Source organism: Chelonoidis abingdonii, chromosome 9, assembly GCF_003597395.2.
Source record: "Chelonoidis abingdonii isolate Lonesome George chromosome 9, CheloAbing_2.0, whole genome shotgun sequence".
Lineage (NCBI taxonomy): Eukaryota > Metazoa > Chordata > Testudines > Testudinidae > Chelonoidis > Chelonoidis abingdonii.
The window spans coordinates 48,046,092-48,117,997 of record NC_133777.1 but is presented as its reverse complement, the minus strand read 5'-3'; the positions used below and the strand labels follow the sequence as shown (position 1 = coordinate 48,117,997).

The 71,906-nt window shown below is 49.2% G+C and overlaps 1 protein-coding gene across 1 annotated transcript; it reads left to right on the top strand.

Annotated features, from left to right (window-relative positions):
* Positions 1-36,508: 36,508 nt before the first annotated feature.
* Positions 36,509-67,656, top strand: CSPG4 (chondroitin sulfate proteoglycan 4). The gene is made up of 9 exons (XM_032799837.2): positions 36,509-36,669; positions 40,074-43,658; positions 44,993-45,472; positions 46,100-46,276; positions 57,273-57,471; positions 58,460-58,594; positions 59,858-60,024; positions 64,208-64,391; positions 65,465-67,656. Exons 1-9 carry the CDS (start codon positions 36,535-36,537, stop codon positions 67,417-67,419), a joined length of 7,017 nt encoding a protein of 2,338 aa, XP_032655728.2. The 5' UTR covers positions 36,509-36,534; the 3' UTR covers positions 67,420-67,656.
* Positions 67,657-71,906: the final 4,250 nt, after the last annotated feature.

The following is a 71,906-nucleotide window of genomic DNA, read 5'->3' as shown; positions in this document are numbered from 1 at the left end:
TAAATGACCCTGCTTTCAGTGATATCCTATCCCTATCTATATCACCAAATCACCTTCCTGGGCTTGGGTGGTGGGGCGGCCCAGCAAAGTTATTGTAGTAAGGGATTCCTCCATCCCAAATTAGTCCTTTCTGGGACAGCTGCACCTTTATAAAATGACTCCAAAATAATGTGATTATGTTGAATCTTCACACTAGGAAGCAACAGCATGATCGATTGATGCAATGGCATATTGCAGCACTGCAAAGCCATGCTGCAGCAGTGCAATGTGCATGATATATCATGCCTAAAATAAATTCAGGACTCTAGTTGGTCTGCAAGCCAACCACCCAGGATGCAGCTTAAATGGAGACAGTTCCACAGATCTTGGGGCCAACACTGAGGTTAGGTGGCGGATCAACTGTACACACACACACACACACACACAATTTCACAAGTATAACTGGTATTTAAAGCTGCCCTGGTCTCTGTGGAAGAGCTTAGCTGCAGTTGCAGGTCAATTGTGGTAATTGAATGTTCATCAAAATAACCTAAAAGCAGCAGAGAATCCTGTGGCACCTTATAGACTAACAGACATTTTGGAGCATGAGCTTTCGTGGGTGAATACCCACTTCGTCAGTTGCATCTGACGAAGTGGGTATTCACCCATGAAAGCTCATGCTCCAGAACGTCTGTTAGTCTATAAGGTGCCACAGGATTCTCTGCTGCTTTTACAGATCCAGACTAACACGGCTACCCCTCTGATACAAAATAACCTAGTGATATTTTAATGTTTGATCATGTTGTTTGTCGGGTTGAATTTGGCTTTATACTTAGGTTTTATTAATAAAATGTAACAGAAAAACTAAGCCCAACAGAAATGTTTCTAGGATTTTTTTTAACTGAAAAGGTGGAAACAGTTCCCATCCCGTCTCCACAAGAATTTTCCTACAGTGTTTTCAAATAAGACTTGCGGCCTTTTTGTTAATGCATACTAACTGGGAAATTAAATGGACTAGAAACTGATTTTAAATCAGAGTGAAATTAACTAGCTTATTTTGATGCCCAAGATTTTCAGCAGTTAACCATGTAACTGCCAACATGTGCACCTGCAGTGAATTGTGGGCACAAGAAAAATGCAAACACAATATTTGCAGGTGCAAATACTTTTCTGGAGTGTTTGTGTATCTGTGAGAGTTAGATGAGTATTTCTGTGTGAAGATGTATGTGGTGAGCATGCCTCTTGTTTTAGCGTACTTCTCTGAAGTGCGTCTATTAAAGATGGTATGAAGCTACAAAATTCAGATTCAAATTTGAACCCAGATTTCAAACACTTCAGAGTTCAAGAATCTTGGTTTGTTCCATTGTAAAGATAGGGGTTATTTGCAAAATTTAATCCTGGGTTAGGATGATGCTTAAATCTGCCAAACTGGTCTGGAGGTTCCATGCAAACAGACTGTCTCACTGTGTTCCTGCAATTCTGCTTCTGGTCCCAGCTATTCCAAACCTAACAGAAGTGGAGGGTGCAGGGTTGGTTCAAGTTAGAGGGCTAAGGTTTGGGTCAGGTCTGTTTTTATCTGAATCAGCTCACCTATCACAAGTTCAAATTGCATATAATCACCAGATTTGGATTCTGGGAAGTGAAGAGCCAGTGAAAGATACCCATCCACATGAAACAGCCCTGGGGCAGGTGCTAAGCAAGAAAAGTGGGAAAACAGGATGAATGCTGAGACTGGACAGACGATGCAGCTGAGATAGAGACAGGGATGCAGGGGCTGGATGCTAGAGTTACAGCAGGTGATTAATGGAAAGTTAGGCTGCAGAGACTGACAGAAGCTGATGCTAAGATACCTCTGGGATAAGCGGGTTTAACCAGTCTCTCTGCTTCTATCCCAAGCATGCATCTTTCTGCACTAGTCTCAGATAGAAAGTGGATTTCCCCACTCACTATATTTCCTTAGAAGAACAGCACTTTTCACCTGCACCAGTCAGAAATAAACTCCCCTGTCCCCCAGGCCTTTTTTCCAGTTGATGAAGGGACATAAATTCTGGCGCCACCCAACAGAGTTAAAAAAAAATCAGATTTTCCATCCCCGTCTCTCTTGATCTGCATATGTCTTGTGTTGCAATCCTGCTGGGCTCCATGCAATACCACTGAGTATTGCACTGTCCTGAGCGGCAGCCTTTGGCTGCTAGACAGACGGTAGCAGACAGACAGACAGCCTCTCGAGGTTTGACAGAAATATCACTTGGCAGGAAAAGCAGGGGGTTGCACAGTCTCCGGGCGGGCACCTGACTGGTCTGGGGAGGGGTCCCACCACATCCCTTCAGCTGAACAAGGAAGAAAGCAACATTCAAACTCGTGTGTAATGTAGCTCAAAAGCCACAGCACGATGCCATGACTCACCCAGTTAAAAAGGGAGCTTTTATGGGTAATGAGTCAGCCACAAATTTGAGTGGAGATCTTTTTTTTTTCCTTTTGCTCAAATGTTTTTTATTTGCAGACTGGGGCGGAGAGCATGGGGAGGAATAAAGTCCTTTTCAGGGAAGGGAGGGGCAGTGGCTCATCAGCACACACAGAAACACCTCTCAGCTGCTCTTAAGTCTGTGATTAGTTATGGAAGAAATGTGTTTTTAATTGCTAATTCTGGGCTGCCTGAATCACAGTCTCCCAGATGCTTGAAGTAGTGGTACTCTCCAGGCTATCTGGGACTTCTGATTTGTTCTGTCTTTAAGAAGAAGGATGGTCTTAGTTAACACACTGGACTAGCTCTGAGATCTACTGACTCCATGGGTGACTCTGGGCAAGTAACTTAACCAGAGAGAGTCAGGTCCCTAAATACTTGTAGGGATCTGGGCCTTCCAGTCTAATCTCCACTGCTATGTGTTTTATCCACACAGGAAAGCTGTTTTGGTAACCAATGGTGTGAATTCAGGCACTATAGTTATACAGGTATGACCCACCCACATGGACGCTGATTCCAGTTACAATAGGGCCTTTTTCAGTTTTGCATCTATCGCTTGGGAAGGATGTTATGCTATCCCCAAGAACAAGCCCTGTTATATCAGAATAAGACCTGCTCTACACAGTTTTGGTACCATTATAACTATTTTGGTTCAGGGGGTGATTTTTTTTTTTTTTAAGTAGTACAGTTATGCCAGTACAACGACTAAAGTGGATGCAGATATACTGGTATAAGGTCCCATATCCTGTGATAGATTATTCCCCTTCCTAGACGGGAATAGCTATTCCATTCTCACTTATACATATCTCACGTAATCAATCCCCTGCCACTGCCAGGGTCTCGGACACTGATGGCCCTTCAGTCTCTCCTGTTCTCTGCCGGGGGCACATAGCTTGGTCTCCTGAGAGCTGAAATGCTTTAGTCTAACTTCTGGCTTAATATAGGGGGATCTGTGTGAAAATTAATGACCCGCATGATGCAAGAGATCAGACTAGATGAGGTAACAGCCCCTTCTGGCTTTAAAGTCTATGAAAACATAGTGGTATAAAGCACCTTCATATCAATATATTGGCTTCCATCCCAGGACAGTTGAACCATTTTATCAGTACTTGTATAGTTAAATCAGTACAACTTGTGTGTGCAGATAAGGATTTTAAGTTCCCCCTGGAGGGGTGTTACACCTGTATTGTTAAACGTGGATCACTATTGTGATGGGTTGGATCACAGAACCCCCCTTGGGAACTGTCACTCGATGTGTCAAGACTACTTCTGCCCCCTGTTTTCCCTGCCAGCTGGGGACCCCAGCACCCTGTCTTGCTGAGCCAGACACACTTGTCTGCTCCAACAAAGACTCAGGGTCTTGCCCCAATTACTTGCCCCAAAGATGCAGGTTTATCTGAATGCAGCTAACAGAAGTGTTCCTGTCTTTAACACTCAGATGCCCAAATCCCAATGGGGTCTAAACCCAAATAAAACTGTACAAAGCTTATACAGGGTAAACTCATAAATTGTTCCCCTCTATAACACTGATAGAGAGATATGCACAGTTGTTTGCTCCCCCAGGTATTAATACATTCTCTGAGTTAATTAATAAGTAAAAAGTGATTAAATACAGAAAGTAGGAGTTAATGGGTTCCAAGTAGTGACAGAACAAAGTCAGTCACCAAGCAAAATAAAATAAAATAAAATAAAATGCACAAATCTATGTCTAATCAAACTGAATACAGATAAGATCCTCACCAGTTCCAGAATGCTCCCTTTTACAGACTAATCTCCTTTTAGCCTGGGTCCAGCAATCACTCACACCCCTTTGTTCCAGTTTCTTTCAAATATCCTGGTGGGTGGAGAGGCTCCCTCTTTAGCCAGCTGCAGACAAAATGGAGGGCTCTCCCAGGGGTTTAAATAGACTTTCTTTCATGGGTGGAAACCCCCTCTTCACTCCTATGCAAAGTCCAGCTCCAAGATGGAGTTCTGGAGTCACCTGGGCAAGTCACATGTCTATGCATGACTCACAGTCTTTACAGGCAGAAGCCATTGTCCACATGTGGATTGGAGCATTCCAAGATGCACTGTTCCCCAAGTGCTTCCTGACTGGGTACTTAACCTTGCGAATTCCTTCCTAAAGAAGCTGACCAAATGCCTCACAAAGCTTACTTAGAAATCAAGCAAGTATACAGCCAATATTCTTAACCTCAAGTACAAAGTGATATATGTGTACAAATAGGATGAATAGATATAGTAGACCATAACCTTTACAGAGCTATGTTACAGGGCACAAAACATATTCCAGTTATGTCATATTCCCATAAAGCATTATGGGATACAGCATCACAACTATATCGACAGAGTTGGTCACGCTGTCCCACACGGACAAGCCGGCATTCATTAGCCCCAGTGCAAAGTGCATGTGAAATGCCACCTTTCTGATTCAGCAGCCTTCTGCTCCTCCATTGCTGTCACACTGCACACGTGTCAATGGCCACATATGGGACAGGGACGCAGCGAATCAGACCCTTAACCTCTCTGTGCCTCAGTGACTCATCTGTAAAATAAGGATAATCATAGAGTTTGTCTGCCCTGTCTGTTCAGATTCTAAGCACTGTGGGGCAGGGGCTGTCTCTGGCTGTGGGTGTGTATATAACCCCTTGTGTGAGGGGGGCCTGATCTTGGTTGGGGCCTCTAGACACTATTGGAATACAAATAGGTAGCATACGATTTCCAATTTTCTGCCCATATGGCTCATCTTTGCTTGATCAACTTCTGTTCTCCCTGAAAAGAAAGTGAAATACCAGCTAGTGTCTCCAGGCCAAAACACCACTCAGGCACAACACCACTGCTTTACACAAGATCCTTGCTTACCCCCGGGATAGAATCAGACCAGTCTAAAGGAACTGATACCAAAAGTTCCCATGATCTTCCTCCTTGCAGCTCACTTCCACAATCAAATCCATTCGCTGGAGCCTTTTAACTGCTCCTGAGAAGGTGAACTTGCAGCTCATTGTGGGAGAGGGTGGGGACAGGAACTAAGTGCTGTACAGTAAGTGACTGGGCAATATGTGATTGCTAACTAACCCTAAAAATTGAAATTCCTCCCTACCACCCTTAAAAAAAGAAAGAAAGAAAGAAAGAAAAGAAAAGCTCTTGATGCACGTGAGAACCAAACAGATGAATCCGTGCTCAGCCCTCAGGGACGCTGGAGGAATTTTCCGTTTCCCCTCCTCGCCTGCCCCTCAGAGATAGAGTGATCCTCCTGGCTTGGCTTCAGGAGAGTTTGAGGTTTTATATATCCTGTCCCACAGAATCTCTGGGTTCACACTGTCATTTCCTCTGGGAACTGGGGCGGAGGAGGCTGAGAGAGGAAACTTCTGGCCAAGGTGGAGGTGGCTGAGAAAAGCTTTTTGCCCCACTAGGCAGCTTGGAGAGGGGATGTGCACACCCCCACACATACAGGCCTATCTATATATACACATTAATCCCACACTATAAATAGGGGCGGGCAGACATTTCTTGTCTCTATAAACACAAACTCTAGACTTGTTTCTCAGAGAAAGAAAAGTTGGAGGGAGAACAAACTCTGCTCCTGTTACAAAACCCACAGCAAAAAAAGAAAGAAAGAAGTTCTGGATATTCCTTTCTTTGTGAAAATAATGCTTTATTATTTTCTCTCTCTCTCATCAAAGAACATCCCAATCATCCATCCACCCACCCATCTTTCATTCTTTCTTCCACGTCCCAAACTACAAACATTTGCTCCAGTTAGTAGCGGAGGGTTATTTTTTCTGCCATGGCACAGGGGCATCACTGCAACAGCGTAAAGAGACGTGACTTTCACCTCCCCCACAAGCTGATCCCCAATCCCACACTGGTTCCATGTGCTCAGTGTATTGTAGTTGTCAGAGATTCTGATGAAAATGTTTGTGGCGTGTGGTGAGGATGCAACGTGCTGCGGAGATGAAAGGCGCCTTCCCTCTCCCTTTAACGATAGCGTTAGATTCTGAAATTAAGCACAGCAGGTAGCTCCTCTGTGAGCTTCAAAAGGCGCCTCACACATCTGCCTGTTTTTTAAACATCTCTTTTCCTGCCCTTGTTAAAGCTGATCAATTCTCCCCGCATCTGTGTTGTAAAGATAGTTGCACGTTAGGTTTCGAAATCCTGGGCCTGCTGAATTATACCAGCTGAGAATCTAGCCACTAAAATTTAGAAATCTCCTTTACTGCTCTCTGTGTCTCCTGTACTTTGCTCTGCAGTTCCTATGTTCCCTGTTGTAACATCCCTTGCTACGGCAGGCAGGCAACGATTAGCAACTGAGGTTGAGACAGGTCTTGAACAAGCCATCGCAGGATTTTCACTGCAGCCTGCGGATGCTGGGAAAGAACACATTGAGAGTGTTTGTCTGTTCTATGCAGGTCTCCCTGCAGCTAGATGTGATCAGTACAGCTGCTGGTTTAGCCCCACGCTCCCAATCTACCTTTGCACGCTGCCTGTAGAAGAGCTGGGCTAAACAGAGCTCACATGGATGGCTGCAACAACTATCACCTACCCGAGTGTGGGCAGCAAGAAAAACGAAGTTCAAAGCAGAGGCAGTGTTGTCTAGTGGCCAGGGCACTGGACAGGGAGTCCAGAGCCTGGGGCTCTATTCCTGGCTCAGCCAGAGAGCTGCAGTGTGAGCACAGAGTTGCTGGCCTGTCTGCCCAGCCCGGGAAGGACTAACACCACACCCAAAGTCCTTCATGCCCTTCGTTCAGCTCACTGTGTTACCCTTTAAACATAAAACTTGAGCAAAACAAAGCATTTCCTCTACCCCTTGGACTACGACTCCCTGAGGCTTTTCCTTTCCCCTCCCTCTCAGTGCTGAAAGGATGGATACATACAGTCTCCATCCTTTTCTTCTCCTTTCCAGCCCACCCTCCTGGTGCAGGAGCCCATCTCCCTCCAACAGAGTCTCTCAGCCCTTTATAGAAAACACCTGAACCCTTCCCAGCTGGGTGTGATAATCAAACAGAGTTGGGTAGGCCCTGGCCCTTAATGAGAATCTTGTTACAGTCACCTGGGGTCAGTCACTTCCTCTCTTTCCCCTCCCACGCTTGGTCTGTCATGTCCATTTTGTTTGTTAGCTCGCGAGGCAGGGCTTTTGCTATGTGTATGTACAGGGCCTAGCACAGGGCAGCCCTGATCTTAGGCGGCTCTCTACATGCTACTGTACAGTTAATAAGAATAATCTATTTCTAACGCATCCTGAATCTTTCCTGGTGAATTCTGGGGGCTTCTTAAAGAGTTGGCTCCTTCTTCTCAAACTTTGATCTGGTTACCTGTAGCAAACCTCATTCCCAACTTAACACCAGGAATCTTGGAGATTTGGTCCTGTGGGGGTCACCTCTCTCCTGTCAGCTTCCTCAACAAGGGAAACCAACACACACATTGCTGAGGCTGGGGATGGGTGAAGCCTAGCCAGATTTCAGTGTGGGATAAGAGTTAGATCAAGGGAGGTGGGCAGAGGGATAGAGACAGAGCTCATACAGGGATTTTTCTAAACTAGGATTTCCCCTCCCCACTTATTATTTGCAGTGTTGTTGTAGCCGTGTTGGTCCCAGGATGTTAGAGAGAAAGTGGGTGAGGTAATAGCTTCTACTGGAGCAACTTCTGTGATGAAAGATGAACTCTGGGTACAGGGCCAGCTCTACAGTTTTTGCCGCCCCAAGCAGCGCGCCAAATTGCCGCCGTGGACAGCGGGAGCAGTCAGTGCACCGTTAGGGCAGCAGGCGCGTTTCCGCAGCAGCGGCAATTCGGTGGCAGCTTCTGTCTTCAGCTGGAAGATAGAAGCTACGCCACCGCGCACAGCTGAACATAGAAGCTGCTGCCGAATTGCCACCACCGTGGAAACATGCGTGCCACCCTAACCGCCCTAACGGCTGTCCGCCGTGGCAATTCGACGTGCTGCTTGGGGGATAAAAAAACCCAGAATGCCGCCCCTTGCAGGTTGCCGCCCCAAGCACCTGCTTGGAATGTTGGTGCCTGGAGCCGGCCCTGTCTGGGTAGCTCCAAAGCTTGTCTCTTTCACCAACAGAGAAGCTGGGCCAGTAAAAGAGATTACCTCACCCATCAGTTGTCTATCTATTAACGGTTCTTTTCTTACCTAAATCCCTGCATATCTCTTTGGCCCTGTCTGGTTCTTTGGTGACCAGACAGCAAGTGTGAAAAATCAGGACAAGGGGTGGGGCTAATAGGAGCCTACATGAGAAAAAGACCCAAAAATCGGGACTGTCCCTATAAAATTGGGACATCTGGTCACTGCCCTTCCCACATTAATTCAGGAGACACTGTTGCTCCTGATTCCCAGCAGGGGCCTGTGGTAGTATGGAGCAGGGAGGGAGGATTAGGGGAGGCTATGTTTCATGGTGATTGCATTTCCTCCCAGTGCGTTTTCCTCTTGGCAATACAGAGCTGTTTTTATTAGTTAAGAACAGGGAGCTCTTTTTCCCAGATAATTATATTTTCCTATAAGACCTTTCCTCACATTCAAATCCACACATGAAGGATGAGCAGAAGCCAGGGAACCTGGGGATTGTGCCACTCCAGACACAGCATTCACTTAGAACTCTCCTGTGTTTCCCACTGAGGCAGCACATGGCTCTGATGCAAGGGCACCGCTGTGTACCCTAGACCCACTGCACAGACCATTCGGCACATGCTGATCAGAGCATACACCTCTGATCAGAGACAGGCAACCTACATCACACCACATAGATCAAGCAGGCACCACAATGGTCTCAGAGCAAACAGCCAAAACTTCACTGCAGCTGCTTTTAGTAAATAAATAATTCCTCCCGCCCCTAGAACAATAGAAGGCCTAGGATTTATATCACAAAACACAATCATAGCATATTCCCTCCCCCCGGCAAGCCACATAGAGAAACCAATTCATGCACACATTCATACATCCCTACTAAAACATTCAACCCCTGCACAAATGTACACACGGCCGTCAATTCAAGCCCCTCTGTACATATGGATAATATCTCTACATGCACACGCATGCAACTCCTGCCCCAAATCTGTCACCTCCCCGTAATCAAACCCACCCCCCAACATAAAGGCACTCATATAGTTCCCCAAGTCACTGGGAGCTTCTCCACCAAAAGTGGTGTGACTCTGCATTGATGTGGCAGATTTATGGCATGTTTACACACCACTAACTCAATGTCCAATCCAAGTCCTATGGAAAGTAATGGGAATCTTCCCAATGACCTTCATGGGAATCAGACCAGACCTTAAACTGTTAGAGTCCTATCCCAGCATGCAGTGGGCTCAGCACAAAACCTGATGTGGATCAGCTGAGAGTTGTGGGGGGTCTTTCCTCCAAAGGCCTGGTCAGAGATCTGGACGAGAATCTTCCAAGGCTATGACGTCAGTCACATTCAAACTCCTCTCAGCAAATCCACATGCACTTATATGTGTTCAAGCACTCACATGCATAGAGCAGAGCAGGGCCGGCTCCAGGCCCCAGCGCGCCAAGCTCTGCTTGGGGCGGCATGCCGCGCGGGGCGCTCTGCCGGTTGCCGGGAGGGCAGCAGGCGGCTCCGGTGGACCTCCCGCATCCCGCAGGCGTCCCTGCGGAGGATCCGCCGGTCCCGCGGCTCCGGTGGAGCATCTGCAGGCACACCTGTGGGAGGTCCACCTGAGCCGCGGGACCGGCAAGCAGCAGAGCGCCCCCCGCAGCGTGCCGCCGTGCTTGGGGCAGCGAAATGGCTAGAGCCGGCCCTGAGCAGAGCTATACATGGACACACCTAACCAAGACAGACAGGCAGAAATCAATGCACAGATACCCACGCACAATATTTCCAACCCCAGGCATTTCATGAGATTGGATTAAAAATCATGAGGTTTTTCAAACACAGTAGATTTGTGGTTCTTTTCCTTGGGGGTTTTGAGCACTAAGGGGATGTCTACAGTGCCATAGAAGACCTGTGACGTGGCCACAGCTGGCCCGGGTCAGCTGACTTGGGCTTGTGGGGTTTGGGCTGTGGGGCTAAAAATTGCCATGTGGCTGTTCAGGCTTGGGCTGGAGCCCAGGGTCTGAAACCCTGTGAAGGAGGCGGGTCTTAAGAGTCCTGGCTCCAGCCCTGGCAAGCTTGAATGTCCACACTGCTATTTTAATCCCACCAGCCCGAGGCAATTGACCAAGGCTCTGAGACTGAGTGCCACAGGTTTTTTATTGCAGTATAGACATGCCTTAGGGTGCATCTGGGTCAAGTTTTCAACCTTTTCTCTGCAAGCACGAGGGGTAGAAGCATCTTGTTTTATAAATGAAAGCAGAGATTCTCATGTAATCACAGGACTCCAGGAGCTGGGGTTTTAAGAAAAATATTAAATATCGCAAGACTTGAGATCAAATCCCAAGAGCTGGCAACCTTGTGTGCACTTGTGTACATGGACACACTAACACCCAGTGCCTATCGGCATAAACCAATACATCACATGGCACACACTCTGAGACATGGCAACAAAAAGGCAACCCTGCAGAGCACATATGTGTAGTTAAATGTGCTTGGGGGGCACATTCTACCCCATGCAACTCTACAGATTGCAGCAGAGTTGCAGGTGGGTAAGGCGGTGCAGAATTTACCCTGTGTAATGTAATCGAACACCCTCCCTCATTTTACAAAGGGGGCACTTCTCCTTGCTGCTCCCCTACCAGGTCCCCACATTGAGCCCCTTCTGGAGGTTGGGAGGGGCCAGGGAAAGCTGTGGGTGTGAGGGACAGTGAATGCAGAGTAGCGTCCAGAAATCCTTCCAGCAAAAGAGAGCAAGACCAACTTGGAACACACTGCGAACCACGTCCTCTAAGGCTGAAACAATCTTTCCAGGCCAACTTCTCTTAGCAGCCTGGAGCCAATGAGTGAGGCTGAGTCACACAGCAGCAGACGTCACAAAGACCCTTTTAACCTCCCTGCTCCCCAAAACCTCCCTCTTTTCCCCTCCTCTCGCTCTCAGCTCAGCAGCTCCAGCTGCTGCTTCCAACTTGGGATGTGTTCCTCAGCCCCCTGGAGTCAGGTAGTGACATGTAACTAGAATCCCTTCATCTCTTCCTCGCTCTTCACTGCTGTGTCAGTGTGGTTCCAATGCGGGCTTTGGCGGGAACGGCAGTGGTACGTTCCAAAGCCAAGAGCCATACAGTCCAATTCCTGGTGGAGAAACAAGCTCTTGACATGCAAAATACATGCTACTACACATCAGCGTGTCCAATCAGACACAGTCATGACTCACACATCGAGTGTGACACATGGGCATGGATACCCATCTCACACAGACATGCCTCCCCATTTTCACATGCATGCATGTCACCACATGCATTGCTCCCCTGTCCCCACGAAATCATGTGTCATTCATGCAGAATACCTTACACAGCAACATGCAAACATAGACATTGCCCAGGGTTGTCAAATGCAGAGCTTGGTTACTGTCAAATGCAAATATCACAGTCACATATATTGTAACATGTCTGGACAGGGACACACATCACCACATGCATTGCCCACACACATTAATGCATGCATGCATGCACATTGCCACATGCTCGCTAACGCAAACATCACAGTCACATACACTCTAACCTGTGCACACTATTCACGTGCACACTATTCACATGCACACACCATTACTTCAGAGACACACACATCACCACACAGAGATTCCTTGTCACACACATACACACACAGAGACTCTTCACACCCACTCACATACATAAAGGGCAACGTTTCACACTTCATTGCAAAGAATTTGACTTCTGGAGCCAGATTCTTTTCCAGGGCTCCTTCCCCAGAAGGACAAGCTGTTTTTGTTTAACTTCATTGCAATGGCAACCGAAATGGACATGTGCTGAATGATGCCAAGGCAGCCAGAGTCACAATGGGCAGCTGCACAAGCATACTCCTTCCAAATGGAGGCAAACACACATGCAAAGAAATAAACAAGCAGAAGAGACTGTGTCCCTTCTGACAGACGCATTGAGCTTCAGTCCCCCAGATGAGGGTCAAGCCAGGTTATACCTGCTGTTTGGCTCCCTCTTTTTTTAAAAAACAATGTGACATTTTTAAGGTAGACTCAATCATATGTGCTCACTCCAGCTGTGGCCTGTTTTGCAGTGATCATTTGCCTTTCCTCCTTAACTTTCCCTTAATGGTTTTGCATCTGGCAGAGCCGGACAGTGCAGGAAATGCCATCAGCATTAGAACCTCTAGAATCATTATAAAACCACGCTGCATAAGCAAGGGTCCATCACACATGGTCAAGCTGGCCAAGTCTTCTAGGTTCTGCTGTACAAAATGCAGCTATCCAGAGTCTCCTTTACTCTACTTGGGAATTATGTGGGACACAGGGAGCCAAAGCACAGGAGAGAAGAACCACAGACACGTTAAAAGCCAGCTGGGTTCAACTATGAAAAAAATACAAAGCGGCTCGATCCTTTTTGCTGCTACAAGTCCCTTTCTCATACTGAGGCCAAGCCAGCTGGTCCAGCCACAGAGCCACATCCCAATTAGATTTTTAGTAACAAGCAAACTTGATTTGCTTCATTTTCAACCGTCTTCGAGAGTGTGGGTTCTCAAATTGGAGTGATCGCATTCCTGCTAGGGAGAACCGCTGATGAAAAGGGAGCAGAGAGAAGGGAAAGAGAGAGCAAATGGAGTAAAGAGGGGGAATGTGGGGTGGGGGGGACACCAGCTTAATAAATATATGCTAAGATTTGCAAAAGTGATTTGGGGGGCCTCCAGGTTTGGATGATCTAACGAGAGATGCCTTAAATGGACCTGATTTTCAGAAAGGGCTGAGCACCTGCTCTCTGAAATCAGACAAACTCTGCTGAGCGAGTGTAACCCACCCACCTCCTCGGTGTGGCGTTCCGTCCCCTCCAGTGGCACCAGGACCACTCAGAGAGAGTGATTAATGAGTCTCCTCTACGGCTTTAACTAAGAGCCATATGGCTTTTAGCTCATGCAGTAGAGACTCATGCATTTAGTTCCAGAGGTCCCAGGATCCATCCCGCCCGCAATGACCAGGGTCTGTCGGTTTTACACGAGTCTCAAGCTGAAGCTCCGAAATCAAGTAAAAAGGGTAAAATGATAGCGACCCCCTTTGGAAAGCGCTTTGAGATCAACGGATGAAAAGCGCTCTGAGTGCTAGAGAGCAGTGTGGTGACTGACAGTAGCAGCAGCACAGGGGAAACAAGGCTACAGCAGCATTAGCATCCTGAGTTGGAACCCCACTGCTCAGGCCTGTGTATTGCAGGGGTAGGGGGGGTCTCCGCTCAGCCTGGGGCGTGTCACACGTGCTGAACAATCTGTGCTCGCTCTGTAACGTGAGGCGCACTAGGGAGAGTTAATGGAACTCAATGCTGCCTCCCTGGATGCAGTTCAGCCCTTTCATCTGCCTGGAATCCAGCTGGGTGTGTTAATATAATTTACTTTGTCTGGTGAAGGGTAGCTAGTGAAGAATTGACACGGTAACCACAACAGTTCCTTACGATCCATCCTGTTAATCAGAGTTGTAAACCAATACGCCACATGGCGCATGCACAGTAAATCCAGGCATTACAGGCCAGCTTTCCATCCCACCTTCAGATATCCTCTGTTCCTTGTCTGCACGCTGGATTTTTCCTGCAGAAGTGGGGGTGCACCTATATAGGCAATGAAGGGTCTACACTTGTGCATGCAGATGGGTTGCACGGCTCCCTGATTTGCAAGTTAGTGGGCCCAGATCCCCAAAGGCATTTAGGCACCTAACTTCCACTTCAAGCCATGGGAGTTAGGTGCCTAAATAGCTTGGAGAATCTGGGCCTTGCTGCCCACAAAACATCTCTCCCTGGTTTTTTTTAAGCACAGTTAGTGGGACAGAGAAAAACAGAGGCAAGGTGCAAACCAAGAGTCCGGGAGAAAAAGTGCTAGATACCAACAGCAGCAGTTTACCCTTTCGTTTTTCTGCTGTTTCCTAGCTTAGGAGATTGTACGCCATAACTCAGGGGCTTCTTGGAGTTTTTTAGCACAGAGTCTCGTGTGTACATTTCAGGGTTCAGAGCGTTGCAGAGAACATGAGTGCTGTACTGCTCAGGTAAGGGCATGCTTTAGGGAGCTCTGCTTCCCAGGTCAGGGCATCTGTGATAAAAAAACACTTCCATCAAACCAAAGGCAAATGAACGAAGGGGCAAACAGAATTCCACTTGCTCAGTGCTGCTGTGATGAGTGCAAGCAGACCAGGGGTTCTCAACTTTTTTCTTTCTGAGCCTGCGCCCTGCAACATGCTATAAAAACGTCATGGCCATCTGTGCCACAACAAGTGTTTTTTGCATATAAAAGCCAGGGCCATTGTTAGGGGGTAGCAAGCAGGGCAGTTGCCTGGGGCATCATGCCACAGGGGGCCCTGCGAAGCTAAGTTGCTCAGGCTTCTGCTTCAGCCCCGGGTGGCAGAGCTCAGGGCCCTAGACTTCAGCCCTGCATGGGGGACGGGGAGGGGGGGTGTCAGCTTTCTGCTCTGAGCTCCAGTGAGTCTAACACTGGTCCTGCTTGGCAGACCCCCTGAAACCTGCTCATGGCCTCCCAGGGGGCCCCGGACCCCTGGCTGAGAACCACTGATACAGACAGAGAGCCGGACAGCCACCATTAGTGCTTCTACTGCAACTTGTTCAGAAAATACTCACACCATATGACATTGCAAGCATGGGGGCCTCTCCAAAGGGTGCTCCATGAGGGGCCTCTCCAAAGGATGCTCCTGATACAGAGGGCCTCTGAGCCCAGAGGGCTAGCAGCACAGAATGCCCTAGCTGATTGAATTGCAAAGCCAGAGCCAACTCTGACACATATAGTTCAGGAGTTTTGTGTGACAGATCTGGGTTTTCAGTAGGAACAATGGGCCAGATCTCAATGGGTGTAAAGCCGGGTAGTCCCACTGATGTCATGGCTGATTTACACCTGCTGAGGATCTGGTCCCATATGTGTTTTGACAGGCAGCCAGGCGGACAAGAAGTGTTTTAAAAAGATGCATTTCTAACTGCCCTGAGCCAGCCCTCATGTTACACTGCAAATGTCCTTGATGCACCAGTTTTCCCGAGTAGAGTAAAGTAGCAAACTATCGGAAAGCACCAGACCGCTCCTCTGCTTTGCCAACCAAGGACTTAGAAACAGCTGAACAGAGCCACATGGGGCCAGCCTGGGCAAGGAGCACAGTGGCAGTGGCAGCCCCCAGCGGAGATAGGTCTCATGTTCCTCTCAAGGGATCTCAGCTGGCTGGCCCTCACGGAGAGCCCCTTCCCACACCACTCCTCCTGAGGAAGGAACCAGCTGGGGGAGATTAAAACCATGCAACCAATTTCAATCACATGTGGTTTGAAAAACAAGAATGAATGGGTGGAGGCCTTGCCAGCGGAGTTTCAGGCTGAAATAGCTTAGGCCAATGCCCTGGAAATAGGGCTAACTTGGCAAACCTACTTGGCAAATCCCCTTTGCCCCCTGCCAAGGGCAATCACACCAGCCCAGCCTCCAGGGACAGGTTCAGTCATAACAATGACACTTCTATAGCCCTTTTCATCCAAAGGCCTCAAAGCATCTGAGGGCTGTGGTAAGGATCATTATCTCCATGTTAAAGACAGAGAAACTGAGGCACAGAGCAGGGAAGCAACTCATCAATGAGCTCATGGTGGCAGAGTTAGCTGGGCACAGCACCCAGGATCCCTGCCTCCCAGCCACCAGCTCTAACCCATGGATACAGCTGCCTTGCTGAAGACTTAACATGGGGCCAAATTAAGGATTAACAGGCTAAAGCCCCAGATCTGGAGCCCTGCCCCGACTCCTGGACATGTTTTTCTGCAAACAAGAGGAGAACATTATAAGTATCTAGATGAGGAGCAAATTCTTGATAATGGTTTCTTCCATCTAGCAGGGAATGGTAGAACACAATCCAATGGCTGGAAGCTGAAGCTAGCCAAATTCAGATAGGACAGACGATGTCGATTTTTAACAGTGAGTGTAACTAACCACTGGAACAACTTATCAAGGGTCCTGGTGGATTCTCCAGTCCTGGCAATTTTTAAATCAAGACTGAAAAGAGCTGCTCTAGGCATTATTTGGGGGCAGTTCTCTGGCCTGTGTTATATGGGAAGTCGGACTAGATGATCACAGCAGGCTATCTACCCTTGGAATCTATTATTCTATTTATTTTCCGGGGCAGAGGCCTCAGTGTTTCATTTCCAGGGAGACTCTTTCCTTTCGGCATGTATTTATTTAGATTTATAACAACTCCACAAGAGAGCCCCAGTGTCAAACTCTAGAGGTGCCCTGAACAGCCTCTTAACTGCACTAGAATAAACAGGAGATACAAAATCTTATCACCCTGCCCCAGCTCCCTGCAGCCAGCCAGTGAGAAAAGATGGGCCCTGCAGGTTAGCCACCATGGACAAAGAGTCCTGCAAAGGCACAGGGCACTAGCAGAGAATATCCAGCAGCCAGCAGCCCCCTCTCTTCTGTACCACTGGGACCAGAGCCCAGCTGCCTCTGCTCACCACTGTAACCCTATCTCATAGGGAGAGAGGAGGTTTGCTACCCAGGTAGATCCCAGGCCATTTAGGGCTTTGTGCTCAAGGCTAACATACTAAAATCAAGCCAGATGCCAAGAGGCAGCCAGTGCAAATCACAGGTTTAACACACTCCTGGAGTGACACACTGCTCCCCTCTGTGCTCCAAGCCCTCGCCCGGGGGTCATGGACGTGGAGGGAAGCTGCAGCTGCCCAATCCCTTCCATCCACTCTCAAACCATCATTGACCTGAAAACAACAAGCCCTGTCCAGTGCCTCTGGATCTCTGCACAGGTGACTGGAGAACCATGGAAGCCAGCCTTGGCCCTGGATTTCATCGCTGCAGAGGTCTGGCCAGGGCATGTCTTTGAATCCTCCTAGCTATCCCACCCAGGCTACATAAAGCCTGCACTGAGGCCCAGGCAAGGTTGGCATTGCAGGCTGGTACGGAAACAGACCCAGAGAGAGCTGCTGAGGTCTCATTATTAGTGTCAGCTCCACTATGTAAAAGTCTTCAAACCTCGTTTGGTTCCCCCCTCCCGAACTCCCCACCCTCTACATTTATTTTCCTGCCCAGAAAACACACACACATACACACCCTCGAATTGCAGGAAAGCCCCAGACAACCCTCAAATGTGCTCGGTGGAGGCTGTGTTTTCCTTAGCCTGCTTTGCGAGTTGTTAATTTCCTCCCCGGCCGTAAATAAAACTGTTATGTACAATTAAGGGAACGTGCAATACAATGAAGCCTTTCTAATAAAGCCAATCAGACCCCAAGACACAGGAGGGGGCCCTTCCTGTCCCATCCCCCTTGCTAGGGTGACCAGACAGCAAGTGCGAAAAATCAGGATGGAGATGGGGGGTAATAGGCACCTATATAAGACAAAGCCCCAAATATCAGGATTGTCCCTATAAAATCAGGACATCTGGTCACTCTACCCCTCGCACACACACTCAGCCCCAGGGGCCCTGGGGAGAAGAGACAGGGCTGGCACTGTGGCTGTCTACTGGAAGCTCCTGTCCCCAGTGTTCCCAATCAAGCCCGGTAATTCAGACTGTTAGGTCTAATCTTTATGCAGATCTCTCATCAGACTGATCACAAGAGCACAGGCCAGTGTTAGAGAGGCCAGCGAGCAGAGAGCTACCCATGGAGCTGGGCAACTGACTGCAGCATGTGCTGGGAGGGTTGTTATCCTGGAATAACAGCTAGAGTCTTTCCATCATCCCCTCATGCTCACGGGGATCTGAACCTCCCTGGCATACAGGGATTTCGATCATGGTTTCTAGTTCTGCTCCTGGGGGAGATATTGGTACCAACTACTGAGACCAAACCAGGATCCAAAGTTCTCTGTGGATCCAGGGCTTTGATTCAGTCCCAGCTCCGGAACCAGGGCAGGATTTTCAGCTGGCGTAAATCAGCATTGCCCCACTGCAGTCAGGAGGGTTCTGTCTCTTAGCCAGGCAGCTGTGTATTGTTTGCATAGAAATCCCAAACAGAAGGTTTTGGCCCAGAGAGGAGCTAGCTCAGAGCTGAGGGAGCTTTTCACCTTATAAAGTCATAAAAAACTCTGAGGCCCTGGAATGCTTCTTCCGATGACGCTGCCTCCGGCCGCACTGCTGTGAACCAAGGAATACACAGTGTCCCCTGTGCATGGGCCAGCCAGTGAGCTGTCAGGGCAGAGCCGGGCTTGGGAGAGTGCCCCATACGTAGGGCATGGGGACCCACCCTAAGCCCTGTGGGGGATCTGAGCAGACCGTAGAGCACAGCAATAGCAGCACACTCATGGCCCTGCCCTGATACAATGGATTGAAATCAGTAAAACCCCAAGTGTGGATGCAGCTATACTGATATAAAGGTGCCTTAAAGTGGTACAGCACATTCCCCTGAACTCACAAGAGTGAGCGACACCAGCACGACCATCTTTATATCCCCAAAACTGAATCCACAGGATGGAGGTTGTGCCACTTTAACTGACCCAGCATAGTCAATGTGGTCCACTTTTTGTGTGTGTAGCTATGGCCTGTATGACACTCTGCTTCGCCAACAGCGGAGGAACCCCCAACAGGGGAAGAGACAATCCCCTGAGTTCCAGGCTTTTGCAGGAGCCATCCCATCCCCCCTGCAATTAAGGATGGAAATCGGAGACATGAGAAAATGTACAAGAAGCAAGAGAAGAGGAGTGTTAAGGCGCAGGACAGCGAGAGAGTGAAGCAGAGGGGTGAATGAGGGGAAGAGGGGGAGAGAGAGAAAAAATACTTGGAGAGAGAGAGAGGGAGAAGGGGTGCAGAGACTGGCAAGGGGGAAGATTGAAAGCCTGGGAAATTTCTGTAGGAGGAGAGACTGCAAAGACTGGGGCTGTTTAGTTCTGAGGGGAGACGAATGAGAGGAGAGAGAATAGAGCTATACGTTGTAATGGCTGATCCAGGGAAGGCAAATGGGACCCCCTCCAAATACAAGGGCAGGGGGATGCTCAATAGCATCAAAAGGCAGCACATTTCAAACTCATCAGAGGAAACGTGGTTACCCTTGAAACTCAGGCAGCCTGCGGAACTCCTTGTCATAAGATATGCTGGAGGCCAAGACCTCGGCCAGGATCAGACAAAGAGGGAGGAAAACAAGAACCTCCTGAGTGGTATTGGACGGGGTAGCAACAATGGTTTCGTAAGGGATAAAGACCAACCTGCTTCAGGGCACAGGCCACTCACTAACAGACGCTTCCTCTAGGGGCCGGTCATGCCGTCATGGCCCACTACAGGGGCTCTGGTACCTTCCTCTGCAGCAGTTGGTATTAGCCCTGCTGGAGACAGGATACCGGGAAAGACAGATCTGGGGTCCGACCCAGTCTGGCAATCTTTGTGTCCCTAAGAACAAGAGGGATGGCGTTAGCAGAGACTCCCATTCCTGAAGAAGCCTTGGGTAGGGTCCAAGCCTGTGAGGTGTTGCCAAGAGGCCCCCTTCCCTTTGAAATGGCAGAAGGAGCTCAGCGCCTTGCAGGATTGGGCCCATAGCTATCAGCTCTTCTGGGAATGAGAATGAGGGCTGTGTTGGAAGCAGGGTGGAAACCCTTGGGGAGCCACATAATACAATGGCTCTGGTGCTGCAGGTGTATGGGGCAGGTGGGATTATAGACACCAAAGGCACCCTTATGGCTGGGGCTTTGTGTATGCAACATGTGCAGTGCCCTCATGGCACTGCTGCTTCCAGATAGACCCAGCCCCCAGCGGCTCCGGGGCAGGAAAATCCTCCAGGGGCTCCCTGCAGGGCTGCACTCACAGGGGCTGGGGCAGGCTCAGATAACCTGCTGCTCACTGAAGGCTCCAAGCCTCCATTCCATGCCTGCCTTAGGAGAGCCAAGCTGTGGAGCAGCCTTGGGTGCAGCCATGCTGTGCTTGGTGATCAGGATGAAAGACCAGATCTTACGATCCCCAGAGGGCCCCACAGAGCCAGGCACTCAGACTCCCGAGGGTTTGGCCTCCCTGTGGCTGCCTGGAAAGGATTAATGTCACCTTGAGATCAAGAGGGAACTGGGTGGGTCCCCCGTCTCCCACCCCAATGGCTGCTTCAGGTGAACACGGGGCTCCTTGTCCCCAGTCACCTCCCCTCCTCTGAAAGGCAGCTCCAGTTTCTCCTTCCCTGGCAAGAAATAATGAGCAGCGTTGCTCCAAGCCATGTTCCACAAACACCATCACAGACAAGCCAGGAGCTGTTCCCAGCAACAAGGAACCTTAAAGCCTGGCATGTTTTTCCATCTTAAGAAAACTGTGAGGCGAGAGCAGGAAATGGCTGGGAACACACAACCCCTTTCAGGGAGGGTGCGCATGCGTGGCTGTCTTGGAACAAGCTCTAATGTTCTGTATACAATTGACGAGCTGTTCTCCCTCCCTGCACACATACGCACAAACATGCATACATCCCACTTTTTCCCACACACCTGCCCTCTCTCACATACACAAACCCCTGTCTCTATGACACACTCAGTAAGACTTCATTAGCACTACTCATCTTCTCAGTGCTTTATACATTTTCACGAGTTAGGCCTCACTACAGCCCTCTTGGCAAGTTCAGTAGAGTTATCCTCATTTTACAAAGGGGTAAACTGAGGCATGGAGCAGTTATAAATGACTTACCCAGGGCCACAGAGGGAGTCAGTGTCAGTGATGGGATTAGAATTCAGGACTTCCAGGGCTAAATTACTGGAACACGTGCATACCTACTCTCTCTTCATCACACACATGCAAGTTTGCACACATACTCCTGCACATACATGCACACCTCTCCTAAAAACATGTACAAATCCCCTCTTTCACATACATATGCTCAGATCCACTTTCACATGGCACGTGTTTTCACACATGTGCACACCCTCATCCCCACACATCCATGCCGCCTTCCCCACAGACGAATGCATACGTGCCCCTATGATTTCCCATAACGTTCTCATTCTTTATCACTCGTACTGCAGTACTGCTAACGGGCTCGAACCAGGATCAAGGCCTCCTTGTGCTAGGCGCACTACACACGTGCACATTCTCTCTCAAACAGGCTTCTCCTAACAAAAGCAAACTAGGTACCATTATAGCATTGGCATTTGCCAGACTGGAAGCCATGCTGACTTTTAGCTATAGCCCACGATATTAAAAGATGATGAGTGATTTGGGGTGCCCAACTTCAGATGCCTAGAAGAGGCCTGATTTTCCAGGGCCTTTCCACCATAAGAAAGGCACTCACAACACTGACACCCCTTTACCAAAAAAACCCCAACAAACCAACCCTGAAACAAATCAACCTTAAAAAACAGGAAAATAATACTTAACGACAACAAAAAAAGATCCCTACCCCAAGCAAAGCTTTAACCTCAGAAAGGAAGAAGGAGCCAGAGAATCTATGCAGTCCATCAGACACTATTGATTGTTTGTGGACAGCGCCCAGATGCTATGGTGATGGGCAGCAGCAGCATAAAACCCTAAAACAGAGAGAGTGGTTTGCAGAGTGGTGGGTGCTCAGCACTTTCTGACAATTAGGCCCCTTTAAAGTATCTTATGTTGGGCCACACACACAGTGATTCACCCAAAATCTCAGGCCACTTTTGAAAATCTTGGTCAGAGATTATATGTCTCTCAGCTAGGAAGTGTCCAAAGAGTTCGCACATAGAAACTTTCCGTTGGGACCTGCCTCCTTTCCCATTCCCTCCCTGGGCAGAAGAGATTCCCTGAAAACATACCCGTAAATTGTAAGCACTTGGCTTTCTTGAGAAACACCTGCCCAGCCGTTCAGATTTCACATCAGCATCTTCCTCTGCCTGCACTGAGCAAGGGAGGCTGACAGGAGAGGCTGCCGACATCTCAGTGCACATGGGTCAAACTGACCTGCGGAGCTGCGCTCAGAGGAAATTCACAGCAGCGGGTAAACATCACAGCAGATCTGACTCAAAACAAGGGAGAGGCAAAACCTTCCTGCCCTCGGGAGCTTTTTCATCCCATCCAAGGAGGCCTCCTCCTGGCGGCAGAAGTCTGGTTGCCTGATGGTAGCAATATGCCCCCTAGCGGGAAAGAAAATACCAAGCTGTCACATCAACCATAATTAAAAGAGGCAATCGTTTCCCCGCTCCCTTCTGTTGTAAAGGAAGAAGGAGGTTGCTGATGGGCTGGACACCAAGCTCAGGGTATAAGGATGGATAAAGCTGGATCCTCCTCCAAAGAACCTTTTCAACCCTGTCATGCTGCATGCCCTCTCCCCTGCCACACCTTGGGTGCTTTGTGAGGTCCCCTGCTACCTTCTGATGGGAACATGATCAGCCGCAATGTCTTAGTGCCTCTGGACATTAACAGTCCATGCTCTGACTCAGGACACCCAGAATAAAGAGCACGCAACAGCATTCAAGGTTTGAGGCTAGGGCCCAGCTAGCCTCAAACCTTTAGCCTGAGCCTTAAGAAAGGCCTAGCATGTCACTTACCCAAACCGTTCTTAGTCTTAGGCTACCTGCGTATTCCTTGCCCTTCTGTATGGTCATGCCCCAAACCACTGAGGCATACACCAATATCAGAGCTGGGCAACTGATCCGTAACAAATCATCTATTCTGAATTCTGTCTCTTTTGTCTGAGATTTGCTCAGATATAATCACTATCTGAAAATATTAATTGCATTATTTCTTTGCTCACTCATTGGGAACACTGGATACCTTGAATTCAAGTTGGTTTGACTGGACACATGGCCTGTCTTTGTACCCTGATTGCATGAATCTTTGAATCAGGTGTGAAAACTAAATTACCTGCTCTGAATATGCTATGATGCTTGCCACTCACTGTTTCAGCACAACACTCCTGCCAATAAATGCATTTGCTAGAATTGCTGCAAAGAGTGCATATAAACATGGCCGGCTTTAGGAACTGTGGGGTCCGATTCAAATACCCAGCAGCAGTCCGAGTCTTCAGCAGCACTTCGATGGCAGGGGGTCCTTCCCTCACTCCAGGTCTTCTGCAGACCCCCCGCTGCTGAAATGCCACCGAAGACCTGGAGTGAGAGAAGGGTCCTCCGCCGGCGAAGTGCCGCCTGGTGAGTAAAAATAATTAAAAAATTAAAAAGGCGCCTAAGGCGCAGGGCCATCTTAGGCGTGGGCGCGGGGCCCTCTTAGGCGTGGGATCCGATTCCAGGGAATCAGGGGAATCAGACTAAAGCCGGCCCTGCATACAAAACAGGTGTAGACCCAGTCGAAGTGACTTCACTTCAAATGCAAGCCATTGTGAATGACAGCTATTCTGCAGAATTCACCTCACTCAAACACAGCAATTCTCAAGTTGCCCATCACCTCTGGCTATAACAGAACTAAGTTTTGGGACCCTGCTCCCATACCATTATCAATCCCCTGCCATCCCACTGTAATAAAAGGGAAGGTGGTTGTAACCTCCTGAAATGTGTCCACGGTCCCCCTGTAGGGAACCCATGAGCCAGGTGCTAACATACCTATAGATACTCAAGTCATAGCCCCATTCAGGCTAACCCCGATGTATACACCTGCCCATCTGAACAGCACACACACAGCTTGACTGTCACATATAAATACCACGCACACATTGAAACACCCACAGGCCTCTTGTGTGTCCATGCAAACCCCTTCCCCTGCCTTCTCTCCCACTGTCTCTGAAAAGGACTTGATAGGTTTTTTGAATGTATGTATGTATGTCCTGGCCCTAGAGTATCAGATAGGGGCTTTTCGAGCTGTGAATGAACTAATATGCCCCACAACACACATTCACACCCAATCTCGTTCTCTTACACACTTATCTTCTCATATAGACACCCAAATACACACACATGCACACATACACACATTTCCAAACAGACACGCTTTTTGACACACATAGTATATGCAGTTACACAATGATGCACATCTAAACATACTTGTTGGGTTACATGCAGCCCTGGAGGGAAAAAGCACAACTCTAGAGTAGATATGGGGGCTGTATCTGCTTACAGCAGCGACAAACTTGGCCCATTCTAACACTACCTGGAGTTGCCTTCCTCTTCCCAGGCATGTGGTATGAATGCCATTTGGGCTGAAAGCCCAGTAGTTTGGATTCATGAATGTCATGCCCACCAGCTGTAAGTGATTCAGGGTGAACTAAGCACCCATTGGCAGCTACATGGTGAGTGTGAGGATGGATCTCTCTTTAATCTGCCAATCCCTCAGCCCCCAGGGTTGGGGCTGTCAGACACTGAATGCACAAGGAACGAGTCAGGGGGAGTCGGTGCCACCCTCCCTAGAACACGGCACTAGCCTGATGAGGGATTCCTATGCCTGGGGCTCAATGGTCCCCTTCCCTAGAGAAACCGCACCAGTTCAGTGAGCAGCCAGTATCCTTCCACAGAGTCCATCACTGACCTTCAAAGTCCATCGCCAAGTATTAGATGGGGGATTTAGTGCTCCAGCTCCGGAAAGTCACACTGAACATCACAGACCATTCCACAGGCTAGATCTGGTGCTTCTCCCCCTCTTAAGCACTTGAGAGGAGACAGATGTCTAAATGACCTCAGGAGATGTCCTTCCACAAACATCCTGTGATGTTCCGGAGAGTCTTCTGAGGGATGAGATCAGATCTGCTCCAGTGTTACCTGTCATACCTGCCTTCTGATGGCTTAAGGATTGCAGATACTGTAAGCCTTACTCCTAGTGCTCAGCAGGACCATGATCACAGCAGAAGGCTGCACATCTGTTCTCCACACTGCAGATTAGTGACTGAATTGTCTCTCTCTAACTACCTAAGAATTGGTACAATAATCTGCTTCAGCTATAGACCAGAAGGAAATTCAGTCTCCGTGTCCTTTCAGTTTGGAGTCCCTCCCTCAGCTCCCAACTAGAACCAACACTTGGAAGGATCACCCTCCCCAGGAGAGGGCACTGACTTCCACCTCCCTGTTCATTCATCCCAGGGTCTGCATGGCGTAACAGGACACCCTTGAGTCACTGGAGGCCCAGAGAGCTCCAGCAAAAGGAGAGTCTCTTTCAGCTTGAGCCATGACCTTGGTGCCTTTGAGCCCACTGATCGGTGGTTCCGATGTGGGCCAGGTTGTGAACCTTCCAGGATGTTGAAAAATGTCCTTGCTATTAGTGAAGGTGCATGAGAGAGAAGGGAGAGTAAAGTGGAGGGGTAAAGAGATCAGGGGAGAAAGAAAAGCTGAGCAGGAGAAAGAGCGAGCGTGAGCCTTGGGCAACAGAGACCAGGAAAGGGGAGTGAGATGAGGCTTTGATGAGAGGGAATCAGAAATGGATGAGTTGTTACCATTAATAAAGAGCCTTCTGGGACTTCCCCTTGGACAGAGGCTGCAGAGCCAGCTGTAAGCAATTATAGCCTCCCTGATGTTCCAAGCTGACTTCTTCCATCTCCATCTAATCCCAGGCAGCCCTGCCTGCCCCCTTTTCCCCGCGACCTCCCACCCCCGCCTCCTGTCCTCACTCTCCAGTCATGCACACAGGAAGGGGCCGTCTGCTCGGTGCTCTGTGATTTCTGGCAGGCGCTTCTCGGTGAGGCTATTCTTCTCCTCTGCAGGCCTCTCTCCACAGCACAGCAAAGAGTCCTCACCGTGGGGTCCAGCTCAGGGAGCGGGGCTCAGATGCATCAATCTCAGCTTGCCAGCAGTGCCAGACGCTGTGACGGTCTGTGTTCAGATGAATCCCCAATAAGGCTGCTCGTGACTGAGCGCGGGAGAGGCCACTGGCAACACGTCGGGGCAACATGCACAAAAGTGCCTGACAGACATGCACAAAAGTAGCCTTGTCGCTGGCAAGCTCCCTCATGGCAGGGTATGTCACAGTGGGCTCTCCTCATCTAGCGCCCCTGCCAACAGCCACGCCAGCCTTACAAGAGTCTGCTTCTTCTCATGGCACAGCCTTTTGCCTGATCCATTATAGACACCTCGCATCCAGGATAACAGAGAGCACAATAAATGAGAGTCCAATGACTTCATGCCGAGTCTTTGATCCAGATCCAGACTCTCTGGCCTGACTATAGTCTCCAGGGTCATTGCACTTTTCTAAGTGGGCCTGGTCCACCCCTCATCCTCTGGGTGCCATCCCAGGGACCCTGCAGTGAGCAGGCAAGGTTTGTCTATTCACACCTTTCCCAGCTTCTTCCTCCTTCAGCCCATCAGCAGCCCTTCCTGGGCTCAATGTGCACCGGTATTCTCCCCAGGCTCCATAGCCTCTCTAGCTTCACCCTCCCTCAAGATCCCCAACAAAATCCCAAATGAAGATACAAACTTAAACCACTGCTGCCCACCGCAGGCTGGATCTATCCTCCCTCTTCAGATTTCCCTGGGCTCTGTTCCACTGCTGAACGCCTCCGTGGGCTTTCTCCCTGGAGGGCCAGATCCTGCCCACCGCTGCAGCCTGCTCCACCCCGGTGGCTTCTCCAGGCCTCTTGCCAGAGTTCTCTACTGGGGGAGGTCCCCCAGGCCATTCCCCTGGGCTTCCTGCCTCCTTCTGCCCTGAAGCCCTTTCCTCAGGCCCACCCCCGCTAGCTCTCATCCTTCATTCTGCTGACCATGCCCTGTAGTGGCCACCAGATGCTCTGCCTGAGCTTTCTAGCTCCCCTTAGCCCTTTCAGTGTCAGTGAGAGGGGGGTACACCCTATCACAAAGCAGTCACCCGATACACTAACTGATGGAGGGGGCTGCCTTTGTAAGATGCTGGGTTTAATTCCCTCAGCAGACAAGGAGCTAAGCCAAGACAGGAAGCACTAAGGCTCCCCTCTCCCAGAGCAGGGCCTTCCTGGCTGCTGACAATTGGGTCTGGCTAAATCTCCCACCTCAATAAAGGCCCCAAGCCTGGGCTGTCCCATGCTGGCTCATGCCAGGGAACAGATAATATTCCACCCTGCTGAAGCATCCCCAGGACAGGGCATTCTCTGCTAGCCAGCTCCAAGTTAGGGAATTACTTGAAGTCTCTGATTCCTTAAGCATCTTGAGGGATGACTCATCTTGCGGGAGGGGGAAGGAAAGAGCCCTTCCTGTTTTCTTGCCCTATTATAGGTGAGGCTGATGCCTCAGTGTCAGTGTCAGGAGGGAGCTGCCATACAAAAGACAAAGGAGGATCCAAGCAGAGAAGCCCACCGGCCCCTGCACAAAGCGGCTTGGTTTAGCCAATAGGACAGCATTACTGCTTGAGAGAGCAAGGGCGGGGAGCCCTTCAGATGCATAAATACCTCTCCAAACACTGGCTATGCCCAGAATAGCATGTTTTGAAGTAATGAAAGAGGAACTGGGGTGGGCAGTGACAGCCAGCACTTTCCAGACTCATCCATCGCTGACCTGGCCCATTGGCAGCTCTTCTGCTGGGTGCACACTGGCAGTCTGCTTCCTGCGGGAGCCTGGGGCAGCCCTGGATGGAGCACTCAGCCTCCACTTGTTTGGATCTGCTCCGAGGCAGTAATCACACAGGGTGGGAGATCGTGGAGAGGCTGGTCACAAAAAAAGAAACACAGAGCAGCAGCCTGTAATCTACTGACTGCTGGCGGAGCGCTTGGAAACTGTGACTGTGGCCTCTCAGTGCACGCCTTTCTCTCGCATGGTCTCTGCTTCTGGCAAGGCAGGGGAAAGTCATTTCCTGAGGGACCTTTGGAGCTTGGAACAGGAGGTATTTTTAGCTCCAGGGCTGAGCACCCCAACCAGAGACGGTCACTGTGACCGCTGAGCCTCACAGCACAGCCCAGCAGGATGGGAACACTGCAGCTATTATCCGCTCGGAAAGGAAGAGTGATGTGGCTGCGTTCAGTTCCAGGGACAAGCCATTCCCCTAGGAGTTGGTGTGCATGGGACTGGTTCTGGAGGGGGAGAAGGGGCAGCAGGGCTGGAGCACCCAAAAGGGGCACAGGACTGGAAATGGGCTTGGGGATCCCAGGAAACAGAAGAAACAGAGACAGGGAAGTGAGGAAGGATGGTCCGGGGTAAGGGTGCTACCAGAAACCTGGGTTCACTTCTCCGCTCTGCCATGGACTTTCCTCTGTGACCTCGGGCAGGTCCCTTAGACTGTCTGTGCCTCAGGCTCCCTTCTATAGCAGGGGTCACAGCACTGCCTGCCTCTCAGGAGTGTCCTCAGAATAAAGATATTAATGCCTGGGAGAAGGAGTTCAGCTATTATAGTGATGGGGCCAGATAAGTATCTTAGACAGGAAAGCAGCTTCACCCATCCCAAGCAACAGGCAGAAACTCCCACTTCTTCCCCCAGGTGTAAATCACCAGCTGATGAGAGAGACACCACAACTGGATTAGCTGTGGGCTCGAGGCTTTTGAACACCCCAAAATTCAGATCAAAGGGGTTGATTTGTACCTATTGCTGAACCACGTTAGTTGCATTCTCTCAACCACCTTAGCGCCTGCACCACGGACACTTCTGACTTCTTTGTGCTGCAGCAGTGCCTGAGACCCCACGCAGAATAAGAGTGCCATGAGGCCGGATGCTGTACAGAGAACTTAAGACAAGACAGTCCCTGCCCCAAAGCACAAATGATCTTATTTATGAATCGCAAACCAGGCAGTCAGCCAGGAGTGGCGGATCATATGGGGCTAATCATTCAAAGGAGGTGATTGTAGCAGCAAGCTAAACTAGGGGCTAGCTAAGAATAGCTGTGACTGGGAACTTCATGTCCTCCCAGGTCAGCATTTCCATCCTAATTACACTCGGTCTTTGAACACATGACAAGGAAGCCCAACAAGGAAAGTGTAATCAGAAAAAAACAGTGATCCAAATCCCTGAGCCCAGCTGGGGTTGGGACTCAGCATAATGGTCTCATCCTAGACACTTCCCCACATTGGAAAACTGCTAGACATTAGCACAGTTGGCAGAGTGGGAGCCCAGAATCCGAGCTACAGAGATTCTGGGAATGAGGAGCGAGATGCTTTGGCGGAGCTGGGCAGGTGGCCAGTGGATTGACATGCACTGGCAGAGCTGTGGGCGGAATCTAGGACTGGAATAGTCCAGGGGGCTGCATTTCAGAACAGACATACGCTGGCAGAGCCGAGGGGAGGGGTACCTAAAATGGGAAGAGCTCAGTGGTTTGAGCTTTAGATTGCTAAACGCAGGGTTATGAGCTCAATCCTTGAGGAGCCCACTTAGGGATCTGGGGAAAGGAAAAAAAATTGGGGATCAGTCCTGCTTTGAGTAGGGCATTGGATTAGATGACCTCCTGAGGTCCCTTCCAACCCTGATAGTCTATGATTCTAAGTAAGGCCTGAAGTGCTTCGGCACAGTTCGGTGGAGTCCCTGGGTTGGAAGAGCAGGCCAGGACTAAAGTGTAGTAGCAGAGCAGTATGGGGCCCCAAGACTGGAGCAGCAGTTGTGCAGGTCAGAGTGGAGGCCATTTGTTGATGCTGGCCTGGAGTAGCAGGGCATGTTACATGTCAAGAGTGAAGCAAAGCAGCAGGGGCTTGAGGTGAGTTTTACACAATGCCTGGAGTACTTGCATATACAGTGCTAGGTGCCCACGTTTTCACATGCATTAAGAGAGAGGTTTTGAAAGGCATGAAAGGGCATCTGGACACCTAACCCCCACTGACTTTCAACCCCAGACATTCCACAATCATGAGCCAGGCTGCCCTGGAAACAATCCCGAGACTGGCTTAGAAACCAGGGCCGGCTCCAGGCACCAGCTCAGCAAGCAGGTGCTTGGGGTGGCTAAGGGGAAGGAGTGGCACATCAGGCTCTTTGGCAGCAATTCGGCAACAGGTCCCTTGGTCCTTCTCGGACGGAAGGACCTGCCGCCGAAGAAGAAAGTGGCATGGTGGAGCTGCCACTGATTGGGATTGCAGCTTTTTTTTTCCCCGTTTGAGATGGCAGAAACCCTGGAGCAGGCCCTGTTAGAAACCATGAGATTTTTAAAAATGAGAGCCATGAGGGGTCATGTTTTCAACTTCTCTGCAGCCATGAGCACTAGAAATCTGGGGCAGGTTTTAAATGAAAGCGGAGAGTCTTGTGTAATCAGAGGACTCCAGGAGCTGGGGCTTTAAGAAAAACACCAGATATTGCAAGAGTCAGGAACAAGCTACCTTTTGTATCTAAATATCCCTCCACAAACTCTTGATACTTTACAAAGAAATCCAAGATCACGCTGGAACATTTAGTGCAAACATTTTCTTTTTACCTGCGTCTTCAAATCCCAGACACCCTCAGCTTTGTTTTAAATTAGACCACTAAGCTCAAGACAGCCTTTCCACCGCAACTCGACTGCCTCTGGATAGAGTCACCATCCGGAGCCGGCTGCAGAGACGAGAAAGATAATAAAGCTAAAACAAAGCAGGGACACGAGGAGACAAACAACAATAATTCACAGTTTTATAGCGCTTTTCCTTGCAAAGAATCCCAAAGCACTTTGCAGGCTGTATGCAGGGCCATTTGCTCACCAAGGAAATGCAGAGCTCTCTGGAGGCAGATATCTTGCATCAGCACATTATACAACCTTTTTTTTGGCAGAGAAATTGAAGGACAACCTCTCTGGCAAGTGCAGGGGGATTTAGGTGGGACAGAACATGCTGGATGCAGGGGTTACTGAGTGAGATTCTCTGGCTTGTGCTAGGCAGGAGGTCAGGCAAGATAATCAGAATGGTCCCTTCTGGCCTCACAAGCTATGAATCTGATTATCAAGGCCAGGGTCAAACTCCCAGCCCTATTTATTACTGTTTGTATTGACAGTGGGCGCTAAAGGCCCCAACCAAGATCTGAGCTACATGGCACTAGGCACCATACACACAGGTGTGTCTTCACTGCAGAGTTAGCTCAGGCTCTTACTTGGGTTTTAGCCCTATGCCCCCCTACCATCTGCACACAAATGCCTTTTAGCTGGGTTCATATGAGTTTGGAACCTGGGCTTGCTCAGGTGAGAGCCCAGGTTTCACTTTAAGGGAGCTCTAGTCTAACCCACCTACTTTGCAGTGTGGATACAGGATGTTAACCTGAACCCAGCCCCTGATATTCCTCCAGTACCTTCCCACAGTGCCCCAGGGGCCATGTTTCCCTGCCTTTCTACCTCATGAAGCACTAAGAGCCAAGGGATATGCCCCCAGAAATCCCAACATCTCACTCAGATTTACCACAGTCCCAGTGTGGATGCGGCTACACAGGTCTGACCTGAGTGTTCCCTTAGCACTGGGGATGTTCACACCTGGGCTTGGCTAACCCAGGCTTCCATCCCCAGCTGAGCTCTGCAGTGAAGACACCCATAAGGAAAGACAGCCAAAGAGCTTACAGCTTAAATAGAGAAGTCAAAGGGTGGCAAGGGACACAGAAATACAGAGAAGAGGGGGTCTGGGTACTCAGCAGGTCAGTATCAGAACGAACAACAGAAGCCAGTCCAACAGCAGATCCACTAGACCATGCTCCTTCTAGCCTAACCTATTAAAAGGTGTCATTAATCAGAAGCTCAGGGTTACCACTCATTCAAAGACTACACTTTTCCATATGCAAAGCAGCCATTTACCAGCAGCCACTTTGTTCAGATGAAGGGAAGCAGGGAAACAAAAATTTAGGGAATTCTCTATCAGCCAGAGCACAATGTGTGTTTTCTCGGAAACACTGCATTAGCTCTGCTCACAAAATGGCAGCTGCTCTTGCAAGCAGGCCGATGCCGTAGAAATGTAAAGGTGAGATAGAGAGCACAAAATCATGCCCAATTAAGTACCTACATACACATCTGGCAGTGCCTTCCCGGCTCGTGCCTCAGCCAGGCGCTGGTTCAGTGCCGGTTCAGAGAGAAGAGTGCCTCCTAGTGAAACAGCCAACGCAGTAAAGAAAGGCAAATCTAGTTTTTAAAAAAGGCCAGAGGAGCAATGTTCAGAGGAAGACAGTGACTTACAACGCCCTCATGGCTAAAAGCACACCTCTTGTGATTCACCTGGACCAGGCTTCCAAAATGACACATGTGTAACAGGCTTCCAAGGGCGTGTGTAACAACCAGGAAATGAGTAAGCACTTCTGATGTGCTGGCAGCTGTGCTCCGCGCTAACTAGGAGGGTGACTTTCAAACAAGCACAAGCGTGTACATGTTGCTTCTTCTGCTCAGCCAAAAGTAGGTGTAATATACATGTAATACACATGTAATTCTCAAAGGAACACCAATGGGCAGCTTCCACTCTGCAAGTGACTGAAAACACTGTTTACGTGTCTAAATAACATCAGGGACGCCCCTAAGTTATTGAAGCCATGAGGCTGCCCCTAAAGGCTGGGATTCAGAAGACCATTTGAAAGCTCAGATGGCAAACTCCTACATAGGGGAAAGTGATGGGTAGGAGTAGAGCAGCAAAGGAGCAAGGTTTAGCTAAAAACCAAACACAGGATTTTGAACTATAAGAAAATATGTCAAAGAGGCAGGAGCTCTGGCTTTGCCTCTTCCAGGCAAGTCAGTGTAACTATCTGTAACCTTTCCAAAGATGGGCTTATTTCAAACTGTCCCTTACAGATGCTGTTCCGCAGTCACCAAGTGCTGTGTTTGCTTTCCGTTTCCTCTTCAGCCTGTATTAGCAAATTTTACCTGCAGGGGATAAGCCTGGTTAATTTCCTGTCAGTTCTAGAAGCTGTCAGCTTCAGTCACCAAGATAACTGAGCTCAATCTCAAGTCACGCAGGAAAGCTTCTGAGGTTCTTAAAAGCTGCAAATATGTCACGTAGAATGTGATAGTTTGGACACAACGATGAAATTCCTAAAATCAGAGACCTAAAGGCAGCTGATATTTAGGAGCCGTTTGAAGGCAAACAAGCTGCAAGGAGTGAGCTGGATTCTCCTCTCATTTGTACCAGTGGTAAATCAGGAGTAAATCCACTGAAGACATGAGAGGCCAGGGCCTAAGCAGCATTCCACTGATGCAAAATGGTTCGAAACCCAGCAGACCCAGCCTCTAGACAATCTCTTCTGCATCGGCAGAACCTGGTGTAGTGGGGAGCTGTTATGGTTGCTCCTTTGCCACCCCACCTCATGACTGCCAGGATAAGGGACATAGCCAGGGAGAAGGGCATGGATAGCCAAGCCCTAAACCCTCTTATCCTCAAAGACTGTCCTCCAAGGTGCGCCATGCTATAGCTTGAGCCTAAATGGTCGTTGGGATTGGGCAAAGTCAACTCTCTGTTCTGTATATAAAGGATAAGAGGCAAGATGTTGGTGTCTTTGGACACCAATGAGTGGGTGAACCAGCAAGGGTCTGTGATAGATAGGCAGTGTTTTGTGACAACAGCGATGGAGGATGGGAAAATGTAAGAAGATCTCTGATCTAAACATTGAAACTGGGAAGTGATATCGGGCAGAGTTAAGGTTGCTTCTGGAATGTGCAAAATTTTGTTTTAAACTTGTATATTTATTTAAGAGACTGCACGGATTGGGACTCTATATTTGTCTACCATGCATATATTCTATACATATATGCATATATATACTATGGACATATACATATTATATATGCATATACATACACACATACCTCTTACCAATAATCTACAAAAGCAGACATCAGTGGCTGGGACATGTGCTGAGAATAGAAAACGAACACTTACCAAATATCGCCCTTGAATAGAAGCCAGAATGTGCAAGAGAAAGAGAGGAAGACGGCGAATAACATGGAAAAAAACAGTTTCTAAACGACATCAAGCACCTCGACATGAAATGGGAAGATTTGGAGAGAAGGGCAGTTGACAGGCAAGGATGGCAAATGTGGGTAGCCCAATGAGCAGAAAAGCATGGGATGGACTAAGTAATACACGCGCACACACACACACACACACACACACACACACAAATACACATATACAAAAACAACATTAAAATGTTCTAAAATTTTGCAAAGTCAAGAACTCAAAAGTTTTAAAAGTTAGGAAATGCCAGAATTTGGGTTGCCTGAGCAACTTTAATTCTGCCTCTTTGGACGTATGCATTATGAGAGCGTCTTTAGCTATAGGAGCACATGCTTTTTTTCTGATTGCTCCTAATTCTAGCATTTACAAACTTTGGAGTGTTTGACTTTGCAATCTTAAATTCTTTTAATATGCTTTTTTTGTGTGGAAAATAGCTGTACAGATATATATTGTGCACACACAGACATATAAAGGAATAAACTTCCCTATCACTGAAAAGAAGCCACTTTGGGAGTGAAATTCAGCAACTATTGAACAGTGCAAAGCAACAGCACACAGTAGCGTACACCGAGAATAAAGAAGAATACAGTATCCAACTGCAATGGCAGAGGAAATTTTGGTAGAATATACATACCCTTTGCCTAAAACAAAGCGGAGAATATGGTCAGTGGGTCAAATCCTCAGCTGGTGTACATCTAGGTCCTTTTATTAACTTTGATGGAGCTACACAGATTTACACCAGTTGAGGTTCCGGCCCAGGAACTGATACAGCCACTACTGAAGCCTTATGTCCATTCCTTGCAGTGGGGTGTCAAATGAGCATTTTCCACCTCTACCAGCCATGTCTGAAACTGGAATTTGGCCAGAACACTGGGGCTCACACACCAGCTCTTGTGAAAAGATGACAGGAAAGATCTCGCTCCAGCCCAATCTCATGCTAGCTGCACTCTGAGAAACACGGCCTTCCTCGTCTTTATCACCCAGCTCTATGGCGTCCCATTAGAAAGGGACACCTGGGAAAGGATTTGTTTGAAGTGCTTTCCTTACTTCTTCCTGTGCTGCCGATGCCCAACAACTAGCAACATATTTCTGTGGAGCAAAGCATGTTGCTGTCAGAGCTGGGCAGCTCCTGAAGGTGACACCAACAGAGACCCCTGAGAGGAAGAGAGGGAATCTGCTTAAATAACTCTGCCCTGGGCATATGCACTGCAGAACACCAGAAGAGTGAGAGGTTTTATAATGCTCTTCAGGAGGGCAGCGGGTAGCAAAAAGAGACAGTTTTGTGTTAAGCAACAAAGAATCCTGTGGCACCTTATAGACTAACAGATGTATTGGAGCATAAGCTTTCGTGAGTGAATATTCACCCACGAAAGCTTATGCTCCAATAAATCTGTTAGTCCATAAGGTGCCACAGGGTTCACCCACGAAAGCCTATGCTCCAATACATCAATTGCTCTATAAGATGCCACAGGACTCTTTGTTGCTTTTTACAGATCCAGACTAACAGGACCACCCCTCTGAGTTTTGTGTTAGTCTGCTGACCTGCTTTCCCCACCTAGTGACAGTGAGGGGTATGTGCAGCTTCCTCCAGTTGAATTTGTGTTTGCTTTTCACAGGGTTTTTGAGTGCTGCAGGGCGATGAAACAACACAGGGGCTGGAGAGGTTAGAGTATTTCAGTTCTTGGCTGATGGAAATCCAGCAAGGAGATTAGATCTCCCATTAATTTAGCCCCGTAAGTGGTTCCTGGAGGTTAAAAACAAAAGATTGCTCAGAAAAAAATAAACTCGAATAGCGAAGACACTTGGGTTCTTGCAGACGGCAGCTGCTGTGCACTGCCAGGTGAAAGAGTTGGCTTTAACCCCTAACTCCCCGTCTCTCATCCTGGCCTGGCTGCAGCTGGCGCTATGGGGGCAAGACACTCAGCCCCAGTTGTAATGCAGTTGTGCTGGAGGCCCCAGATGAGATCAGGGCCACAATGTGCTAGGCACCATCGAGACTAAGTACTCTTGGGCCATCCATACCCCAAAGACCGTACAGTCTAACAGCTAAGACAGATGAAGGGTGGGAGGAGAAGCAAAGGCAGAAAGCAGTTAAGTGACTTGCCAATGTCACCCAGCAGGGCAGTGGCAGGGCAGGGAATAGAATTCAGGTCTCCCAAGTCCCCGTCCAGTAGACCAAACGTCCACCTCTTTGACTGGAGAGTGTGCCACATGTCGCTCACCAGCAACCTCTGGTGGACTGCCTAGGAACACAGCTGATGGTCTACAAAGGGAGCCTCGCGGCTAGGTCACAGGGCAGAGGCCCTTCTGCAGGGGAGGGGGGGGGTTCTCTTGGCCCCATGCGGTGGATGAGTCACCTAACAGGAGCCCAGGCCCTGAACCTCTTCTCTTTCCCTCTCAGCCTCTTTCTTTGGAGATGGCTATGTGGAGATGCCCTTGGTGGAGGTGTACAGCACAGTCCAGCTCCACCTGCAGTTTTCAACAAGCCAGCGGAGCGGGCTCCTCTTCCTGGCTGCAGGACAGACTGACTATCTCCTGGTGGAGCTCCGCTCTGGCGTCCTGCAGGTCAGCAACACTCTCTCCTCCTTGCAGCACGCATAGCAAGGTTACTGGCCATATTTGGCCTCAGGGTGAGCGGGCAGGTCTCTGCTGACATCACTGGGGCTGTATCTGCTTACTTTGGGGTTTGACACAGTGTGAGAAGCACGGTGGGGAGGCTGGGATCTTGGGGGAATGGAGAGTTGTGAGTCTGGCAGTGTGATTTGGGCAGTAACGTCCACCCACGCTGCACATTTTTAAGGACAGCGTCTTCTCTTTGGATACTAACCAAGGCCACAAAACATCCTGTGGGGCCAGGCCCTGGGACCCTGAACAGGAGAGCAGCGCTACCCCCCCGCCCCAGCACTCAGACTAAGCAGATGTATCTAAGGCAAAGGACACTGAGCAGGAGGGACAGATGTGTCCGACGAAGCAGGTATTCACCCACAAAAGTTCATGCTCCAATACATCTGTTAGTCTACAAGGTGCCACAGGACTCTTTGCTGCTTTTACAGGAGGGACAGGACATCCTTCAGGGGGAAGTCCCAGAAACAGCCAGCTCAGGAGGGAGCTCCAGCTTTGTAGAAAACTCCAGGAGGGAGGGTGGGTCTTGGCCTATTGCCCAGTGCTTTTGAGAACAGGTTGCACCATCTGTGCTGAGCCCTACAGTTGTTTTAATTGGCCCTCTGTCTTAGAACCACAGAATATCAGGGCTGGAAGGGATCTCATGAGGTCATCTAGTCCAACCCCCTGCTCAAAGCAGGATCAATCCCCAGATAGATTTTTATCCTAAATGGTCCCCTCAAGGATTGAGCTCACAACCCTGGGTCTAACAGGCCAATGCTCAAACCACTGAGCTATCCCTTCCCACCTTTTCCCTGGCTGCTAATCAGGAGCTCAGCTAATCCTGGTCAGACAGAGCCTGTAGCATCCCTCCCCCCAACACCTTCACTACGAAGGGGGCTATCTTATCCAGCTCTGAAAGCCCTTAATCCAAGCCCACCTGTAACCTGCTCAGGTAGCAACCGTCAGGATGCTGTGCAAGCATGGCACAAGAGCCTGATGCTAATGCTGCACCTGCTGACAGTCCGGTAGCAGGGTAGGGCAGCTCCAGAAAAGTGACTCGCTGTCCAAATCCAGGATGCCAGTTGGGAAAAGGCCCAGACTGCCGCAGGTGTGAGTGGGGCAGAGAGATGAACCCCTGTCTCTGTGGTTGTACCAGGGTCTGCCACAAAGAAAGAACAAGAAGGAGTGTCCCCAACACATATTCCCTCACCCCACACCTCTCTAGGCCCAAGAGAGCCACCAGGGCTGCCCCACGGACTACAGAGCCTGGCAGGCTGCAGCGCCTGGGAGATGATGGGTTGAGGTTTCTCTAATGGAGGCCATCTGTCAGAAGAGATCCCTCCTGCCTCGTCCCTCAGGTTCCTTCCTCCAACCCTCTACTTAGCCCGGCTCCGAAGTTGCTCTTTGTGGGGACGGTTGAGGAAATCTAGCCTGCTATTTCTCTGGCAGGCAGGGAGAGCAGTGGTTACGAAGCAGAACCAAGCCAGCCCATAGGCAATGAAGACATCAGAAAAGAACAGTCAGCACGTGGCTGGTCTCCTCTGTGTGGGAGGGGGAGGTAGAGCATTGCAGCCAGTAAGGATCTCTGCCCCCACTGCTTCCAAAACGCTGCCCCCATCTGACCTACTCAAGACATGAGCCTGGATGGGAGCTGCTGGTCCAGGCCCAGAGACAGGGTGGGAGCCAAGAGAAGGGAGCCTTTAGAGAAAGTGTCTGGTGCTCAAATTCGATATACTGTGGAGGGGCTGGGGGAGTATCTTAGGATGGATAGAAGGGAGGGAAGGACAGACAGACAGACAATCGATTGATCCACAACTCTACCACCCTAGATGAACCATCCCAGCCAGGGGTGCTGGAACAATTTTTATAGTGGCGGTGCTGAAGGCAGAAACCATGTATTTGGTGTTTGTTACTATTTCAAGACAGGAGGGTGCAGCAGCATCCCCAGAACTCCTAATTCCAGCACCTATAAACCCAGCGATAAATTATTACTCCACCCCAGTTCAGTTCTGCAGGCCAGCACACTGGGGGAGAGGTAGAGCCAAACCCCACCCACTTCCTGCCATGCCCCTCTCCCTTATTCCAGGGTGGGAGCCGCAGGTACCTACTCACCCCAGCACACCCAGACGTTTAGTCTAGGCAGCCTGTGCAGAGGCATAAAGGACTTTCTGACTTCTCCTTATGCTCTGGGACAGATGCACAGGCTAAGGGACCCCCAAGCCCTAACTGATGAGCACCAGACACATGCTTAATTACAAGACAGATTGATAGACAGCCCGGTTACAAGCAACAGAGAAATACCTATCGCTGAATTACCTAAACTGTCTACACGTATGTGCACATCCACAGCAACCACCTTCCAAAAGCCAGCACTTGCCAACAGCTATCAACAGCTCCCAAACGTATTGCCCATTCTAGTATGGGGGGAACAGATTAGTTATCAGGTCTGTGTTGTATCTGTGCCATGTGCTGAGCTTTTTATGTGGCAATCAATCGCCCTGTGCATTCAGGTGCAACAAACTGCATCAATGCAACATTAAGGCGGCATTAGTAAGTTGCCCTGTATTTCCTATTCCTGTTTTTCCTTCTGAAATGTGCTGCTTAATATAGTTTTACCTGTGTCAATGTCTCCAGGATGTGCAAAGAAGCCATGTTAATATTGCTTTTGAAACCTTGGACCAAATTCTGTGTTGGCACAAATGGGTGTAGCTCCTTTGAGTTCAATGCAGCTTTGCACTTTTGCACTTGAAGAGAAATTGGCCCTGGTTGTTTTTGCATTACATAAGTCCTTTTAAAATTTATTTTAACTATGCAACCTTATAATTGGCTTGGCATCATTTTTGCATTTCATTTCCTTCTTTGTTTTTTAACATTAAAGAGATGGGAAGCTCTTTGGGGCAGGGAACTGCTTTTTCTGATGTGTGAGTTTTAGTTGTCTGGCTGGAGACTCATAACATTTTCTGCAGTGCTGGGCTCACAGGACAAGAGCACATCACCCAATCCCGGAACAGTTATATCTTTATAACAGAAAAAGAAAGAGGTCTGGATCTCCCAGTCCTGTGGAGCTGTGCTTGGTGCAAAACCAGAGGGGAGGGCAGAGCAAGGATATCTTTAAGCCATCTTTAAGCTGTCCTTATCCTAAGGCCAGCCTAAAGCTAGACTGGTCCCCAGCATAAATGGGAGCAGACTTAGGGCTGCTGTGACTTCTATCTGGTGGCTCATTGCCCCAAGGGGTTGTCTTGGCAGTTGGAGATCATTGAGGCACAAGGACACCCAGGCCAAGCCCTGTATCCTTGTCCATCCCAGAGAACTTTTGACTTTTGTCCCAAGGTTCTAACTCCACTTTTCACCCACTCTCATTGCAGGTCAGACTAGAGCTGGGCTCAGAAGAAGTGATGTTCCAGTCTCCAGCAGGGCCACGCCTCAATAATCTAGTAACCCATGATGCTGAGCTGTTGGTGGGAGACGGTAGGATGACTCTGACAGTGGATGGCCTCTTTAATACCTCTGTGGAGATCCCAGGTCCCCTACAGCAGCTGGACATTCAGTACGGCCTCTATGTGGGTGGGACAGGGAGTCTGGAGCTGCCATACCTCACTGGGTCCAGCTCTCCATTCAGAGGCTGCCTCCATATGGCGAAGTTCAATGGCCTCAATATTCTCTCTCCATGGGCATCTGATGCTGCCTCTACGATGTTCCACGAGGTTCGAGAGGGGTGCAGCGAGGAGTTCTCTGCTGGTCCAGATGACCCGTTCGGCTTCCTGGGCCCACGCTCTTATATTGCTTTCCCGGGGTGGAGCGCGAGGGAAGAAGGGACTATCGAGTTTGTGATCACGACGAGCATCAAGCACGCTCCCCTGATCTATCAGTCGGGGCTGCAGAATGACTTTCTATACCTGGAGATCTATGACGGGCGCCTGAGGGGGGTGGTGGAGAAAGGCAATGGGGCCGTCATCCTGCACAATAACATCTTCATCAGTGACGAGCAGCAGCACTATGTGAAGCTCCATGTGGACATCTACAAGTTTGAGATCCTTGTCGACTACTATGCCTCGAGGACTTCCAACAGGGGCATCCACAGCTACCTCGATCTCCAGGGCAGCCTCTTTGTCGGCGGCATGAATGAAAACGCCTCCCGCAGGCTAAAGGAACGCCGGCTTGCTTTCACTTCAGGGGGCAGCACTGCCAACAGCTCCTTTATCGGCTGCATGGAGGACCTGAGGGTCAACCTGGAGAAGAAGAGCCTGCAAGATGCTCTAGTCACAAAGGACATAACACCCGGCTGCAGGATGCAGGAGCAGTACTCAGATTATGAGGACGCATATGAGCGGGATGAGGCACCCACCACCCCAACTCCTGTTGTTTGGCAGGAAGCATTAGGGCCGGTGGTAGAACCATGCCACCTTGACCCCAACCTCCCTCCAGCCTTTGCTAACTTCACCAAATTGCTGGACTTCAGTCCCCTGGTCGTAACTGAAGGAAGCACGGCCTTCCTGGAATGGCAACATACCCAACCTACAATAGACCTAAGCAGCGCAAACATCAGACAGTCTCAAGTCCTCTTTAGTGTCACAAACGAACCCAGGCATGGCCAGCTGGAACTAGACATCCACAGCTCTAGGAGCAGAAGGAAATTCACATTGCTAGACATAGCAAATCGGAAAGTCAAGTATGTTCATGATGGCTCCGAAGGTCCCATGGATCAGCTGATGCTGGAGGTAACCGTCACAACCCGAAAGGGGGTTCCTGAGTGTTTATGGCAAGGCCAGACATACCTGCTGCCAATAAAGATTAATCCCATCAATGATGCCCCGCAGGTGATCTTTCCCCATGGAGACCTCATGGTGATTCTGGAGCACACGCGAAAGCATCTAAGCACGGACATCATCCAGGCCCTTGACGACGACACACCCTGTGACAGTTTGAAATTCCAGCTGCTTGGCGGCAAGAGGATGGAAGAAGGTTACGTGGAATATGACTTTAAGCCTGGGGTGCCCACAGAAGAGTTTTCCTGCAGGGACCTGGAAACAGGCAATGTGGTCTATGTCCACCAGAATGGCCCAGCATTACAGGTCATCTTCCAAGTTAGCGATGGCTTGGTAAGAAGCCCAGTGGCCACTTTAAGAGTCATCGCTATAGAGCCTGACATCCAAGTGCGCAACAACACTGGACTGTTTGTCGCACAAGGAAGTGCCGTTCCAATTACCACAGCCAACCTCTCTGTGGAGACCAATGCCGTGAAACAAAGAGTGAACATCCTGTATCGCCTCACAGAGCCTCTCTGGTATGGCGAAGTCCAGAAGCAAGGGAGCATGGGAGGGGAGTGGAAGAGAGTAGAGTCCTTCCAGCAGCAGGACATTGTGCAAGGGCGCATACAGTACTTCAGCATGGATCCTGAGCACCATCTGGAAGATGTAATGGAGAAGCTGAGGTTCGAGATCCAAGTTGGCCAGAAGACCTTATCAAACAACACTTTCCTAATCAGGATCAAGAAGGCCACCATCAAGATGAAGACCCTGGTCCCCCTTCAGATGAAGAATAAGCGGCACCAAAACATCACTACCAGAGAAATGGAAGCAGCATTGGAGGATCCAAGCTCTGACCCAGTTTCCTTCTACTACATGATAATCCAGGCACCGAAAAAGGGGAACCTTGAGCTTCTTGGTAGCAGGCTGACAGAGGGCTTTGGATTTACCCAACAGGACCTGCAGAGAAAACACCTTAGCTACAGTGCAACAATCCGAAACTCTAAAGAGACTGAAGACTCTTTCCAGTTCCGTGTCACTGCTGATGCCCAGTATTCCCCCATGTACACCTATATGATAAGCATTGGGGGGGATCCAGATGCACCTGTCCTGACCAATGTCCTTCTATCTGTCCTGGAAGGAGGGCAGGCTGTCATCTCCAAGGACCACCTCTTTGTGAGGAGTTTGAATAACATGGACTACCTGTATGAGGTGATTGAAGGGCCGACGCATGGGAAGCTGGTCTGGAGGACACCATCCAACTGGCCTTCCCATGAGAAGGTCATAACAGAGTTCACCAATGAAGACATTCTCCAGGGCAGGCTTCTGTATCAGCATGACAACTCTGAGACCACAGAGGATGATATCCCATTTGTGGCCGTCAAGCAGGATGAGGGTAGTGCTGACTCTGACACGGAGGAGGTGAGAGGTGTCTTCAGAGTCTCCATCCAGCCCGTCAATGACCACCCGCCAGTCCAGGTAGTGAGCAAGGTCTTCAACGTTGTGCGGAATGGGCAGCGCCTGTTGACCACCAATGACATCGCCTTCACAGACCAGGACTCTGGATTCTCTGACACACAGCTGGTGCTGATGAGGAAGGACATTCTCTTTGGTAGCATCATTTCCATTGATGACAGGAGCCGCCAGGTGTATCGCTTCACGCAGGATGACTTGAGGAAGAAGAAGATACTCTTTGTCCATTCCGGAGCAGACCGGGGCTGGATACAGCTGCAGGTCTCCGACGGCCTGCACCAAACTGCAGCCCTCCTGGAAGTACAAGCCTCAGACCCCTACATCCAAATTGTCAACAACACTGGCTTAGTCATCCACCAAGGGAGCCAGGGGACCATTGACTCCTCCATCCTCAGCTTGGAGACCAACATGGACATAAGGAATGACGAGGAAATCTGGTTCCAGATAACTACCCTGCCAAGGTGGGGGGTAGTACTGAAAGGGGGCCAGCCAGTGACTTCCTTCTCCCAGAAGGATCTGCTGGCAGGAGAAGTGATCTATCAGCACAACAGCAGCAGGAATGCCAAGGACAAGTTCCAGTTCTCTGTGGAAGCTAACCAGGTGGCTGTAGAAGACACGATGGAAATCACTGTGTTCCTGGACACCCATCCTAGTCCCCTGACCATCATCCACCACGAGAAGATACACATCTTCCAAGGAGAACCGGTTGAGATTAAGAAAGACTATTTACTGGTAAGTAACACCTTCTGTGAGTATCTTCCCATGCTTTTATTCACCCTCCCCCCATGTGTCTTCCTGGCTACAGGACATGGGATAACAAAACTCTGCTAGTAAATCCTACAGGATCTTCTTAGAATTGAATAGGGGAAAGAGCTTAAAACGGGCAGGAATTTTCCCAGCACATCCTTCCTACTGACAGGTTAATAATCTGTGAATGCAGGTGTCTCCCACAGGGAGGATAATACATGGTGATAATTGCCTTGCACAAGACACATCAGCCCTGAAAACAACTGAGGGCTGGAGTTACTGTGCTCTGCGGGGCTCCCAAAGAGAGGTGCAAGGAACATTAATCCCTTAAACTGCGGTTTTACTGTGAAGAATGACCCAGTACTTTTGCCTTGTGGGATTCCGAGGTTATCCTCACTCACTGATTTCCAGATCAAAGTTTCTCATTCTGCATGTAAAAAGACGGGGTGGTGAAGGTTGGGTGTGGATACAGTTCTAACTGCCCAGCCCTGCAAACACCCCCTGGGATCTGGGAGTCAGACTGAGTCCATACCATCTTGTGCATCAGCACTGCTAATGAAGATCCTGCAGTCCAAATTCTGCTAAACCTGTGCAATCCTGTTGTCTGAGGTTATGTCCTCAACAGGTCTCGATGGGTTGGCACAGATGTCACTGAGATAATGGTGTTGCACAGGTAGATCTGGGGGCACAATTGGCCCTGGAGAGCCTCAATTACTGCTGATGTGTGAGAAGGGGAGAGGCCTACTTGTCTCTCAGATCTCAGGGGAGTTTGCAAGGCTGGCTACTTACAAATCCCATCTTTGTAGCTGCAATCTGCATAAATCTGATCTGGGGGTCAGGAGACACAGTGAGCATGGAACCCCACCATGCCGTCTTTACAGAGCTACTTCTCAGGTTAGAGCCACACTGCAAACAAGGAGCCTGAAGAACCAGCCAATTGAATACAATATTCTCCATTGCCCTGCTCCTTGCACGGCCATTCCCATAGTGCCCAGTGGGTGTACAACGATACTTACTCAGAGTCGTAGCCTGTGACACCCCTTGTCACTGGTGGAAATGAACCAGGCACTAGGCAACAGAGTCCAGGCCCATGGTATTCAGCAGAATGGACTAGGCCTCACTCTCATCTGCTCTGTAAACCATTCCCACTTTAACCCCTTTGGGCACAGCCAGGAACTTTTGTCCCCCTGAGAGTCGGGCTCCCTGTGTGAGTGGGGGAAGAGTCACACCTTGCTCCCACCAGAAAGAATGAAGTGCCTCTCCCACCACAGGATGGAATGGACCAGGCCTTGCAAACTCTCTCTCTCTCACGGACACAGGTAGTCCACGAGGACATCCCTTCTCAGGAGATTATCTACTTGGTGACCAGTCCCCCGCGCTTAGGATCCCTGATGATGGTTTACCACAGTGGCACCTCCGACGAGCCTCCCATCTTAAACCCCATTCAGTCCTTTACCCAGGAGGACATCAATGAAAGCCAAGTGCTCTACCTGCACTCTGGGCCTGACATGCAGAGTGACCAGTTCACTGTGGACATCACAGCTAGTGGGGTAGAGACCCTAGAGGGGATTGTGGTGGACCTGGAAGTCCTTCCCTTTTCAGTCCCCCTGGACATCCACAACATCACAGTGACTGAAGGGAACTCCATAACCCTCTCCACGGACATCCTGACCATCCCCAGCGCCTATTTCACAGCCCTGAATGTGGAGTTCATGGTTCCCGAGCCCCCGAGACACGGCATCATCCAGAACATGGTCAGACCTGAAGAGGGCAATCTGCACTTCTTCACCTGGAATGAGGTATGAAGCCGACCTCTCCAGAGGCTGATTGATATGTCTAGACAGGCTTTGTGCTAAGTTAAAACCCAGGAGCTTGATCCTGATCCCCCCGTGCTGGAACTCCACAGATCCCAGTGGAGTTACTCCTCATTTACACCTGTGCAAAGCAAGATCAGAATCAGGTCCCAGGGATACCAAAGGTTAGGAAGCTGAACAGACACAGCAGCTGAGGGGATCCACGTTTCTTTCATGTTCAGAGATCAAGGTGCACAGAGGGTCACCTCCTGCCTTTGGTCCCTGCACAGATCTTCCCCCAGTGTCAGGGGATGGGGGAGTTGTGCACACAGCCAGGTCTGTGGGATGGGATCATCCTGGATGGACAGCTTAGACCAGGAGGCCTGTCTGAGGCCTATCACCATAGTCCTCCTCCCACAGCTCCCCATGGCAGCTCAGATGACCTGCTCCCTGTATGGCTCCACTCGAGCCTGCTCTGATGAGCACAGGCCTTGTGCTACCCCTGCTGTAGTTCCACTGGCCTTGGCATCCTTCCACAAGGGAGTGGTCAGGGCCACCCGCACGGTGGCTTCCCGGGGGAGCCTGCTAGTGAGTGAGCCCCTCCCAGACTCCTCAGACCTTAATTGCCCGCAGGTGGAGCAGCAGCTCATCCAGTACATTCATGATGGCAGCGAGTCCCTGGCCGATAGCTTCACCATTGTGGCCAACGCCTCCGAGGTCAACCAGCAGAGCCAGCCCAAGGCCATCTCCATCACTGTCGTGCCACGCAACGACGAGAGGCCCACAATCACCATCAACGCCGGGCTGCAGGTAACCTCCCCTGCCAGGACACACAGCTCCATGACCTCTGCTCCTGTGACCCAAGCTGTCAGCCATACAACCTCCAGGGCAGCATCTCCTGCCCCCTCAGAGCAGTAACGTGCATCTCCTCCCTCCCCTCTGCAACCCATTAGTCCCCAAGGGGGAATCAGACCCAGAAGGAATCTGCCCCCATCGCCTCACCCCCCACTACTGTCTGCCCTTTCCTTGCCCTTTCCTCCTAACCAGTAGGATTTTCTCCCACTGCCCTACTCTGCCCCAGCACTGCTCCTGCCCCACCCCCAGAGTACAGAGCCCCCATTCCCACTAAAGAGAATTCCATCCTGGCTGCTGCAGCTCCATGCAGCCTAGGTCTGTCGCTGTGTCCTGTGTCCTAATGCTTGCCAAGGTGCCAATGCAGGAAGGGAAAACATCCAGTCTGGAGATGCATCGCAGCTGATCCATGCCATACCCTGTCACACACAGCCCTCACCAGGCCTGTGCACACACACACACACACCCCCATCCTGGTTGCCCAGCTCTGAGTCCAATCCCCAGCCATCCTCCAACTCAGCCCAGGGAAGAGAGTCACTTCTGGGTAAGCTGACCTTGCACTGGGGTTGGGGGAGCCAGGTTTCACTCTGCCCTTCTGCTCCTCTGCAAACGACATCTCGGCCGTTTTCCCTACTGCTCAGGGTGGGGAACAGAGGATGAGCCATTGCAGCAGCAGGGCAGGAACAGCAGGTAGCACAGCACACAGCTTATTGCTGCCCACGGGTGACCCAGGGAGTGGGCAATGCACCCTGCATTCATGCTGGCTCCCTAAGCCTTTTGGGGCATGTCAGCCTAACTCAGGGGGAAAGAGGCAAGCCACTGCTGAAGACGCTGTGACTCCACGTGAGCCTGCATGCTGAGTGCACACTGCTGGCTTACCAGGGGGCAGGGATGGGGACTGGGCCAGGACAGCATTAGGAGTGTGACATGCTCTGCCCCAGCGGGTTTGAGCAGAGAAAGGAGAAGGCAGCTTGGTGCTGCTGGAATCTCTCCTTTATGCATAAGATAGGTGTGCATCCGAGGCTTCCCTTTGTACAGACTAGGGGTGACCAGCAATCATGCCCTGGGCCTGGGTTTGCTGATGCTGGTGCATGTCACTGATCCACTGGCTGACCACCTCAAAGATTTGCTAAGACATGTGCAGCAGCATGTGTTAGTATATTAGACCCTGCTCCCAAGGACCTTGGTGAAAACCAAATCAACTCATATTATCATGTGTAATAATGATGTATTTTAGTCCCTACGGGATATTGGATCAGGGAAGGTTGCAGGTCTGGACTGATGGGCACCAGCAGAGCTGGGCGGGGTACAGGGCTGGAATCACTGGGGCACTGCAGGTCAGGATTGAAGTGCATAGGTAGAACTGTGTGTGGGGATCCCAAGGCTGGAATCACAGGGGCCTGCAGATCCAGATCAAGATGATCCAAAGAACGGGGCTGCAGGAAGCTTGCCCAGCACCTGTTCTTGCGGCTATCAGCCACTCGCTTTCACAAGTCAAATGCCAGCCCAGGTGTCAGGAGAGAAGGAAAACTATAAAACAAAAAGACTCCCTTGGTAGTTAAGGAAAGTTGTGGGTCTCGGCTCCAGCTGCTAAGGAGTTAGCTGCCAGCAGTGCCAGGGCAAAGCAAAGTGTGAGGAAGCAAAAAGCAGTTGAACTGAGGTAGTTGCGCTACTTGTGCAGTTTTTACACTGACCCTTGACCTGGATGCTTTTATGAGAGAAAAAAACCTGCTCCTTGGATGGTAAATGAACTCAGTCAAATCTTACATCTGTTTTTCCATCTTTTGCCTTGCAATGCCACTGGTGAACACAAGATGGGAGCATTGTCCACTCTGCAGCCTTTGATTCTGTAAAGGGTTGACCTGTGTGACTCACTTCCATGGTGATTTTACATTGACTCCTTAAGGTCAGACATCATGATCATCTAATAGAGGCCCCGCCCCAGTTTCACTCCTGTGCTGATAGGGCACTGAGCTGGCATCTGGGCCAGGGCTCAGCGCCACTGCAGCCTTTGTGCCTGGAAAGCCCCAGCCCCCAGCTGAGGGTACTTCCTGCTCCTGACTGCTGGCATCAGCTCTATTGACACATACCTGGGTAAACTCTGCCCTCAGCAGATCAACCCGCAAGGGCAAACAAGAGACTCTGCAGTAGGAGAATTCCCTCCCTTGGGGAAAAATGGGGCATGATGTCATTTGGGAAGCAGAGTTTCCAGCGATTAGAGTGGGAGGCAGGGTTCCGGACTTCTGGGTTCTGTTCTCCATTCTGCCATTAACTTGCTCTTTGCCTCTGGGCTAGTCTGTGCCTCTGTCTCTAACCAGGGTTATGACGCTGGCTTGCCCTGTTAAGCACTATCATACCCAGTATTATGAGCACAAAGTACTGCAGTAAGAGCCCAGCACAGTCACAGGAACATTATCCTGCTGGTAGTCTCACTGGATACAGTGGGGCAAGTTCAGTGATACCAAGTCCCCAGGGAAGCACCTGCTTTAACATCAAGCCAAGTCAGAGTCCTGCGGGCTCCCTGCGAATGGTAGGTGAGCTTGGAGAGCTCCCAGCCTGGCCCAACGAAGGAGAGAAAGAGCCAGTCCCTGGCCCTAATGCAAGGAAGTAGCCCTCGCACTATTCATCAGCAGCACAAGGATTAATTTAACAAAATTTGTTTCTGTTCCTATAACTTGGGGCTGGATTCATAGAGGGGCTGAGCACCCCCAACTCCAGCTGAAGTCAAGGGAGCTGCAGGTGAAAAGCAAAACTCAGAGAGAAGCGAGTGTGCATGCCTGGCCAGAGGAGGGGGTAGGAGCCAGGACTTCCGAGCTTCAGGACCAACTTTGCCACTGACTTGCTGTGTGACTTGGGGCAAATTGCTTCACCTCTCTGTCTGCCTTTGTATTTTGTGTGCAATAATAACTGCCTAGCTGTTGTCTAGCACATTTCATCAGCAGATCTCGGGGCACTTCACAAAGGAGGGCAGTAGCAGTAGCTCCATTGTACAGATGGGGAAATTGAGGCACAGAGCATGGCTGTGACTTGCTTGAGGTCACCCAGCAGGCCAGCAACTGAGCAGGGACTAGAAGCCAGGTCTCCTGAGTCCCCACCCAGTGCTCTGCACGCTAGGCCACACAAAGGATCGCGGGGCTCAGTTAGGGACTGGCGAGCTGAATGGCTGGTGGGAGCAGGAAAACATTCTGCACCCCAAGGAGGGGTTTGAACCACCTGTGGCAAGCTTTATGGTAAAGGAAAATGGTGAATGTAAAGACAGCCCTGCACCTTTAAGGCCAAACTCAAACCCGGTAAAGAAACACATCCAGGGCAGCTGAAGCCAAGCACAATCCTCAGCTCCAGCCCTTGCCCCAGCTAGAGTCCCTGACTCAGCACCAAGCTCCCCACAGACATCCCTCTAATAGTGCCTTGGGGAGAACTTATTCCCCAGAGCTGGCCTGGGCCTGCTACCCAGGAAGCCCCTGTGCTCCAGACACTGCGGGTGCTTCCTCTAGTCACAGAGCATTTTAATCCCTTTTCTGCCAAGCTCGCAGCAGTGCCTCCCCTCCCCATCACAGGTGCTACAGTCCAGGAGTATTATAATTGCCTGGTTAATGCTCTGGATCCCATTCAACCTGCCCCTCTGACACAGCACGGAAGCCGCGCTCTCTAACGGGAACGTGGGCAGAGCCCTGCACTCCAGCCACGAGAAAGGACCAGCCACCTCACCCACCTGTTCTCGCTCCGCTGAGACGCTGCTGCCTTGCCAACTCTCAAAGGATGCACTCAGCTGGGGAGGGCAAACACCCATTCACAAGCGCCCCTGCACTTGCTGCATTGGGCGAAACTCAAGCAGAGAGCTAGCAGGGCATCTCTGGCGGGACAGCAGGGCCATTGTGTCTGCTGCTTTGCAAGAGTGGGATGCGGGAGTGGGGGGGAGCCTCAGCTGTTGGCTTGTTATTATTACCCAGTCCATTACAGTGCATTCCCGCAATACCAAGCTGCCTTCACATGTACATATGCATCCCTCCAGGGCGTGCTGCTAAAAACATAGCCCAGAAATAAACCCAGCTTTGCTACAGAGCCAAGGGCCCTTCAGCACTTCCATTAGGATAACCGCCCTTCCCCTAAGGACTCTGGGTTCATGCCAACTCGCTGACTAGCCCCGCTTGTGTCAGCTGAGGGAGGGATTGTTTCCAGAGGGTCTTCAACAAATCAATCTGCTCTGGTGTTTTAAAGTGGTAGACATTTTTTAAAAAAAATCAAACATCAAAAAGGATGGCTGCATGCCTATTTCTGCTGTTAAAACAAATGACTTTGCTGTTTAAAGGGACCCTAGCCAGGTCAATTTAGGTCTAGGATTTAGGTTGTACAAAACTTAACATTGATAGGAAGGACTGCAAGTTTCAGTTACATCATATGAAGGCACATAACTAAATACTGACGAATTTTATAAGTGCTGTGTACAAATGCTAGAAAGTCTTAATAAAAAGATAGGTAAACTTGAGTGTCTGGAATTTAAATGAGTATATTGATATAATAGGCATCACAGAGGGGGAGTGGCTCTGTATGTGAAAGAAAGCATAGAGTCAAATATAGTAACAATCTTAAAGGAATCAAACAGTACCATAGAATCTCTATGGATAGAAATTCAATGCTTGAATAATAAGCGTAGGAATATATGACCAACCACCTGACCAGGATGGTGACAGTGACTGTGAAATGCTGAGGGAGATTAGAGAGGCTACAAAAACAGAAAACCCAATTATAATGGGGAATTTCGACTATCCTCGTATTGACTGGGTACATGTCACCTCTGGATGGGATGCAGAGATAAAATTTCTAGATACCATTAATGACTGCTTCTTGGAGCTGCTTGTCCTGGAACCCACCAGGGAAGAGGCAATTCTCAAATTAGTCCTAACTGGTGCACAGGATCCGGTCCAAGAGGTGAATATAGTCGAACTGTTCAGTAATAGCAACAATAATGTAATTAAATTTAACATCCTTGAAGGAGGAAAAATACCAAAGAAACCCACTACAGTAGCATTTAACTTCCAAAAGGGGAAATAAACAAAGAAGAGGAAGCTAGTTAAATAGAAATTAAAAGTAACAGTCACAAGAGTGTTACTTTAAATGCCTGCAAGCTGCATGAAAATGTTTTTAAAACACCATAACACAGACTCAAATTATATGTATACCACAAATTTAAAAAAAAACAGTAAGAAGATCACAAAAATGCCACCGAGGCTAAACAACAGAGTAAAAGAGGTGGTTATCAACAAAAAGGCATCTTTTAAAAATTATAACTCAAATTCTCCTGAGGAAAATAGAAAGAAGCATAAACTCTGGCAAGTCAAGAGTAAAAGTATAATTAGGAAGGCCCAAAAAGAATTTGAAGAGCAACTAGCAAAAGACAGAAAAACTAACAGCAAAAAAAAAATTGAAGTACATCAGAATCAGGAAGCTGGCCAAACGATCAGCGGGACCACTGGAGAATCAAGGTAGTAAAGAAGCCCTCAAAGGAGACAAGGCCGTTGTGGAGAAGCTAAATGAATTCTTTGCATCAGTCTTCATTGTAGAAGATGTGAGGGAGATTCCCTCACCTGAGACATTCTTTTTAGGTGACAGATCTGAGGAATTGTCCCAGATTCAGGTGTTAGTAGAGGAGGTTTTGGAACAAATTGATAAATGAAACAGTAATAAGTCACCAGGACCAGATGGTATTCACCTAAGAGTTCTGAAGGAATTCAAATATGCAATTATAGAACTCCTAACTGTGGTATGTGACCTATCACTCAAATCAGCCTCCCTATCAGAGGACTGGAGAATAGCTAATATAACAACAATTTTTTTTAAAGGGCTCCAGGGGCTCCAGTTGCAATTACAGGTTGGTAATTAGTTGAAACTATAATAAAAAGCAGAATTATCAGACACCTAGATGAACATAATATGTTGGGGAAGAGTCAACATGGGTTTTGTAAAGAGAACTCATGCCTCACTAATCTATCGGAATTCTATGAGAGTGTCAACAAGCATGTGATTCAGTCAATATAGTGTACTTGAACTTTCAGAAAGCCTTTGACAAGGTCCCTCACCAAAGGCTCTTAAGCAAAGTAAGCAGTCATAGGATAACAGGGAAGGTCTTCTCATGGATGAGTAGCTGGTTAAAAGATAGGAAACAAAGGATAGGAATAAATGGTCAGTTTTCACAGTGGAGAGAGGTAAATAGCGAGGTTCCCCAGCAATTTGTACTTGGACGAGTGCTGTTCAACAGATTCATAAATGATCTGGAAAACAGGGTAAAGAGTGAGGTGGCAAACTCTGCAGACAATACAAAATTACCCAAGACAGTTAAGTCCAAAAGCTGACTGCAAAGAGTTACAAAAGGATCTCACAGAACAAGAAAACAGCAAATGAAATTCAATGTTGATAAATACAAAGTAATGCACATTGGAAAACACAATTCCAAATATACATACAAAATGATGGGATCTAAATTAGCTGTTACCACTCAAGAAAGAGATCTTGGCATCATTGTGGATAGTTCTCTGAGAACCTCTGCTCAATGTGCAGCAGCAGTCAAAAAAGCTAACAATGTTAGGAACCATTAGGAAAGGGATAGATAAGAGAGAAAATATCATAATGCCACTACATAAATCCATGATCTGCCCACACCTTGAATACTGCATGCAGTTCTGGTTGTCCCATCTCAAAAAAGATGTACTAGAATTGGAAAAAGTACAGAGAAGGGCAACAAAAATTATTAGGGGATGGAACGGCTTCCATATGAGGAGAGATTACAAAGACTGGGATTGTTCAGCTTAGAAATGAGACGACTAAGGGAGGATATGAAAGAGGTCTGGAAAAGCAGGAATGGTATTGAGAAAGTGAATAAGGAAGTGTTATTTACCCTTTCACATAACACAAGAACTAGGGGTCATCCAATTAAATTAATAGGCAGCAGGTTTAAAACAAACAAAAGGAAGTATTTCTTCACACAACGCACAGACAACCTGTGGAACTCATTGCCAGGGGACGTTGCGAAGGGTGCAGCCAAACGTATCACTGGGTTCAAAAAAGAATTCCTGGAGTATCGGTCCATCAATGGCTATTAGTCAGGATGGTCAGGGACGCAACCCCGTGCTCTGGCTAAACCTCTGACTGCCAGAAGCTGGGACTGGACAACAGGGGATGGACACTTGATAAATAGCCCTGTTCTGTTCATTCCCTCTGAAGCACCTGGAATTGGCCACTGTCAGAAGAGAGGGTACTGGGCTAGATGGACCATTGGTATGGCCGTTCTGTTGTTCCTATGAAAGTCAAGGCAGCCTGCAGACTGCTCTAACCTCTTCCAGAGGCCAAAGCAGCCCCCAGCATAGGGGATACACAAAGTCATTCCACTTCATTGTCTGCTCTGAACTCAGCTCATCCACAGGCACTGTTTGGCTCCCTGGTGTTTAAGCCATCTTGTGGTTGCAACCTTGCAGCCCCTGTGGCCCAAAAACGAAAACTAACTAGAAAAACAAGTGAAACTGACCGGCCACAAGGCAAACACAAAAAGATTGTTTGGGGTTTATTCAGATGTTCAGCCCCTTTGAAAGAAGCGTTTTCATTGATAAATCACAGAAAGGAATTAGTACATGGGCTGAAACTTCATAACAGCAACACCTTCCCATTAGTGAGTCCAAGTCAGGGTAAAGCATTCCTGGAGTTGGTCTCTAAACTACACCCGGTGCTCACAGAGAATACAGGCGACACAAAGTCTGACCGGATATAATAAGACGAGTAAGTAAGAATAGAAACCAAGTGCAAAGCTTTAATAATTCAGAGGGGATGTGGAATATAATTAAGCACTTCAGTGACTGCAGAGCAGGCTGTCTGTAACAAACCCCGAAGAGTAAAGGCCCAAGACATTCCATTAGTCGTTCCTGCTATTCAGGAAGCATTGTCTACCGAGCTGCAGTTCTTTCCATTAGTCTGTGATGGGGAATAATGCTTTTCAATGGGGCAGAAATAAATTATGAGTTATTGGCTTAGGAAATATGCCACTGCTGCACATGCTCAGAACCACACATTTTAGCCCCAGCCAGTGTGAATTCTGGATGATGCTGAACCCACTATAAAATTTACCTGCCATTAAAAATCCTCCAAAAGACCTTATTTCCTCATTAGGCCACAAGTACCTGGCAGAGGGAATGCAAAAGCTCTTGAATGCAACACAGATGTATGCAGAGCCCTCAGCTATTTATTTCCACCCTCAGGGGCCGTTAGATCCCAGACACAAATTAAACAGCAGCTTCTGCTCGGATGGCTTTGACTCTAAAGGGGACGCTCTGAAACAGGCATGTTTCCCTGCAATCCTGGCTTGTATTTAGAGAGCATCTTCCACCCAAGACTCCAGAGCTATGGCCCCAACCCTGGGAGTCCTCATAGAACTGCCATTGACTTTACTGGTTGCTTCATGGTGGAGGGCTTGTGGGACCAAGCCGTTCATGTCCTATAGTGTATCTGTGCTTAGGAGATGCCCTCAAATAATAACCACCCAGGGGAGCTGGATTTAGCCCTTTGTGACCACAATTTTACAGTACAGTTTTTAGTAATTGCCGTCATTTAGGGCCTGATCCAGAACTCCCTTGGAGAGTTTTCAGGATTAGGCTCTCAGGCCCCGAGTCTCAAAGTGTTTCCATGCCTAGGAGAGTTGGGCACTGAAATACCTTTAACGATCTGGGCCTTTATCTCCACCATGCAAGCTGCAGGGAGATATAGCACATTTAATAGAAGCTGCAGCTTCTCAACAGATATATGGCATCACAGGGATCCCTTCATCCGTGAAAGGCAGCCACCTCTGGGGTGTCATGTAGCCTACAGCCCACAGTGCATAAGATTTTAGAGCAGAGAGTGGAGAATCAAGTAAGTCAGCAGAACACAATGGGTACTCGCTCCCTTGCCAAATGACCACAGGTGTTCAGGAGCTTGATTTTATGTCTTGGACTAGCTTGTCCTGTTCCCTGGAAGAGGAGGCTGGGACAGGGAACTGGCAGAGATGTGTGCCCAAGACACTACTCCAGAATTGGAGGGTTCCAAGAATGTTCTTCATTTAGAACTTTCTCCATAGCAACTGGCAACATCCTGTCACTGCAATAGGAAGAGAACCAGCTACACCCAATCAGACGATGGAAAGCTTTCAGCTGAAGGGTTTGGTGAACACATAAAACTGCCCGAGTCGAGATCGAATGCCTGGAACCCAGAGCTGAAAGGGTGATTTTATTGTAGTGTCTGCTGAGAGCTAACATTCCAGCTGAGGCTGGAGTGTGCACGGATTGGGTGTGCCCTGTTCTAACACATGGAGCTGCTCAAAGGCCAAAGAGCGTCTGGGCCTGACTTCCTGCTGTGAGCAGCCCTGCCCAGCCCAGCATGACAGAGCCCACACAGCATCATGCTGAAAACAATTCCACGCTCTCCGCCTGGCCTCATTTTCCAACTGTTTTGTAGACATGGGGGCTGAGCCACAATACCCAAAATCAGAACCTCCAGCCTGGTCTCTGTGGTTTGGTTTTGGATCATTTCTAAAGTGGCATTGGCTCAAATCCCACAGTCCTCCAGGGAGCCAAGCTCCCACTGATTTTTATGGGAATTTGACCCCATTAAAGACCAAAAGAATTTGGCTCATTGCAGACAATAAATATCTGGCTGTAAAATCTAATGTACCAGTTATTTAAGGCAGTAGAAATTCTCCCAGCCAAATCCATCCCCCAGTGTAACTTTGCCCCAGCAGGGGCAAATGGTGCCTGCAGCATCTCCTCCCCATGGGAGTCCAGGGACCAGTGGCCACACCCAGCAGTTATCAGTCTAACAGGAAATACATTCCAAATGCTTTGCAAATTCCATGCACTTTGCGTGATCTTTTGCTCATGCCCCTCCTGCAGTGTGACCTGGGGCAAGCTGCTTCCCCCCCACACACACACACTTTGTCTGTCTTGTCTATATAGACTGAAAGCTCTTTGGGGCAGAGATTGTCTGCACAGCACCTAGGACAACAGCGCCCTCATCTTAAATGAGGCTTCTGGATGCTAGTGTAATCTAAATAATAGTAATAGCTTATTACCCTGAGAAAGGTTTCTCCCAGACAGTTACAACTTGCTGCCATGGCTTTACAGGAAGCACAGCTAGTTTACATTTCATTCCACAAGGGTGTGCTGGCACAGTTTATGGCCTCGTTAGATAGGGATGGTAGGATTGGAAGCTTTTCAGTTACAGACTGTAGCACAAGCAAAATGAGACAATAATATGGAAAGAAGAACTGGCCAAGTGGGGTTACGTGGAGAGAGCTCGAAACCAGTGATCCAGTTGAAAGCACCGTGGTGAAATCTGCATGAGATTCCAAGACACAAAGCCTGTTAGAAATGTGGTCAGAGGAAGTTGGTGGAGAGAATGAATTCTCACTCACCAGCCTCCAAGCCTTCTGTGGAGATTTATTAAGCCACATGTGCGCCCTGTGAGGTGAGTATCATTAGCCCCACTTCACAGAAGGGGAAACTGAGGCTCAGAGAGGTGATGTGATTTGACCAAGGAAACACAGTGAGTTAGTGGCAGAGAACCCCAGATTCATGTCCTCCACTTGTCTGTTCTAACCAAGAAACGATGCTGCCCTGGTAATACAATTGGCTTTATGGCTGTGAGCACCTGGCTTCCCATCTTGTGCTGTGAAACATCAGTTCCAAACAGCTGGGCTCCAGTCACAGGGTGGCATGGTGCCTGTGAAAGCACCAGATTATCTGCATATTCTCCCCTCTGTGTACACTCATGTGACTAGTCCAGCTGCTGTCAGTGAGGCTCTGTGTGAAGGGGTGGGGGAAAGATTGGTTTGGGCCCCCAGCTGGCTATGAAATTAGCTCTCCAAAGGAATCTCTCCACCCCTTTGGAAAACTGTGTCAAGTTCACGCTTGGCTGATTGCTCAGCATTTTCTCCCAGATGCAGGAAGGTACCACCGCAGATATCACTCCCGATATCCTGAGAAGTGAGGATGAGGACTCCCTTCCAGAGGAAGTGGTTTATTCCATCAGGCCCCCGGCCAATGGGATGGTTGTGCTGAAGTCATCTCCTAGCAACGGGATCCTCCAGTTCACTCAGGCTCAGATAAATAGTGGGCTTGTTCAGTTTGTGCATGAAGGTAGGTAACAGACAGGTGGAAGCAGGACATTCCTGGGCCTCCTGGTCAGGGTGCTGAGGGGCCTGTTGTGGATCAATGTGGGGAGAGCTGTGTGTTTAGGAAAACTAACTCTGGGCAGTCAAATACCCCAACACGGCACTGCCCAGCCCATAAACACTAGTGTACAGCCCACAGCTGGAAATAACCCCCTGTCCTGGGACAAGAACAGACTGCAGTCTCCCAGGCAGATCCTGCTCTCACTAGCCCCATTGTAAACGCAGAGTAATCCCCTCAGCTTCAGTTTACACCAACCCTGCAAGTTCATTCAACTCAAAGTTGGCTTTCCCCTGATGTGTAACTCACCCAACACCCGGCCCTCCCCTACAATTAACCTGTGTTATGATGTTCTGAGCTCAGGCATTGTGTCTGACAGCATGGCACTTATGGCAAGGGCTCAGTCTTCCTGTCACTTCATAAAAGACGCTGCTGGGGGAGCCACCTCCCCACTTGATTCCTGAACCCCTCACTTCTTGGCTGTCCTCTTGTTTTATTCTGATGACCACCAGGAAGGACACCAAGCACGGACAGCCTAGTGACACAAGGGGACTCTACAATGGAGCCCAGCCCTCAGACCTGACTTGGTGTGAGCTGAGGCAATTCAGCTTCCATGCTTACTCATTCCTGAGCTGGGCTAGTTCCCCTCCACACACACACGCACACGCAATACACAAGCACACAAGTCACCAGTGGATCCCAGCCCAGTGCTGAGCTGGGGGGATTCAGTTTTCCTGCTCATTTAGCCCTGAACAAGGCTTCCCAAGTCACTAGTGCACCCCAACATTGGCTAGCGAGGAATTTAGTCTCTATGTTCATTCCTTCACAAGCTTTGCTACGCTGTTCCACCAGCATCTCTCACCTTCTGCCTTCCTCCTATGGGGGTAAGAGTTGTCACTGTCATGCCACTGGATCCCACTGACTGATCCCTGTCCCACTAACATGCTTTCTGCAGGACCCCTTGATGGTGGCTTCTCCTTCAATCTATCTGATGGCGAGAACATCTCCCCCAGGCATTTCTTCACTGTGAGCGCCCAGAAGAAGCTGGTCATCACCTTGGAAAACAAACAGGATCTCACTCTGTGTCCAGGTGAGTCACCCACAGAGGAAAGAGGGGTGACCCCAGTCAGGGCTGCTGAAAGGAGGGGAGCCGGGCCAGCAAGAGCCTTGAGAAGTCAGAGAATCAGCAGCATCCAACAGCTCCAGTGGATATTGGGCTAGGTTGGTTTATGGAAGGAGAGAAGAAAAATCAGTGGAAGACTGTGTTGAAAGAAACACGAGTGGGAGTAAGGTGTGTCAGGCTGAAAGGCGGGAGGGCTGATGGTAACATATGGGCACTGATGGAGTCAGAATGAAAGACAATGCAGGAAAAGGTAGATACTTTGAAATCTATGTGTTGGGCCTTTGTCCTGACTGGCTCCTACTATGCCAGTACTGCCAGCAGTCCTCCCCCCAGAGGATCCAGTGTGCTACTGTTCATCCATGTGTACAATTAAGCATGCTGCAGTGGGAGGCAATGGGGTGGGTGATCTGGCACGAGAAAGAGCTTGGCCTGATTTGTGACTCCACTCCCTTTCTGAGAGCACAGATGGCATTTCACCTCCTATTGTGTGGCATTTACCTAACACTCAAGTGACACTTTCCAGCCTAGCTGCACAGAGAGAGGGAGACATGATAAGAGGCATCTCTGTTGCCCACTGAGACATAAGGACTCAGTAGCCTCTTAGACTCAGATTTTCAGAAAAATGCACAGGCAGCAGCATAGCCCAAGCTCCCCATTTACATGCACAGTTACCCAGATTGCATGGCCTGCACAAATCGGGATCATTCTTTGTGCAGATGGGGCACTTATGATCATTTACTCACGTAAATACCCAGTCCATGCTTGGAATTATGGCAGGTGTGGAGGCAAATCATGCAGACATTTTGTGTGCACGTAAATGGGCAGCAAAGCCAGCCCTTAAAGGCTGTGGTTGGTTAGCTTAAAATATATCTGTGTGTATAAATATTTACATCTAGCACTGAAATCCACTGCAAAACTCCCACTGACATCACTGATGCAGGGACAAGTATCTGATGATACACAACGGATGCATATCAATGCCCCACTTACCCTTTTTCTGTCCAGGGGATTAGCCCAAATTCTGGAATGGGACTTGAATCTACAGGTGTAAAGATATGAATGAAAGGGATGGTAAAGAAGCTAATGCACTCTGATCTGTATGGTTATGCCAGGTACCCATGCAGTTAAAGACATCTTAGCCTATAAGATACATCTTTCTATAAAGGGGGGAAGGAGGGAGCACTGATTGGCTGCTGTGAATAAATGCACTGTATACTATTTGTTTTAAAGGAACCCTTCAGCCAATCACAAGCCAGAATTTGAAAGCAGTAACCAACAGCAAAGCAGATTCCCGTCCCTTATTTTACAGCATAGAGGAGCCCCCACAACTGGGCAGGCTGGTGAAATACCATCTGGGCAGTGCCAGTGGGCCACTGGAGAACTTCACCCAGGCTGAGGTAAGTGCTCCTACCTCCCCATTGTCATGTCCCTCATGTTATGTCATGTCTAATGTTAGGGAAGAGACAAGATTCAGGTGCCTTGATTCATTATTGAGGCTGTTGCACCAGAGGCGTTGCCATGTGTGGGCCGGGGTGGGGTGTGGTCCACCCTATTAGCAGCCAGGCCCCCCAGATCTGAGCATGGCTGAATGCCAAGTGTTAGTAAAGTTCTTCATGTGCACTATCAGTGATTTGCTCCGATGGCAGACCTTGCTCACTGCCTGTCCAGCATAAATTGCAGCCCACCCAAATTTCCCTTCCTAGCTATGCCACTGTGCTGCAGCTGCGCAAACCCTATAGTTCTCACAAACCCTCCAGCTCCCAGCCTGACTAACACAACTAGATTCTACGGCATAATGCAGTCTTCTTTAGTCACAGCTGAAATACATGCAAGGAGACCGGATGGCTCAAGGCAGCAGAGCCATTTACCTCCTTGTCACCAGGGCAAATACAGCCGGAGCTGATAATGACCAAACACTGTGGCATGTGACTTGTGGTGTTTGATGGTCTCTGCGATGGGAGTCAGTGGTCTCAGACCACTTCCCAGTGCATGGGAGAAGTATCAACGCAACCAATGTCCTTGCTGGCGGCCTCAGAGAAGAGGCCATTGAGACTAACCGGCTTTTCCTGCCCTACAGAAGGTCCTAAAATCTGGTGTTAAAGGGGATTATCGGGCTCTGTTCTGGAAGCCTGCCCCTGTGTTTGAAGGTAGACAGAGGACATGTGTCTCCAGCCTTGTCAAACTGGCATGTTGCAGCAGCTCTGAATTCACTGCTCATTCCTCGATGAAACATGAGGGCAAGATCCATGGCAGCGGTAGAGCAGCACAGCGCCATCAAGGTCAATGGAACAGCACCAGCTGAGCATCTAGCCCTTCCTTTGCCAAAAGTGAGGCCTTCCTCCCAAATCACAAACCAAAAAAAGACGTCATCCTCTCTCTCCACTGGGTGCCACACTGCTCCCATTTCAGCACAAATCTTGGTCCCGGCAGCTTTGACTATAACCTGGGGCCTGAAACCCCCTCAGGGCTGCCATGGGAATCTTGGAATTCTGGAACCCTGTGTTTAATAGCAAGCAACCAATTCAGAATTTGGCTCTCCCCACTCCTCCTGGCAGCAGCATTCCCTGTGTGCTACTAAATTATTTTGCAGAGCAGGCTGTAAGATCAGGCATGCTTAGACTGAGCACACTCACCTGCTGCCTTTCCTTCCATGGAGGGACAGATGGGATCTGGTATATTTCTCAGATTATAGATTACATTGCAGTTTGCAGGCTGTTCGTCTCTTTCACGTCCTCTCTCATCTTTCTCATTCTGCCTTTCCTTTCCTTCTTTTCTCTCTCTTTTTCTACCATTGCCATTCTAACTCAACACACACACCCTTCTCTTACGGAAAAGTCTTACAAAATGCTATAGTAAATGCACTAATAGGATTCTACAGAAATGACTCTCAAACCCTTTTGAATGTAACAGAGAATTTTACCCCCACTACAGAAATTCAAAAAGCTGGCCTGGACATTCTATCGAAATGTGGCCTGATTGTTCTCTCTAGGAAATTTCCATGAAGGATGCAGCATTCCTGGGTAGCTTCTAAACTTTGGTAGCCAGGATTTGATTTCAGTTTGCCCACTGAGACAGCATGGTCTAGTGATTAAAGCAGGAAGTTGGGATCTGTTCTCAGCAATGGCATTGAGTTGTTGGGCAGGTCACTTCACCCCTCTGTGCCCTTTGGTAATATTGGGACAGTGATACTCACGCACCTTGTAATGTGCTTTGAGATTCTTGGATGAAAGGAGATATATAAGCACAGAGCATTACTACTATTCTGTTCTGTTCTCTGAGGGCTCAGCACCCAACCACATCTGTCACAACAGAAGAAAGAGCAAATACGCAGGAGAATACTGCTCCTCTCACCCAGCACTGCTCTGATTCAGACTTCTCCTGAGATCCCCAGCACAGAACTCAAACCACATTTTGTTTTTTGTTTCTCATCCTCTTTTTAATTCCCCCCTCCCGCCCCCGGACAGTCCCAGCAAGCAGCAGGGCTGTAAACACTATCCCATCAGATAGGCGCTGAACTCTTCTGCCATCGCCAGTCAATGAAATATTCACCGGGTTACCACAGCAACGCATGCAGTTGCCACAGCTCCCTTGACATCACACTCCAGAAAGTCTGTAGCAGATGATGGCCCCAGTGTCTCCAGCAACATGTGAACAGGTGGATGGACTGTTCAAACTGGGTCACCTCTGATGGGGTTTCAAATTAAGGGTCTCTCCCCCTCCAGAAATCTACTACTGCCTTCAACAGAGTGAGGGAGGTGCAAACTTGGAGACATCTAGATTAAAGAGAGGGCAGAGGGTACTTTAATAATTTTTACAGTGCAAGCCAGGAAAGGCCTGCTAGCCAAATAAGGCACACGTAGCCAGGCACACACAGAAGTACAATTGCACATCTGAATTGTGCACACATTGATCGTGGCTGCACATGCAAATCAGGATTGTGTAATTGACCATTTGTACCCACAATTAGCTGATTAGGCAAAAAATCTGTGTGACTGCACATACAAACTAGGCATATATTTTTGCATGTACAATTCTGCCTGCCTAGTTCTGGAGAACTGCATTTAAGGGAGGCTTCTCACTCTAATTTAACCCTGCTTTAAACAGCTACAGCTTTCAAGTCACAGTTTCTTTGGCTAGTAAAACTATGAGTGTTTCCCATATCTTCCCACATGAGCTATTCTCAGCCCACTTCAGAATGAACATCTCTCCAGGTCTGTGCTTCCCATATCCCTCCCAGCAAGTAAAGAACTGGGAGAAGAATCAGTCTTATCTTTCACCATCTCCTGACAACATCATTTTTACACATACACCTGAGATCCCGGTCTCATTACATTAGGCGTTATACAGACATTGTGAGAGACACTCCCAGCCCTAAAGCACTTACAATCTAAATAAACAAGACAGACAAGCTGGTGACATGCCCAAGATCACCCAGCACGTGTGTGGCAGAATCAGGAATAGAACCCTATTACCCAGGCCAGCATCTTACCAATGCTAGACCAATGCTCAGAACCACTATTACTCATTGTTTTAAGCTACTCCTATCTCAGTGTTGGCTCCAATCCTTTGCCCTTCTGCTCTGCTCCTGCCCACATCCCTCCATTCTCAGCCCAATGCAGACTGAGGGCCCCTTCAGTACTGCTTGTGCCCATCATGCAAACAGAAGTGTTGACCCTGTGGCTTGAACGGGTAGCCAAAATTCGGGGTCTTGCAGTGTTGTTTCCATTAGGACAAGAAATCAGCGATACAAGTCAGTTATATTCTAGATATAATCTTGTGTATTTATTATGTACACACAGACCTTTTCCCCTGAGCATAAGGAAACAAAGTAGGCAGTTTCCTGGCTCAGAAATCCCCACGTGTGCTCTTCTGGCAAGCTCTGTGCCCAAGAAGCTCTATTACTTTGCAGATCACACACACAGCTCATTCTCCTGGCTTTCTGCCTCCAGCACACACTGCTTGCAACCAATAGCTTAACTCCTGCACTTGCACCAGGGAAAGCCTTCAGTGCTCACGGCTTAACTCTGACCTGCCATGAGGCCACTGCCTTGGACAGTCGTCCCCCACACCATCATCTGTAGCTGTTTTTATTAAATATAAAGGCTTTTATTGCTCCCTCGTTTAGGCCTGAAAAGGGTGCTTGGCACCCCATTGGCTTTAGGATCTGAAACACCTGCCCAGTGGCAGCCACTAGCACCTTTCAGCATAACAGAGGGCTTGATTCTCCCATTCTTCTGTGTTCGGCACCAAGAGGGGCACTCGGAAGCAGCATGACCCCGTGGTTAGAGCAGAGAGTTAGGAGTGAGGAATTCTGGGTCCTACTCCCTTCTCTCTCATCAACTCACCATATGACTCAGAGCAGTCGCTGTGCTCAGTTTCCCCACCTGTACAACACTGATAATGATACCACAGCGATTGGCGATCTATAAATAAAACAGATGGGCAGATCTCTTGCTGAATTCAGTGGCAGTTCTGCATGCTGGCTGGCTGCAGGATCCTGTCCAGGAAACAGTATTGGGTATTATTTCTTGTTTTATTTCTCTGTGATTAAAAAGGTGTTTGCTTTTTGTTTCAAACCAGGTGGATAGTGGAATAATTTTTTACCAGCATGACATGCCTCAGCAGCCATTCTGGTTTACCCAGGATGCTTTTCACTTCCGAGTCTCCTTCCCGCCCACAGTAACCGATTCATACGTCCTTGGAGTGCTGGTCTCGTTCGAGGCAAGCTGTTCACAACCCTCAACGAAGCTGTGGAGAAACCAAGGTAAAAGAGCCATGGGGCTGTTGGGAACAAAGCTGTGCTGGCTCCATGAACAGACGAGAGAGGCTGTGGCTAAGGGGAGGGAGGGTGCAGACAATGTCATCCAGGAAGCAAGGGACACAGAGCTGTAGGAACAGCCATTCTGAATCTCCACACTGAGATCCCAGTTCAGGAAAGCAACCCCATGCCGGACAGCACTTCAGCACAATGGGAACTAAACAAGTGCTTAAATGCTTTCCTGAATCAGGGCCCTTCTGCAGCAAGGACTCTCATACACCTCTACCCCAATATAACGCGGTCTTCAGGAGCCAAAAAATCTCACCGCCTTATAGGTGAGACCGTGTTATATTGGGTTTGATCCAGTACAGCGTGCCAGACTGGACCGGCTTCCCTGGCGGTGATTTAAAGGACCCAGTGCTCCAGCCACTGCAGGGAGCCCTGGGCCCTTTAAATCACAACCGGAGCTCTGGCTGCAGGGCTTGGGTGGGGATGTAAAGGGCCTGGGGCTCCCCACGTGACCAGAGCCTCTGGCCTTTTAAATCACCGCCTGAGCCTGGCTGGCTCCGGCAGCCAGGCTCAGGCAGTGATTTAAAGGGCCCGGGGCTCCACACAAATTTGGGTATAACGTGGTAAAGCAGCGGGGCTCAGGTGGCTCTTTAAAGGGCCCGGGGCTCCCCGCTGCTTTACCACATTATATCCAAATTCATGTTATATCAGGTCACATTCTATTGGGGTAGAGATGTACTTCTCTTCTCTCAGTCCTTCCTTTGCTGTGGCTTCCCTCTTCCTTCTGTACCTCTCAACCTTCCTCAATTCCTTTCCTTTCCTCCTGTTCTCCAACAGAACTATTGTGATACATTGCATTTGTTCTCCTTCCCCTGCCTCCAGATTTCCTTTGTACCTCTCTTCCTTGAGCTCTCCTCCTCTTTCCTCCATAGCACGCTCTAAGTTAGCTCCACCATCTCTCTCTCCCAGCCCTTCCTCCCTCACACCACCACTTCACCCTTTCTGGTTCTTCCGGGCTGAGAGCTGTTGTCATCAAGAAAGTCATAGGACTGTGTTCTCTCTTCTTCCAGGCCTCAGGATCCTGGAAGCTCAAAGAGCACAAATTGACACCTCAGTGCTGGATGCTTCCAACCTGTTGACCAAAGTTCCGGAGTCCAAGCGGGCATCCTATGATGTAGTGTTCCTAGTTACGGAGTTGCCCACCCATGGGCACCTTTCTGTTGCAGACGTATCCATCAGCAAAGAGCATCCCTACTTCCTGCAGTCTGATGTGGTCATGGGTAACCTGCAATACGCTCACCATGGGTCTGGGACCCAGGAAGATAATTTCAGATTTAAGGCTTGGCTGCGATCTAGGGCTATGGAGTCTACTCGGCCTCCACAGGAAGGAGGGGGCTTGGTCATTTCTGAAGCATTCAACATAACAGTGAGTGAGATCAGTGAGAAACCACCTCGCCTCACAAAGCATGGCCATGCTCTGCAGGTTCGCCAAGGCTCCTCGGCAGTGCTCTCTCAGGATCACTTGGATGTAGTAGATCCTGACAGTTCCCCTGAAGAGATTGAATACAGAATCCTCAAGGGGCCATCCAATGGCTTCCTGGCCAACACACACAACAAACAGGTGCCTATCAATCAGTTCACCCAAGCAGACATCAATGCCGGGCACCTAATGTTCATCACCAATGGGAGTGGTTCTCCTGGGTCCTTAGAGTTCAGCATTTCTGATGGGCATAATCCATCCATCTTCACTTCTCTAGAGATTGAGGTTCTGCCTGAAGTAACCACAGTGATGAGCCAGATACCCCTGGAAATACCCCAGGGCCTAAACATTGCATCGCTGTCCCGAGAACACCTCCTGGGGGCATCACACCCAGGGGAACAAGAGGTCCATTACACAATCACCAGGGATCCAAAATTTGGCCAGCTGAGGGTCAATCAAAGCCCAGCGAGAAGCTTTTCCCAGAAGCAAGTGGACAATGGTGAGGTGACTTTTACTTTCACAGATTTCACTTCCGCCAAAGATGAATTCCAGTTCCTCTCAATGTCCAAAGGAGTAAACACATCGGGGGTAGTGAATGTGACAGTCAAGGCCTTGGTCAGGACATGGCAGGAGATTCGGTGGCCGAGGGGAACCACCACCCTTCTGAACACCAGGGTCCTTGATGCCAGTGAGCTGGCCAACAAGACAAACAGCATCCCAGCTTTTACAATCCTCAGAGCCCCCCAGAGCAGCCATTTTGTGAGAGTCTCAGGAGACAAAGAGAGTCAGCATGCGTCCATTGATACCTTCACCCAACAGGACCTCGAGCAAGGGCTGGTCGGGCTGCAAGTTCTGGAAATGGAAGATGCTGGCCATCACTTGTTGAATGACAGCTTTCTGTTCGAGCTTGCAGCTGATGGGGTGCCACCCGCCCTGGAATTTCTGGGGTATAGCACAGAGCCGTACAACTCATCCATGCCGTATGGAACCCCGCTGCTCAGAGCCCCCCACCTCCCAGAGACGAATGACAGGCAAACGCCCCAAGAGGTGAGCCCCTCCTCAGAAACAGTGGCCACTCAGCCCCAGGGCTCTGACCATCTGAGCCACAACACTAGCAAGCACGACATGCTTCCAACAGCCACGGGGGGCCACGAAGCCACCACAAGCCCCTCTCCCTTGGAGGGGGGCACATTCCTCAGCTTCATTGAAGCCAACATGTTCAGCGTGATCATCCCAATCTGCCTGATCCTCCTGCTCCTGGCATTAATCCTTCCCCTGATCTTTTATCTCCACAAACGCAACAAGACCGGGAAGCACAACGTCCAGGGGACAACTTCCAAACCCAAGAATGGGGCAGTGGTCGACCAGGAAACCTTCCGCAAGACTGACCCAAACCAAGCCATTCCTTTAACGACTGTGAACCCTCTGGAGGCCAAAGAATCGGGGCCCACGGGCAAAGGGCCAAGAGGGCAGCAGGAACCCGAGCTACTTCAGTACTGCAGGACATCCAACCCTGCTTTAAAAAATAACCAGTACTGGGTCTGAACGCTGGGCCGAGAGGCTAAAAGGCAAGACTGTCTCCAAGCAGAGCTCCTTGGCCTCCTGGATTGTTACAGAGTCATCCTGCCTCTTCCTTCTCCTCCTCCCTGACAAGCAGGAGGCAATCCCATTTACACAAGAGGACTCTTGGGGATGCAGGGTCCCCCAGATGGTTCCAGAGTCTCACTGGTATGACAGCAGGGAATCTCTCTGAAGGGAATAAATATCCTGACATCCCATGTCTCCCAGTTGTTTGGGTGGGATGGGAGGGGGGAGGGAAAGGACGTCTGAAAGCCAGATAACTCCTGTGGGTGAATTAACTGTGCAGTGTAATGGGACGGGGGGCAGGGGAAGGTTGTGGGAATACAAGTGTGCTCCCAGTGAATCCTTTCCAGGCAGATATTTGGCCACCTCAATAGCTCCTCTGCACTGGGAAAGAGTTACAGATCCCAATAAATCATAGGACAGTAGGTCCCGGCTGGCCCATCTCACTCAGCCCAAGCACAGGAGTGTCTGCACGTAACCAGTTCAGTGAGGCTGGTGGGAGGTGAGCTTTCCATCAGGGTGTTTTTGAAGCTCTGGCACACAAGGCAAGATTAAGAGCACTTTGCATTCAATCAGGGTGGTCACAGAGCCCTCCAAATTCCACAGGGCTAGGTGAGCTGAGGCAGTGGCCCTTACGATCAGAAAATCTCTACTGCCAAAGTCAAGGGAATTTAAATTGTCCCTACCCATTCGGAAAAGCAATCTCTTTTTCTCTGAATATTTGTCATGTGTTGCATCAGATGGACTGAACAGTCATTTACCATATTGCACAACAGGTAGAAGGAATGTAACAGATTACAAAACTGGAGCATGTTTGCAGAGATTAGGGTCTATCAGGATGCCGCTATCTGGAACGTCTGTTGGTGTGTGGAATATACTTTATGAAACAGATGACAAATATACAGGATCTGATCCTCAGCTGGTGTTAACTCAGCAGAGCTCCGCTGATTTTCACCAGCTGGAGATCTGGTCCTGTGCTATATTGGACCTGATACTGCTCTCCCTTACATAAGTGTAAATCAGGAGTAACTCCACAGAAGTCAAAGGAGGTACATGTGAGAAAAGAATTAGATCTGTTATAACAGGGGTAGGCAACCTATAGCACGCGTGCCAAACGTGACACACGAGCTGATTTCCAGTAGCACTCACACTGCCAGGGTCCTGGCCAACGGTCCAGAGGGCTCTGCACTTTAATTTAATTTTAAATGAAGCTTCTTAAACATTTTAAAAACCTTATTTATTTTACATACAACAATAGTTTAATTATATATTATAGAAAGAGACCTTCTAAAACGTTAAAATGTATTATCGGCACATGAAACCTTAAATTAGAGTGAATACATGAAGACTCGGCACAGCACTTCTGAAAGGTTGCCAACCCCTGCGTTATAAGGACACTCCAGCAGCAGTACCCACAACAGGTGGATCACATCATCATATTTTCTAAACAAACATTCTGATACTCTCCAGAGGGGATGCCCTCCAGACCTGTTCTCAGCCCAGCTAGTTCTAGAACAACATTTGGAAAGAATGGGTCAAATCCTGGGTCTTGCTCAGTTTCTCCTCAGGTACAATTCCCATTGACATCAATGGAAATTAACCTGAGTAAAGACAGAGGAAAAACTAAGTTATGAGCTCAGGCTCTGACCCAGTAATAGTCCTTTGTATTGCTACAGCTAAGAATCTCATCTCTCACTGAGATTGCGGTAAATCTGGTGTAACTCCACTAAAGCCAATGTACACAATTCTAACTCACAGCAGAACTTGGCCTTAATTTAAATGTGCCTTTATTGTTCCTTCCAAATCGACTGTTTGGTCCTGGGACCCCAGGGGTATTCCTGTTATGTTATATCTAGTGTCAAGGCAAAGATGAGACATGTTTATTTTGCTGATGCTGAAGTTTCCTGTTTACGTACAGGGACGAATTTTTAGAACTGTGGGTGCCATGAAGGCTTGTAATGAACTGCAATGGAGTTGAGGGCTAGGTTTCATTCCAGCCAGAGGAAGAGGGAGGCAAATACACATTTCAAGTTCTCTTCCTCCTCGTTTGACAATGCATGCTCCCTGCATGACACTAGAAACTTAGCACTCAAGAAAGTAAGACTGACAGCACTGACTGGAGCAGGGTAGCAAAGGCTTCTCATACACAGATCTGCCAGTCCAAATACCTTTGTTCCAGTTCTGGCCAGGTCTGCATGCAGTTTTACCAATGCATCTCATTTCTGTCCAGCAGCAACCCTGCCATTCCAGTCAAAACTCCAGGTGCATCACTGCCAATACACTCCCATCCCAATGGGAGACACTCCTAGACGGCCACACAGCTCTTCCTACACTTTCCCATCTAGATTTTTATCAGCACATTTGTCTATTATCAGAACCCCACAGAGCTCTGCCAATACACCTCAGCCCTGATCTGCAAAGGCCCTGTGCTGTAGGGAAGCAGTATGGCCTAGCGAAGAGGGCACTGGACTGGGACTCAGGAGACCTGGCTTCTGTTTCTGGCTTGCAGGGCCGGCTCCAGCGTTTCAGCCTCCCCCAGTGGCAGAAGGAAAAAAAAGGCATGATCAGCAGCACTTCGGTGGCAGCTCTACCGCCGCCGCTTCATTCTTCGGCGGCAATTCGGTGGCAGGTCCTTCCCTCTGAGAGGGACTAAGGGACCCGCTGCCAAATTGCCGCTGAAGCAGGGCCGGCTCTAGGTTTTTTGCCACCCCAAGCAAAAAAAATTTTGGCTGCCCCCCGTCCCAGTCCTGGGCTCCTCGCCGCACCCCCCTGCTGCCCCAGCTCTGGGCTCCCTTCTTCCCCCCCACCACTGTCCCACACACACACTTCATGCTGCCTCAGCCCTGGGCTCTCCGCACCCCCACCTGCACTATCCTTCTGCCACAGCCCTGAGTCATTGGTAACTCACTCCCAGGGCAGGTCACTCAGCAGGAATTTTGGATGTGCACAGAACAGACAGGATTGGTTCCCATATGGTTACAGAACTGCAGTAAAGTGGAACAATTTTCAGCTTGTGTGATTGGAGGTTATAAGACTGTCCTCCATAAATGAGGAAAAGTTGAGGTGCCTTTATTATTCTTTTGTTCCACTCTTTCTTTCTATGGGGAATTCCAATAGCAATATCACTGTCTCCTTTTAACAATACAAACAAAAAGGCATGGCGTTGAAAAAGCAATATCCATAAACTAAAAACCATGGAAGCAAATTTCTTGATCAATTTTATCCTTCTACAGCAAGTTACAGTGGATCAGTATATTTGATTTGGGAGAAATGAAGTAACAGCTGCCCAAATTGAGCTTGAGCACTCCTGAATTTTGAGGTGTTCAAATCTGGAAGGTAGGTGCTAGATTCCTTTTCTGACTATTAGCTAAATCCGAAAAGGAAAAGTCAATTTCTGCTTCCATGGCTCAGATGTAGAAATCCTCCTATGTGCCTGGTACTGTATCTAAAGCTGCCCAGATTCTGTAGTAGAGCCTCCCCTCCCTTACTTATCATTTTAACTTCTGGTGGGATCCACGTACGTCCCTTGCTAGGCTTCAGATAGAGAGGTGCACTGTCCATTTAGTCCACCCAATTCCTTCTTTAGGGACTGCAAGGTGAGGTCACACCAGTATCCCTAATCCAGTCTGGCGAAGTCTTCTGAAGGGGATATCTGGGCCAAAGCCTACTCCTTGGGCATACTACTAGGGTTATCATGCATCCATATTTTCATGGACATGTCCGGCTTTTGGGGTTTTAAATAGCCATCCAGGAGAAATTTGTAAAACTCTCAAAAGATCCGGGATTTCTCTCCCAGTGCAGAGCATGGCATGGCTGACAGGGCAACTTGGCTGGATTGAGCCACTCGCATGGGGCCTCCATCAGACAGAGCCCCTCCCCTGCTCCCCCACTCCCATGCAGCCTCAGCACACCACACCGGCAGCGTTCTGGGGAGGTGGCAGCTGTGGCTCCATGGAGGAGCATAGCAACATGTATGGAGTGTCCTGTTTTTTGAATGATAAAATATGGTATCCCTACCCTTCACAGTGCAGCTCTCCACTCATAGCAGGCTGCAGCATGAAGTCGCAGCTACCTCACTCCCTCCCACACCGTTTCCTGTCGGTAGTGGCCAAGGGAATGCTGGGAAATGTAGTTCTTTCCCTGCTCCAGGGCTGGCTCTATAGGCAGGGAGCTAACCAAGGAACTACAGCTCCCAGGGGCCCCTGTTGATTCTCAGCTCCCATGCTGGATCCCTGCCGCCCCTGCAAATGGGCTGCCCTAAGCACGTGCTTGCTTTGCTGGTGCCTAGAGCCACCCTTGCACTGAAGACCCAGACATGCCGCCCCTTTCTTTTGGCTGCCCCAAGCACCTGCTTGCTGCACTGCTGCCTAGAGCTGGCCCTACTGGCTTGGCCATTGTCTTGCTGGGTGACCTTGGGCAACTCACTTCCCCAATCTGTGCCTCAGTTT

Excerpts from the sequence above, each read along its gene's own strand:
- CSPG4 (XM_032799837.2), top strand. The coding sequence starts at position 36,535 with ATGCCCTTGGTGGAGGTGTACAGCACAGTCCAGCTCCACCTGCAGTTT. Across the intron at positions 45,473-46,099 it reads ACTTCTTCACCTGGAATGAG|GTGGAGCAGCAGCTCATCCA; the intron begins GTATGAAGCCGA and ends AATTGCCCGCAG. Across the intron at positions 64,392-65,464 it reads GAAGCTGTGGAGAAACCAAG|GCCTCAGGATCCTGGAAGCT; the intron begins GTAAAAGAGCCA and ends CTCTTCTTCCAG.